The following is a 72,089-nucleotide window of genomic DNA, read 5'->3' on the forward strand; positions in this document are numbered from 1 at the left end:
TGATCAGCCTCATGGATTTAGGCTCCAGGTTTCCTTGCAAAGAGGGTTTCTTCATGAGGCTCAGCTCTATTTCTTGTGCTCAGCCAGAAAGTCCAAATATGTTGTCTTGTCTTTTCAACTTCCATTGCTCAACTTCAGTACTGTGGCTTAGTTGCATACTTGATATTTTCTTTCATTTTTACTACAAAACAACAAAATATCATTATAATTCATAAAACTCTATTTCTCAATATCTCATGCGTATCTTAAGTTAAGGAGGTTTATTTAGACACAAATAGCATCATTTGATACATGATAAGTGTCAATTTCAAATGAAAAATTTACTTATTCTTGACACTTATCACTTGCTAAACTAAGCTTCCAATGATGACACTTGGTGCATCTCCATCTTCATTTGTCAAAGAATACTAATTTTGAATCTTTCCTCGTTATCTCTTTGAATCATTTTTATGCATGTTTTCATGCATCACTGATTAATGGACAAGACTGCCACAACAAATATATAAATATACGTATAGAATAACTTAACCTCGGGGCCCCAAAAAAGCAGGATGCTTAAGGCCTATAAAGCAGGATGCTTGTGAGTAAGCAATTTGATAGAATTATTCTCAAATGCCAAAGTTTTTGACATAGTTTACCCAAATCATTTGTATCAATTATCTAAATTCTTTTTGAAGATATATTCTATATGAAATCCTTATAGTTGTCTACTTTGAATGGATAAAAGACGTTAATGATTTTCGGGTTCCATGGCTTGTTCCATGTGGTTGTATTGGATATGGAGATGGAAATTTGGCCATCATTCCAAATGATTAGCATATTGCATTGCTGCTTGTGTACCTGAAGGCATATTATCGTGACAATGGTTTGATGAGGTTCACAATATTTGTTCTTTTGATTCATAACATAGCCACCAAGTTCTAACATTTTGAATTTGTGCTTTGAGAATGATTTTTAGTACTTCATGACAATTTTTGCAAGTTTTTGTTAATTAATATTGTACTTGAATTTGAATTTGAACTTTAATGTATATTTTTGTTATTCTTTGATATGCATTTACTTATTTATAAATAACTTGTCAATTTGATGTGTGCTATATCTATTTACGTATAACTTCATCAAATATAGATAAAAAAAAATATAATAAATGTAAATAATTGTGGTTGAAGAAATATATGTGAATTATGAATGATAAATGAGTTTAACACTAGTGCACACATGGGCTTTTACAACAAGCATTATGCCTCGGTTCCCTCCAAAATGGTGCATATCAAAACACAGTGGCATTTTTGAAATTTTTGTAAACTTTTATGCCTCGGTTATTGAGAGAACCGGGGTATATAACGTTATATGCCTCGGATGGCGACAACCCGAGGCCTAATGCCTCTTAAAAGTTTTAAAATTCATGCATATTTAAATTTTTTTAAAGTAGAAGGGGGTTTTATACCTTAGTTATTTGCAAACCCGAGGTCTAATGCCTCTTGAAAATTTTAAAATTTCCGCACATTTAAATTTTTTTAAATACATTTTTTTAGAAGGGACTTAATGCCCTGGTTGTTTGCATACTTGAGGCAAAACGTTTTTTATGCCTCGAGCAATTTATTACTGAGGCAGAATGGTTATTTTAGGGAACAAATTGGGACATATCATCTTTTTCCTCGCGTTTCAGCATTTCAAACTTCCTCCGCCAGCTTCCTCTGCAACCTTCAATTCCCATTAATTCGCTGCGCTACTGCTACTATTCTAGGACAAGGGAGGTTGTTACTATTGTTTGAAACCACAACTGCTTGGTGGTTTTTTTTTTGTTTTTTTTTTGCATTTTCTTATTTCTGAATGATGGTTCTGGTTTTGGTTCGTGAGACAGAGACATTGAGGCATGGTTGTGTTTGTCGGCGTCGCAATGATGGTGGTTCATCATGGCAGCATCGACGATGGTGCTGGGTTGCAGATCAAGTTTCCTGGTGGCCTACGTTTCGCGGTGGCATGCCTATTGTGTAGCATTGGTGTTCTGGAGGTGCTCACGATGATCTATGGTGGTCTACAATGGTGTCGTTTATCACTGGTGGATCTGTGTTGGTTCCGTTCGCGTTAGGTTGTTTGCCCATGGTGGTTGCAGCTACTGTTGTGGTCGTGATGGCAGCATTCAAGTCCAGCTCCCGATTTGGTTGCGTTTACGAGAGTTGCAGTGTTCTTTGGGTCGTAGTCACAGTGGTGGGCTTGCTCGTAGTGGTGGTTGTCGTTTGTTCGCACCACACATTTTTGCCTCGGTTACAGCCAGACCCGAGGCAAAAAGATCATTTCTAGATGTGAATTATGCCTCAATTAGGAACTGGAGCATAAAGGTAACCCTTTTTTCCTCGGTAATATGTGCCCCGATTCTTCAACCGAGGCCAAATGACCAAAATAACCAGGGCAGATACCATTTTTTGCACTGGTGTAAAGATAATAATATTACAAATTTAAAAATTTATTGTACTTTACGGAGGTTATTTTATGGAGATTTCAAAACCCATGGTAATTAACTGGACTTTTAAACCCACAAAACCTAATAGAGGTTTCAAAACCCAAGATAGTTAATCGGGGTTTTAAAACCTATGGTAGTTAATCGTGGTTTAAAAACCTACGATAGTTAATCAGGGTTTTAAAATCTCCGTCAAACACAAGAGGATAAAAAACCCTAGTCATTGATTGATGTAACATCCCGTCAGGATATTACGGATTTATAAATAAAATAAAGAAAATAAAATAATCAGCGCATTTAATAATACCTCATTTTTCCAAAACGCGGGAAAATTTAAAATTCATTAAATAAGCAAATACGTTCATAACCATTCGTTATAAAACCAAAAGAACAATGTTATAAAATCACCCATCAAGGTTTACAACTGTTTCCAAAAGCAATAAAGAAAACATAAGAATTCCCCAAGTTGAACCCCTCTCCGCGACTAAGCTTCACCTGAGCCACCTGCATCAACAACATCTGCTCCCGTGTACCGCATACACGATCATCGCCAAACACACACAGATAGGGTGAGCTTAATAGATAAAACATATACATAAAGTTATAGATATATATAAGCATATAACCATATGTAACTATACATGACTTAAACATCTCACATTGTTCCATTCTTTAGTTCCTACCATCTGACCCCCAGTCAGATTATTCGTGTTCTACACCGTCTAATAAATTACTTCAAGGTGACTTGCTGCCATACCTATCGGCCACAACCGATAGAGCACGTGCGGGAAAACATGCTACGGATCATACACCGTAACGCCAGGTAAAGTTCCCATATACGAACATAGTCTGTATCGTCCCAAGACTACCAAACTCGTCAGCCAACAACTGAGGAGGGCAATCTATCTGGACCCATCCGTACTGGCCACAACCAGCACACTCACACCGGCAACAGTCGTCAACCTGAGCCACAACTCAAGGGTTCCTCGTGTTCATCAGCCATCCCGACCAACAACTCAAGGGATGCTATTCTGAGCCACAACTCAAGGAATACCACGTGCTTAACCCCTATCCCGAGCCACAACTCAAAGGATACAATCTGAGCCACCACTAAAGGAACACCAGCAATCCCACCTTTAAAGCACCACTAGACGCCTTGTAGATCATAAGTACGAAACAACAATTCCAAGCTGCAACAGTATAAATCGCCTGGCGGGGGACACGTGCCGCCAGGCGCTGCCAGCTCCTAGTTCGCCTGGCGGGTGTCGCGTACCGCTCGGCGCACAGCGCTTTAAAAATTTATCTCGTTGCAGGTACCGCTTGGCGGTATTGCTGTCACCACCAGGCGCCAACGTACCAGTGATCCACTGTTGGCCATCTCTCGCCTGACGCCACAGTCTCGACCGCTAGGCGCCACTCTCTCTATTATTCTCTAATACCCGCAATATCGCCTGGCGGAACCATTCCTACCGCCAGGCGCTATACCAGAACAGTGCGTTTCTGATTAAAATGTCTTAGCGTCTCGATGTCTTTTCCAAACTCCTCCCTTCGACTTCGCCTACCGAATTGGGTCTCACCATCTAAATTTACGATCCTTACTTCCCTTTTTCTTTCCCAACACTTAATTATAAACTATAGGCTACATCAACACACCCCAAAGTGTCATATTCGTATTGTCCATCCATTTTTAGACCAAAAGCACCATCACATATGAGCTTACCACCATCTTTCTTTACTAGTTCTCATTTAACTCCAACTTTTCCTGTCCCCCTCAATAACAACACACACAAAGAACACCTAAATCAACCTTTGCATTATTCTACGACTTATTAACAAGCCCCGGGTACTAGATTCTTACCCTTCACTTGCATATGTCATTTACCGAGCTTGTTATCCTATATTTACTCTACATTCCCATACCATAAGACATTCCTACATTTCCAAAATCACAGATCCTAAATATTGCAACGTTTCCACAAAGGAAACAAAGTCTCTGCAATAGCGCCTGGTGGTAACCCCGTGCTGCAAGGCAGTGCATACCAGTTCTGGATATTCTAGAATTCTTCCTCTCTGTAACAGCCCCCAGATATCACAATTCAACCTTCGTTCGGTCCAATTCCTCCTAGTTCACACCCCTAACTCACTCATATACAGTCCTAAGTGTAAATCCTCCTCTCAATCTATATCACTTTCTCCCTTAAAATTTCCACATTAACTAGTTTAATAGCAAAGTCCCATTTTCCTCCAACCCTAACATTGTTCCATAACTTGTACAGATCATTTAAGCCGAAATTTAATAAAATATCACCTCCATTACCTTATAACTACCAATTCCCACCTTTTTCCCCGATTAGAATTCTCCCATAAAGCACAGAACCAGAAAATCGAGTCAACAGACTCGCGTCGCCTGGTGGAAATTCATCACCACCAGACAGATCATAAAACTAAGCCCAGAATCTGATCACTCATTTGCGTCGCCTGGCAGTACAGGGTCCTACCGCCAAGCGTTGCCCCTAGAAACACCCCAAACCCACACAGTTGGCATGAGCCGCCTCGCGGGCGCCGCCAGGCGGTTTCTGGAAAATTTCCAGAAATCAAAATTTCATGACCAGAACAAGAATCATGCATTCATATCATCATATAGTTCGTGGACTTTAATAAAAATACTAAAGCAACGGAGTCCAGCTCCCCTAACCTGGAATTCCTTCGCTTAAATCGAAATGTTTGAGATGCTCCAATGATCACCACGCCTTCCCCTTCTTGGTGTGCTCACTCAATCTCCCCAATCTCTCTGAATTTCGTGCCCTATTTCAGGTTGCTATTCCAGCTTGCCAAAACCTTCACTATGACCACTTTTTACCCTTTTAAACTTGGCTTTTAGTGGAGTTTAATTACCCAAAACGAAAATTTACCTAATAGAACTTGTTAATTACCATTTAATTTACCTTTATGATCTATTTTTCAGCTACCCAAGGCTGCCTCTCAACTATCTAGGGTTTTTCCCAACCTTTCATATTCAATTCAAGGCCAAAACGCCAAAAATAAAGTTTTTAGTTTAGTTCTCCAAGGTTTGAACCCATACCGAGTCAATCACTAAGCAATTGCACTACCAATTCAACCAAGTCATGTTTCATGCTTAACAAATCCAATACAAACATCATATCATACCAGAACATGATTATATAGATTTAAATAATAAAACAATAAGTCAAAAGTTAGCATACATAGAACTCGAACCCAAGTCCTCTCACACAATTAAAGTACTCTCAACCACTTGAGCTAGTACTTTTCCATGTCATACCAACCATAATTTAATGTCATAATTATTTCCCCACCCGCAATTTATTAATTAATTATTTATTTAATTAATTAAATCCTACGGGTCTTACAATACTTCCACCTTTAAAATTTTTCGTCCTCGAAAAAGAGAACTTACCAGTGAAAAGATGAGGATAGGACCGCCTCATGACATCTTCCATCTCCCATGTCATTTCCTTAGTTGCCTCATCCCATAGTACTTTTACAGTTTTAATTTCCTTTCCTCTGAACTGCTTTACTTGAGAATCCAAGATTCTCACTGGTCCGGCTCCAATGGTCAAGTCTTCCCGTATCTGCACATCATCATCCTCCAGAACATGCGTAGGATCAGCTATGTATTTCCTCAACTGTGACACGTGGAAAACATTATGCAAGTTTCCCAAGTGCGGTGGCAAAGCTATCTCATATGCTGCAGGGCCAATCCGTCTCGAGATCTTATATGGCCCGATGAATCGAGGCGTCAACTTTCTCGATTTAAGTGCCCGACCAATGCCTGTTGTAGCCGTCACTCGAAGAAACACGTGATCCCTTGCCTCAAACTCAAGCGGCCTCCTCCTCTTATCTGCATAAGATTTCTGCCTACTCTGAGTTACGCGCATCCAATCCTGTATCACCCTCACCTTCTCGGTAGTTTGCTGTAAGAACTTTGGTCCAAGCACCACTGCCTCACCATCCTGCTGCCAACACAAAGGTGTCCTACATCTCCTACCATACAGGGCCTCGTAAGGCGCCATTCCAATACTGGAATGATAACCATTATTATAAGTAAATTCTACCAACGGCAGCACATCACTCCATGTACCCATATGATCCAAAACACATGTCCTCAGCAAGTCCTCCAACGACTGTATGGTGCGCTCAGACTGTCCATCTGTCTAAGGATGATAGGCAGAGCTCATTCTGAGCTGAGTTCCCAAGGCGTTCTACAATGACTGCCAGAACCTCGATGTGAACCTCGAGTCTCTGTCCGATACAATACTCGCCGGCACCCCATGTAACCTAACAATCTCCCTAACATACAAATCCGCCAGCTTATTCATATTCATCTTCTGATTAATCGGTAGAAAATGAGCACACTTCATCAATTTGTCTACTATCACCCAGATTGAGTCGTGCCCTCTCACCGATCTCGGCAGGTGTGTGACAAAATCCATGGAAATGTTGTCCCATTTCCATTGTGGAATGTCCAGAGGCTCTAACATACCCCCTGGTCTTTGGTGCTCGATCTTCGCTTTCTGACATACCAAGCAGGAAGCGACGTAATCAGCCACATCTGTCTTCATACCCGTCCACCAGAAAGTAGCTTTCAAATCTTTATACATCTTAGTCATACCAGGGTGTATGTTAAGACGACTCTTATGCCCCTCATCAAGGAGCATCTTCCTCAGAACTCTGCTGCTAGGAACACACACTCTCTCCCTGAACCGTAGAATCCCATCTCTGCCCATCCGAAAATCCTTCCTCTTCTCAGTGCCCAACTCACCAATGATCTGTTGCAGCTCCTGGTCCTTACCTTGTTCCACTCGAAGCTCATCTAGGAACTCATTCGTGATCCTCAGCATGCTGCATCGTATCTGTCCAGGCCCTATATCCAACCCTAAATTCATGTCATTCAACTGTTCTATCACCTCCAACTCTCTAATCATCATGGTTGACACATGAATTCTCTTCCTACTCAGGGCATCCGCTACGACGTTAGCTTTACCAAGGTGGTACAATAGCTCAAAGTCGTAGTCCTTTAAATATTCCATCCAACGCCTCTGCCTCATATTCAATTCCTTCTGATCAAACAAGTATTTTAGGCTTTTAAGATCGCTGAATACCTGAAATTGCGCCCCATACAAGTAATGCCTCCATGTCTTGAGAGCAAACACGACTGCCGCTAACTCCAAGTCGTGGGTCGGATAATTTTTCCCATGCACCTTCAACTGTCTCGATGCATACGCCACAGGTCGTTTATCCTGCATCAGCACACAACCCAACCCCTGATACGAGGCGTCACAGTACACCTCAAATGTTTTAGCTGTGTCAGGGATTGCCAGTATCGGTGCGGTAGTCAATCTCCTCTTCATATCTTCAAAGCAGGCTTCACACTCATCTGTCCATGAGAAAGGCTAGTCCTTTCGGGTAAGCTGTGTCAGGGGACTCACCATCTTGGAGAAACCCTCCACAAATCGTCGGTAATACCCTGCCAAACCCAGGAAACTCCGCACCTCTAAAACTGTTTGTGGCCTCTCCCACTTCACCACGGTCTCGATCTTAACTGGATCAACTGCTATTCCTTGGGCTGAGATCACATGGCCCAGGAATTGTACCTCCTCCAACTAGAATTCACATTTTGATCACTTTCCATACAACTGGTGCTCTGTAAGAATCCCCAACACCACTCTTAGATGCTCTGCATGCTCTTCCCTGCTCTCGGAGTATATCAGAATATCATCGATAAACACTACCACAAATTGATCTAGATATGGCCGGAAAATCCTATTCATGTAATCCATGAATATGGTCGGCGCATTGGTCACCCCGAATGGCATCACTACATACTCATAGTGGCCATAACGTGACCTAAAAGCAGTCTTCTGTACGTCCTCCGGCCTGACTAGGATCTGATGGTATCCAGATATCAGGTCTATTTTCGAGAACACCGCAGCTCCCCTCAGCTGATCCAACAGATCATCAATCCTCGGCAGCGGGTACTTATTCTTTATTGTTAACTTGTTCAGCTGCCGGTAATCAACACATAACCTAGAGCTACCATCTTTCTTTTTCACTAACAGAACCGGTGCTCCCCACGGTGATGCACTCGGTCGGATGAACTTCTTCTCAAGCAGATCCTCAATCTGTTTCTTTAATTCGGCTAACTCAGCAGGCGCCATCCTATACGGTGCCATAGAAACTGGCCCAGCGCCAAGGATGAGACCAATGGAGAAATCCACATCCCTGCTAGGCGACAACTCTAGAATCTCGTCCAAAAATACATCTGCGTATTCATCGACTACTGAAATCCTGTTGATCTTCTTGGTCGTGCTCATCTTCTCCGCCTGAGCCACAATCATGTAACACGTAGCTCCAGCCTCAATCTCCCTCACTGCCTGATTAGACGAGATAAGCTCCAACCCTGCCGTATCTGGAAACACTATCTTGCGCTGTCCGCAATCAATGACAACATGGTTGCTCGACAACCAGTCCATGCCCAGTATCACATCCAGACCCTTCATCGACAGACAAATGAGATTCAGCTTGAACCTACGTCCTCCCACCTCCATGGGGCACCCCACACATACAGAAGTGGTGGATACCTCTCTAGATGTTGGCGTCGTGACTATCAATTCGCACTCCAGCTCTCGCATAGCAAGTCCGAGCCTCCCCACGCATTCATTAGACACAAATGAATGGGTAGCCCTTAAGTCAAATAACACCACCACCTATTGGTCACACAACAAACACATGAACTGCAAGAAATTACCTGACAAGTTGCCTCTGTAGTCGTCAAGGCGAACACACGCCCTGGTGCTTTGGCCAATCTCCTACAGGTTTCTTGGCTAGCGCACCTCCAGCTGGTTTTCTGTTAGGACACTGTCGTGCAAAGTGTCCAGTCTGATCACACACGTAGCACTTACCAGTGCTACCGCCTCCACCTGTACTACTGGCAGGTCTAGTACAATCTCTCCTCAAGTGCTCCCCGCCACAATTATAGCACTATAGCCTCCTGGAGGTAGTCGGCGGTCTGCTATAAGGTTTCTTCTGTGATCTGACATCTGGAGCAGTCTTATGCTGTCTCTCTCCCCTGCTAGACCCCGTCTCCAACTGCTCCACAGTCTTGGCCTGCTCGACCAAAACTGGAAATTCTCTAATTCGCAGCGGCACAATGAAGCGACGCAGTTCATGTTTCAGCCCGCCCTCGAACTTCCTGCACCTCCACTCCTCGGTAACTACAGGTGAGTTGAAACGAGCCAAGTACTCGAACCGCTCTATGTATGCCTGCACGGTCAAAGTTCCATGTTAGAGGGTAAGGAACTCTGCCTCCCGCTCGTGCCTCGCACTATCGGGGAAATACTTCTCCAGGAACCTCGTCCTGAAGGTAGTCCATGTTACCTGCTCCTCACGGGTTTGCATCAACTGTTGCATCCCCTGCCACCAGTACTCCGCGTCTACCACCAAAAGAAATGTGACAAACGACAGCTTCTGCTCATCCGTACATTCCAACACTCAACAAATCTTCTCACACTCCCGCATCCAAGCATCTGCCTCGTTAGGAGTGGCCTTGCCAGAGAACTTAGTTGGCTGATGTTTCATGAAGTCCTCCATAGATATTAGTCTACCGGGTGCCACTATGGCTCTGGGTGGCGCAACTATGGGCTGCATCGCGTTCACCATGCGATGAATCGCCTGGGCTATGTCATCAGCTCCAGTAGCGTTCCTCTTCCTCTTGTTAGCCATAGCTTACGCGCGCCACATGTTATAGTTGTTCATACACACAGCTCAAATTAGGATTTCGCATCCAAAATAGTACAATAATACAAACAATAGTCACGTAAGCGTGATGCGATAAGCTCACTCCCCATAGACCCCAAAAATCATTTTGAAAACCATTGCTCTGATACCAAATATAACATCCCATCAGGATATTATGGATTTATAAATAAAATAAAGAAAATAAAATAATCAGCGCATTTAATAATACCTCATTTTCCCAAAACGCGGGAAAATTTAAAATTCATTAAATAAGCAAATACGTTCATAACCATCTGTTATAAAACCAAAAGAACAATGTTATAGAATCACCCATCAGGGTTTACAACTGTTTCTAAAAGCAATAAAGAAAACATAAGAATTCCCCAAGTTGAACCCCTCTCCGCGACTAAGCTTCACCTGTGCCACCTGCATCAACAACATCTGCTCCCATGTACCGTGTACACGATCATCGTCAAACACACGCAGATAGGGTGAGCTTAACAGATAAAACATATACATAAAGTTACAGATATATATATATATATATATATATATATATATATATATATATATATATATATATATATATATATATATATATAAACATATAACCATATGTAACTATACATGACTTAAACATCTCACATTATTCCATTCTTTAATTCCTACCATCTGACCCCCAGTCAGATTATTCGTGTTCTACACCGTCTAATGAATTACTTCAAGGTGACTTCCTGCCATACCTATTGGCCACAACCGATAGAGCACGTGCGGGAAAACATGCTACGAATCATACACCGTAACACCAGGTAGAGTTCCCATAGTCTGTATCGTCCCAAGACTACCAAACTCGTCAGCCAACAACTGAGGAGGGCAATCTATCTGGATCCATCCATACTGGCCACAACCAGCACACTCACACCAGCAACACTCGCCAACCCGAGCCACAACTCAAGGGTTCTTCGTGTTCATCCGCCATCCCGAGCCACAACTCAAGGGATGTTATTCTGAGCCACAACTCAAGGAATACCACGTGCTTAACCCCTATCCCGAGCCACAACTCAAGGGATACGTTCCGAGCCACCACTCAAGGAACACCAGCAATCCCACCTTTAAAGCACCACTAGACGCCTTGTAGATCATAAGTACGAAACAACAATTCCAAGCTGCAGCAGTATAAATCGCCTGGCGGGGGACACGTGCCGCCAGGCGCTGCCAGCTCCCAGTCCGCCAGGCGGGTGTCGCGTACTGCCAGGCACACAGTGCCTTAAAAATTCATCTCGTTGCAGGTACCGCCTGGCGGTATTACTCTCACCGCCAGGCGCCAACGTACCAGTGACCCACTATTGGCCATCTCTCGCCTGGCGGCACAGTCTCGATCGCTAGGCGCCACTCTCTCTATTATTCTCTAATACCCGCAGTATCGCCTGGCGGAACCATTCCTACAGTCGGGCGCTATACCAGAACAGTGCGTTTCTGATTAAAATGTCTTAGCGTCTCGATGTCTTTTCCAAACTCCTCCCTTTGACTTAGCCCACCGAATTGGGTCTCACCATCTAAATTTACGATCTTTACTTCCCTTTTTCATTACCATCACTTAATTATAAACTATAGGCTACATCAACACACCCCAAAGTGTCATATTCGTACTGTCCATCCATTTTTAGACCAAAAGCACCATCACATATGAGCTTACCACCATCTTTCTTTACTAGTTCTCATTTAACTCCAACTTTTCATGTCCCCCTCAATAACAGCACACACAAAGAACACCTAAATCAACCTTTGCATTATTCTACGACTTATTAACAAGCCCCAGGTACTAGATTCTTACCCTTCACTTGCATATGTCATTTACCGAGCTTGTTATCCTATATTTACTCTACATTCCCATACCATAAGACATTCCTACATTTCCAAAATCACAGATCCTAAATATTGCAACATTTCCACAAAGGAAACAAAGTCTCTACAATAGCGCCTGGTGGTAACCCCGTGCCGCAAGGCGGTGCATACCAGTCTCTGCAATATCCTATATTTCCAGAATTCTTCCTCTTTGTAACAAGCCCCAGATATCACAATGAAATCTTCGTTCGGTCCAATTCCTCCTAGTTCATACCCCAACTCACTCATATACAGTCCTAAGTGTAAATCCTCCCCTCAATCTATACAACTTTCTCCTTTACAATTTCCACATCAACTGGTTTAATAGCAAAGTCCCATTTTCCTCCAACCCTAAAACTGTTCCATAACTTGTACAGATCATTTAAGCCGAAATTTAATAAAAGATCACATCCATTACCTTATAACTACCAATTCCCACCGTTTTCCCCGATTAGAATTCTCCCAAAAAGCACAGAACCAGAAAATTGAGTCAACAGACTCGCGTCGCCTGGCGGAAATTCATCACTGCCAGGCAGATCATAAAAATAAGCCCAGAATCTGATCACTCATTTGCGTCGCCTGACGGTACAGGGTCCTACCGACAGGCGCTGCCCCCAGAAACACCCCAAACCCACACAGTTGGCATGAGCCGTCTGGCGGCTATATATAGCCCGCCAGGCAATTTCTGGAAAATTTCCAGAAATCAGAATTTCAGGACCAGAACAAGAATCATGCATTCGTATCATCATATAGTTCGTGGAATTTAATAAAAATACTAAAGCAACGGAGTCCAGCTCCCCTAACCTGGAATTCCTTCGCTTAAATCAAAATGTTTAAGATGCTCCAATGATCACCGCGCCTTCCCCTTCTTGGTGTGCTCACTCAAACCTCACCAGAATCTCACTCAATCTTCCCAATCTCTCTGATTTTCATGCCCTATTTTAGGTTGCTATTCCAGCTTGCCAAAACATTCACTATGACCACTTTTTACCCTTTTAAACTTGGCTTTTAGTGGAGTTTAATTACCCAAAACGAAAATTTACCTAATAGCACTTGTTAATTACCATTTAATTGACCTTTATGATCTGTTTTTCAGCTACCCAAGGCTTATTCAATTCAAGGCCAAAATGCCAAAAATAAAGTTTTTAGTTTAGTTTTCCAAGGTTTGAACCCATACCCATGGTATCACTAAGCAATTGCACAACCAATTCAACCAAGTCATGTTTCATGCTTAACAAATCCAATACAAACATCATATCATACCAGAACATGATTATATAGATTTAAATAATAAAACAATAAGTCAAAAGTTAGCATACATAGGACTCAAACCCAGGTCCTCTCACACAATTAAAGTACTCTCAACCACTTGAGCTAGTACTTTTCCACTTCATACCAACCATAATTTAATGTCATAATTATTTCCCCACCCGCAATTTATTAATTATTTATTTAATTAATTAATTAAATCCTACGGGTCTTACAATTGATGTTTCCTGGAGTTTGTAAAAACCTCAACTAACACATTCTCAAGGACGGTTTAGCAAGGGAATTTGAAACCCTGGGTAAATAATTTAGCAGAGGTTTTAACCCTAGGTAATATAAAAATGAACCTCCGCTAAAATCATTTTTTCTTGTAGTGAAGCAATCTTCAAAAAGAAAAGCACCTACAGGTCCAAATACATCAACCACCACAACTGTTCAACTAGTGGACACAAGGAAGATAAGATGTGTTGACATTAGTAGCCTGGATGGTTTGGTACTTGAAGATTTGATGAAGCTTTGACAAAGGTACTTGAAGCCATTGCCTTGTAACCATGCCTACATTGATGAAAATATGGAGATTTGATGTTACTCGTGTTGATCAAGCCTTGTATGCATGCCCTCTATTTGGATCCATCATGGGGAAATCAAGCTTGAAGATTGTAATTCATATTGTAGACCATTTTTGCATTAATTATATGTATAGGGTCTTTATTGTGTCTTTTAATCTATTGAAATATTTTTCAACATGTTAATTGGTGTCTTTTAATCTGTTGAATGGATTTTTAACAGATTAAAAGGTTAGTTTTAGTAGTCTTAACTATGACTTATTCAATCAGTTGATTTATTTTTTAATCGACTGATTTCACTTAAGTTAACTGAAATCAACCGATTGATTTGAAAATTAACATGTTGAATTTCATAATAGTTTAACTATAAGAGCTGTATTTTTCAAAAAAGCGGTAACAAACCATTTTTTAGCGCAAAATGATTCTGGAAATTGTGAAATTCTCTCTCTTTCGTGATCATACAGATTGCAGCTAGTGAAGATTGATCTTGGATCATTCTTGGAGAAGGTGGTTGTGGTAGGTAGGGTTGTGTTACCACTGAGGTTTAATATTTCTTATGCTTTGTGGTTGTGCTTAGTGGTTTTCCAGGTCTGCAAGAGGTGTCTTGTTGTGCTGATTTGATTCTTGTGTAATTCAATAGTCTTTTGCGTGTGTTTTTGCATATTTTAGAAGTGTAAGGGTGTAAAAACTTTGTAAATCTTTTGAAATAGTGCAAAGTCAGGTTACCTTGATAAACTGGATGTAGCTCAGGTTTGAGTGAACTAATATAAAAATCTTGTGCATTGTTCTTTTCTCTAACCCTTCTCTCTTGCATTCCAATTTAAAGTTTAAAGAATTGTGATATAACCCATCTTTTTTACATTCTTGTGAGATTTAGTGTTATATACAACATTGATCATGTTTATATAACTCATTGGAACCTATCTTGACTAATCTTTCATATTGTTCTTGCTTTAATCATATATTGATGTTGAAAAGTGATGACTTATTATCAGTATTCCAAGGTGCACTGAATTTACAATTCAGATAATTTGAAGGTGCAACTACTTTATGTGACCATTGTGAAGTAATCAAGCCAGATTGAATTATATTAGATGACACTATATATACATATGATGTAATCAAATAGGATTCAATTATTATATGTAAAATTTGCACTATGAATACGTATAATTTGCACTATGATAGCCTGATAACGCATCATTTCATCAAACATATTTCTTATCTTATTATACGTAAAATATGCGTTATATACACATATGAAGTAATGAAACATGATTCAATTATATTTGAAGTAGCACTTGGACATTTGCAACTTTCAAATTTCATTACCAAACTTAATACTTAAGGGTCTAATCACCTAGAAAAATTGTACACATCACAAACTGAAATACAAATTACAACAAACTACTACATCACAATCTGAATTAACAACTAAAATTACTCTTTAGACACAAAATTACACAAAATATTAGTGTAAACTCCTAAGCCACAACAAAAAAATAAAACTTCATATTTCCCCTCTACCCTCTCTGCCACTAATTTCAACTTCAGCTTTGTATTCTTCCTAACCATTTTTATCACATATTTTTCGTTAGCAGCTATCATTTCATCTTCTTCCTCTATTTTTGGTTTGTCTTGCACCATAACTTCTTCACCTTCGTCAACCCATTCAATGTACTTACAATTATCATCACTCTACAGCCGAAACAAATACACATTAACAAAACCAATCATAACAAATTTGACTAACAAAAACAGAATTCAAATTACTTACTCTCCAATTCCTATATCTCTAAAAAAAATTCCTTTGTTCTTCATCGTGTTTGCTTACAAAAGCATTACTTTTTGCCCACAACCACATAATTTCACTCTTAGGCCCGAGAACCAAGTTGATGCACCAATACTCTTCCTTCTAGAACTCCTACGAATATATGCAGAGTTTTTGCCATGGAATTTCATCGTGAACAACTTGACATAATAATGGTTACCAAAAATCCCCAAATAAAACAACTTTACCCCATTCAATCTTTAGAAACCCTACACCCCAAATAAAACCCACTTACCCGTTCTTCACCACAACCTCACTCGAAGTCCAGATCGCTCTTTACAATTGAATTTCTTGAGCTGGTGTGACCCTTACCTAGTGCAGAGCAACAATGGACAACCACGAAAGGCAATTGAAGGTTTCACAATAAAACCTCACCCGCAATACAACCCTAGACAAGTCTCTCAAACACAACACTAACATAACAAAAATAACGTTATTTTAATTTTAATAATACATGTCATCTTAAAAGTTAATAGGTCATCTAAATTGTTTGCCAACTCATCACAGATTTAACACTGTTTAAAATGGAGAATGTTTTTCAGTTATTATGAAAGTAAAAGGATATTTTTATATGAACTTTGAGGGAAGACCGATTTCCAATTTAGCATATTAGTATAAGACAAAAAACATACTTATACCTAAAAACTATTTAAACATATAATCATACGCAATTAAAATAAAAGACATCAACTATATATATATATATATATATATATATATATATATATATATATATATATATATATATATATATATATATATATATATTTTGTTCTCAACTTTACACGTTTATATTGTCCTCGTGAGTAACACATCAACTTCTCAAAACAAAAGTAGAATCAACTTCTAAAAAAAAGAATAAAACATCAACTATACATATTTATACAATTTTTTTTTCTAGACAAAATTGTAAATCTTACTTTTCGCGTGTAATTTTTCGTTGACAAAACTATAAATTCTTATTGTGCAATTTTTTTGACAAAAAATGTGATGATGAATAAATTGTGCTTCAAAGAGTTTTATTAAACTTGAAATATATTATGAAAGCTAAAACCAAAACAACAATTGATAAATTATTTAGTGGTAAAATTGTTGTATGGAAGGTGATTTTAGACTAACTATGAGAGTTGTCATAAAGGAATCAAGATGAAATGTAGTAAAGTGATCATTAATTTTTTTTTTTAATCATAGAAAAGATGCAAAATTCTTAAATTGTAAATTGCATTAAAAGATAGTAAAGTTTTCAAGCTTGACATGCAAATTGGAAATTGCATAGAAATATTGCAAATTCAAACACACATTAAATCAAACAAAGACTACAAAATTTAAGGTAAATAGTTGATATCAAAGTTTGTTAACAACATTAAATATTCTGGTTAAATTGAAAACTCTATACGTATAATACTTTTAAGAAACACCGATTACACAAAATGATATTTGTTATAAAACAAAGTTGCAAGTGAATATCTGAGCAAATATGTTATTTATGCTACTATAGTTACAATATAAAACATTGATAACTTTATATATATATATATATATATATATATATATATATATATATATATATATATATATATATATATAAAAGAGGACAATAATTAGGAATTAAAATAAAACTATTATCTATATTATCTATTATCTATAATTGTAATTCAGTAATTATTATTATTTTTTTGGGAATTTAAAATTATTATCTATATTATCAATTATATAGAATATATATATATATATATATATATATATATATGTATATATATATATATATATATATATATATATATATTATTTTAATTTTGCTTAAAAAAATAAAAATAAGTAAATCAGAAAAACCAATGACAAGCTAAAAATTTCAATCCCACACCTCCTGTTTTGACGGAGGGATGACAACCGTACCTAACATGTATATTAATTAATGGATTAAATAGGTTTGAATTTCACATTTAAATACAAAAACTAAAAACATACCTAATTCTTAATTAATAATCACTTAATATGTTAACAAGCATTTTTTTTTTTTACCTACAAGACCAAGCATTTAAAAAATACTGTGCACAAAAACATATAACACTGACGAAATAATTGACGACTTTAAATGTGAACTATAAACGCATAATATATTGTTGAGAGAAGTAGCAAAAATCTACAACATGTACAATTGAAAAAGAAAATATGAACACAATAATATGGAATCGGAAGAAGGCAAAAGAATTTCACAAAAAGACGAATAAATTAAAGAATCCGACAAAAAAAAAACTATTAAAAGAACTAATAATTCATTATTTATCACTAATAGCAACTTTTATACTGAGACCAATCTTGATTTTCATCGTAACTGTCATCAGATTGCTCTAGACTATGAACTGCAAGTTGGTTTTAAAGTTTGATAAGTATTGGGGTGTGATAAGTGGAGTGATGGCGATAGGTATTGTGTTAGATCCCAGGTATAAAATTAATTTGTTGGATTATTTTTTCCCTCAAATATATGGTGATCAATCTGGTTATGAAATTGAAAAGGTGAAGATTCTTTTTAAGGACTTGGTAAGAGAGTATGAAATAAACATGAAAGGTAAGAAGTTAGTTTCTTCATGTCAAAATCCAAACATAAATATATGCCAAAGTGTTGATGGAAGAAAAGATGCTTGGAGGAGAGATTTTGCAAAACATCAGATTGCAAAGAAAAGTGAATCATCAAATTATAAGTTGGAACTTGACTATTACTTGGAGGAACCAACACTACCTGATTGAGGTGAAGAATTTGACATTTTAGTTTGGTGGAAGGCTAATGGGTTAAAATATCCAATTTTGCAAATGATTGCAAGAGATTTTCTAGCCATTCCTATCTCAACAGTTGCTTCTGAGTCTTCTTTTAGTACTGGTGGTCGATTTCTTACTCCACATCGTAGTAGATTACAACCAGACACTTTGGAGACATTGATGTGTGTTCAAGATTGGCTATGGACTGACATAGAAGGTAATTAAATTAGCACTTCAAATAACATATTTATATTCATTCAAATGATTGATTATGACAAATCAATTGATTTTCCTTTTCAGGTTCTTCAAAATTGAAAGTGGACAAGATGAAGCTTAATACAATACTAGAGGAGATAATTGATGATGATGTTAGTAGTTTTATTTTTAATATTTTATTCTAATTTTACTAATAGTGTCACTATGATTTTTATTGATGACTTTATTTGTGTTTTATTTGTTTCAGGAATCAAGTGGTCAACATGAAGATATTGGAGAGGAAACATAGATCTTAGACTGTTATTTTTAGAAGAATTATTTTTTAAATTTCTTATATTTGGGATGTATGTTTTAGGTACTATTAATTTGAATCTATATTTTAACTTTTATTTAGTTGTTCATTAACTTCTATTTAGATGTATGCTTAATTTTTTTTTTCTGCAATTTAATTTGGACCTCATTTAAAAATTAATAATTTTTTTTAAATATCCGCGGATATCCAACGGGTATCCGCGGGTTGAAAAATATCCGCAAGTATTTTTTATGCGGGTATCCAATGGGTAACGGGGCAAGTAACGGGTACGATTTTTTCTTGCGGGTCGGGTAGCGGATAGACACTATCTGTGCCCGACCCGACCCGTTGTCATCCCTAACTGCAATAGAATCTTCATTTGCTTTAACAGCTGCATCGTCCCCAGTTCTTGCAACCTCTGCAACAGTAATATACTCTGCGTAGAAATGTAGATTGATTCCACATCCCCACAACTAAAGGAAAAGATTAGAAATTAAGAATATTTCTCCGTTAAATAAGCCCCTTTCTGCCATCCCCTTCTCCCAACCCTATGAAAAAACGAAGTTACCATGCAATTAATTGCTTAAGAGAAATAATAATGCAAGAAATATTGTGAGAAGTACACAGAAATATTAGGGATCCTTTTTTGTATTCACTTTCCCTTCAAACTTCATCAAATTCAATCTCTGTGGAATAAATAAAAGCTGTTAGTGAATGGATTGTAACACAATTTAATGAACATGGTATTAGCCGTTTTGGTTTTCTATCTCTACAGTGTGCCTTTGTTTTATGGTAGAAAAAAAATAATAACTTCTGACCAGAAAAATAAATAATATGTAAATGTAAATTATTACTATAGAGCTGAGTACCTCTTGTTGGTGGAAGACATATTAGAAGTCATTGCCTCTTTTTTCTACATATACAGGAAAACAAATGGAACAGTAGGTCAAGGTCATTATTATCTTCAACATCCTCATTCAACGAGCTGTTTGCAGGTTTGTGAGCAGCTTGTTTTCCCAGTTGCCTCAAGGTTCTACCACCTTTATCCTCCTCACCGCCAATACAAGATCTTCTGTTCTTCTTTGGAGGATGTGATGTTGAACCATCCCTCTTTCTCTTATTAGCATCCTGATATGAGAGAATGCTAAATGACAAGAAATATTAAATAAATACAATCACATTCACAAATCAGATAAATGGAAGAAGAAAGAAGTGAACTAATATTTACTTGTTTTTCCCTTGTAACATCAGCATGCAAAATATCAGTCAAGCTGGATCTATGCCAGAATTCATAGATTCATAATCAAAGACATTCTCAACTGGACAGTCAGGATTCAAGCCCACAATTTCCTGATACCAATATAACCATGATCAATATTATTCAATAAAATAACCAATTTGTTATTTTTCCAATGACAACAGAAGAAACCCAAGGTCATTCTTGAAAGCAAAGGTAACTCACCTATATCAGTGGCAACTTGGGTGGGAAAGTCATCAAGGGATTCCAACCCACAAAAAATGTCTGCAGACTGTGAAGTACAAAATCTATCAATGTTTAGAAAAATAATGATAACGAAAGTAAAACACCACTTCCTTCAACCAGTACTATATATAGAGTGTGCAAACCTCCGGTAGCCTTCAAACTGGGTTTTCTCCCCTCTTCAAAGTCTTCCCAAAGCCACTTTCTTCCAACCAAGAACTTTTCCGCCGCATGCTGCTTCTTCCACCAAGAAGATTCCCGAGCCAAATATTATTATAATTCTTGATCTGCAAATTTGCCTGAGCCTGTTTCTTCCTTCCAAGGTTCGATAAAGGAAGAAAAAACGAAGGTTGCAAGAACAAGAGCCACGGTCTTGATATATATAGCAGCAAAAGAAAGTAGAAGAATATGGAGCACTCAGAGGGTAGCACCAGCACCAGCAGCAACACCAATTCCCGTATCGGAAATTATGAACTGGGTCAGACTCTGGGCAAAGGAAACTTCTCCACCGTGAAGCTTGCACGTTGCCTTGACACCGGAGACAATGTGGCCATAAAAGTTTTCGGCAAGTACACGATTCTCGCCAACCAACCCAAGAACGAGCTGCGCAAGGTTCTTTTCCTTTCATATTCATTCATCTTTACCTTGTTCCACTCTTCTATACCATGCATTCTTACCTCATATTTCATGCTGCTCAACGTTTTGCAGTTGGAGCGAAACTTGTTAATAATGAAAATGGTTAGACACCCTAATGTGGTGCATGTCATTGAGGTTAGATGGAACAACCGTGTGTTGCATAACTTAATTATTTCTTCATCTTCGAATTTCCCATTGCAAGTGACTTATATACATGCATGCGTTTATCTTGGTGTAGGAGATATATACCAAAACACATTTCTTTATTGTAACGGAACATGTAACTGGTGGGGAACTGTTTGATAAAGTTGTAAGACTCTTTTTTTCTTTTCGCCTTCTCATTTGGGATCAGAATCCTCTGTAAAGATTGTAACTTTTTTTGGTGCTGTTTTCCTGAACCAGACAAACTCCGGGAGAATGACAGAGCCCGAAGCAAGAACATATTTTCAGCAGCTTATACATGCTGTGGATTACTGTCACAGTAAAGGTGTTTCCCATAAAAACTTAAAGGTGAGTGAGGTGTTATGACAATAATATGTTGTTTCTTTCAGTTTTTTTCTAAGAGAGAAAGAGAGAAAGCTAGTTAACTGATTGATATTAATTTTCTACATATCTTTTATCAATTCTGTGTATTACAGCCAGAGAATCTGTTGGTGGATGCTGATGGAGTGCTTAAAATATTGGACTTTGGCATGAATATGCTGTCGCAACAAGTTGGAGTGAGTCAGTTATTGGTGAATAAATTTTCAAAACATTTATGTTGACATGCTAATTGATTTTACCCTATTGTTATTTTTAGCCAGATGGGTTGCTTCACACAGCACGTGGTGAGCCACAATATACCGCCCCAGAGGTGTATTTTGTATCTGAAACTTCAAATTCAATCTCTTTCTCTCACTCTCATATTTTTGTAATAATATCACTATATATACATAATCTCTCTTATCATACGTATATATATAGGTGAAAATGAACATCGGCTATGAGGATGCAAAGTCTGACATCTGGTCATGTGGTGTTATTCTTTTTGTTCTATTGGCTGGATATTTACCCTTCAAATGTAAAGACATTGCCACTTTATGTCTAGAGGTGACTCTCACTTAATGTTTGTGATGCTATTCTTGTATTGTTTGTTAGCACACCACATTTATGTTTTATTCATGAACATGGTGATTTATGTAATCATTTCTCAAATAATTGAACTCTGCCTGTTTTTAAATTTACAGATGTTTAAGGCTGATATCACATGTCCTTCATTTTTTTCTCCAAGTGTAAAGAGCCTAATTGAGAGAATCCTTGATCCCAATCCAGCTACAGTAAGTACTTGACATGTTCCACCCATGGTTAATTTGATTGAGCCATTATCTCATGAAATTAAAATGTTATTACATCACCTCTTTCTTATGGCATGGAACAGCGGATTGCAATTAAGGAAATATTGGAAGATGAATGGTTCAAGAATGGGCCTCAATCCCCGAATTCTGATGAAGTAAGTGTTAGTTTCAGTAGTGTCTGTAGTAACTCTAAAACCTTCTAATTAGCTTTAATATTGATTGAGTATTACTCAGCAGAGCTTATGTGTCTATCTTCATGTTAATGTACATTATTTTTATGAACAGAATTCACAGGGGCCTGCAGAACCTGCAGAACCTGTAGAACCTGTTCCCAAGAATGCATTTCAGAAAATGCGTGTCTCTCTGGGCTTCGATCATGTAGGAAATCTTCTGAACAAGGTATACAAAACCTTAAATTTAGTTAGATATCCAATTTTCCTGTTGATATTCCTTGTCATTAGATTAAGAAACATTATATACTTAACATATTTAGTTTAATCAATCCCCGTGTAATAATTCATCAGATTTTCTTTCGAGTCATTCACATGAAAAAGAAAAAGAACTCTTATGCAAGCTTTTGTTCTGAGGTTTGACTATATTATGATAAGGTTCTGTTTATTAGTGTTACTAATTAAGAACTAAGAATACACAAAACTTGTCTCTAATTTGATAATTCTGAATTTTTACTTGGTCCATTTTCTAAGAAAACTTGAGTTTTTTGACACCTAGGTACTTGGTAAAAAGGAAACAAGTTTCGTATCCAAATGCTCCGCAAATGAGATAATTTCAGGAATTGAACGTACTATAGCTTCTATGGGTTTTAATGTTAAGAAGAGAAAGTACAAGGTAAGAAATTTTTCTTTAACTCGTGCATTTCAATTTCTAAATAATTGCAACCACTAACGTTAATAACTTGCTATCTAATTTCTATTTCTGATAATATTTCTTATTACGCATTTCAGTTGAAGATTGAAGGGGAAAAGGATGAACACAAAGGTCATCTATCAATAGTCACTAAGGTACGTGTTTTTTAGTTCAAGATTTCAAGATTTAAGTTTATTACTTTTTCAATGGTTTTTCTAAGTTCTGTTTTTCAGATCTCTAAGGTGAACCCTTCCTTTTTCAAGGTTGAGGTTCGAAGGGATGGAGGAAATACTCTTGACTTTCATGAGGTAATTTCTATAAACTTCAATTTTCAAGGATATGTTTTATTTTAAAATTTTTGGTCCCATCCTTTTGTATTTTTCTTACAATAACAAAATTTATTTTTCTTGTTCACTAACTTAGCGGAATGAACTTTTAATGTTTGCAGTTCTACAGAGATCTATCTGCTGGGATGCGTGATATCATTTGGGTAGAGAAATCTGCCAACTCAGAAAGAGAAGATGGTATTAACTACGTAGTTCTCTACACATTTAAGTGTACAAAATAGATTGAGTTAAACATTTTTAGACATTTCTCACGTTACTCTATTGTTTATGTGCAGGTGCAAGTACATCAACTGCAAGATAATACATTTCTCACATAATTTGATTCACGTTACTCTGATGTTTACCTTCTTCTGGACATATTTTTCGTTTTATACGGTTAAAGGATTCTTACTTTTTTGATTTAGCTTTCTTGCGAACTTCCTATTTTTGGGTCGAATCGTAACTAACAAATCATGTTGATGTTTCAAGTAATATTTTTGTTTCCTTTTTACTGTTACTTGAATCGTGATTTTGATTACAAAGTGTATATTTGAATCATAATAAGCAAATCAGGGTTTGATCCTTTAAAATGAATAAATTGTGGTTTGGTTGATACCGGGAAATAATACTTTTATTTTTACTCAAATCGTGATTATGGAATTCATGATTATTTTAATATATATTAGACAATTTTTTTATATACATTGTTGCGAAAAACACCTTCGTGAGAACTATCTTAGGCAATACAAGAAAAAAACTCCTAAAACAACAATAAATAATTATAAACATCTCATTAAATTTCATGCACTCTTTTACTTTATCTATATCCGATATTTTTTTTAATATTCTTAATTCAAATATTTATCAAATCAAAATATAATAATATTTTATTTTATTACATATAACATTTCTTTGTGTAACATGACTAAAGTTTATTAGAAACAATAAATAGCATAAATCATATTATTAATATGATTATTCAAATGTATAAATATAAAAGTTTTATCAGCTTATTTATATAGATTAAAATAACATAAATTATCAAAATTTTACTTCAGAGTTTCGAAACTGTTTCAGTGAGGCCCAAACATAATCACAATATTTATGTTGTCGACCAATGGTGCATCGCTAGAAAACATAAAAACATACTCAAGTTCATAATAGTCACATGAAATATGTTTATAAAGGGATAATTATAAAAAGATCCACAATATTACTTGCAAAAGGTTGCTCTTGCATACACAAACGTCTACCAAGCCTTAAACATAACTTAGTAAAATTGATCTTTTGAATTTTTGTTACTTTAAATTAATTGAATTCCATATTAAGAATTATCTAATCAATAAAATATTTATTTAAGTGTTAAAAAATTATTACTTCTTATTTCAATATTTTTCCCATCATAATTACAATTAGACTTCCTAAGTTATATAATACCATATTCATAACAAATTTCAATTTATAAATAAAAAACATTTTAACATTATTAACCTCTTGGTTGTTAACTAAAAGAACATAGGGAGGGCACACAACAAAGTGATATATTGGACGTATATTCAATAAAACCACTTAAAACAAGAAAATGAGGTGCTTATATAGCAGCACACTACATAAAAGAATACAACTGATAAAACTAACAATTTGCTACACAAAAAATATTCTTGACATATTTGACTTAATTACTAACATTCCTCCTTAAGTCAAATTATCTTTGACATTAACTATGCCAATTGTATCTCTTAACCAACGAAACCTTTTTGTTCTAAAGGCTTTTGTAAACAAGTCTGCCAACTGCAACTCAGATGTGCAGTGTTTAATATTGAGTTTTCCACTACATACTTGATCACATATGAAATGAAATCTTGTCTCAATATGCTTACTCCTCCCATGCGATGCAGGATGCTTTGCCAAATCAATTGCAGATTTGTTATCCACCAACAACCTAGCTTTGCTTTAAAGCTCCACTTTCAATTCTTTTAGCATTGTTTCTAGCCATACTACTTGACAATAGGCTTCTAAAGCTACAATATACTCAATTTCACATGAAAACAAAACCACTATTGGCTCCTTAGTTGAGTTCCATGAGATTAGAGCTCCTCCAAGAAAGAAGATATATCCTGCAGTGCTCTTCCTACCACTCTTATCACCAGACCAATATGAATCAGAATATTCAACCAATTCTAATTTTGAATATGATTTTTCGTTGGGAAACAGAATCCCACAACTCATTGTCCTTTATAGGTACCTTAGAGTCCTTTTGACAACATACATGTGTGACTCCCTTGGATCTTGCATGTATCTACTTATTAAAACAATATTAAAACTCAATTCTAGTCTAGAATTCCGCAAGTACCTCAAACTACCGACCATCCCCCTGTAATTTGTTGCGTTAATAGATTCCTCATCAGTTGTTGGTTCCAATTTCAGTTTGGCCTCTGCAGGTGTAATTACAGGATTACTCTACTCCATTCAAAATCGTTTCAGTAGGTCTAGTGTGTACTTGGTTTGATGCATTACAATACCATGCTTTGTCTTAGTAAACTCAATACCAAGGAAATAGTTGAAGTCGCCTAGATCACTCATTTAAAACTCATTTAGCATTTGAAGCTTGAATTGAGTGATTTCTTCGTTGTTGCCTCCAGTCACCAACAGATCATGACATATAAGCACACAATCACCTTGTTTGCTTCAGAATCACCAAGTAGACTTCTTATTTATTCCATGTTCTGAATTGCACCTTTTGATCCTAATGAGTCTAAGGAACTGATATATCCTTTGGTTCCAAGCTATAGGAGCTTGTTTCAAACCATATAAGGCTTTCTTCAGCTTATAGACTTTCTCCTCCTATCCTTTCACGACAAAGCCTACTGGTTGTCTCAAGTATACATCTTCCTCAGAAAATCATTCAGAAATGATACTTTGACATTCAACTAGTGCATAGGTTGCTTGAAGAACACAACTAGTGACACCACGACTCACACCGTCTCTATCCTTGCTACTGGTGAGAAAGCTTCCCCATAATCAACCCCTCATTTCTGCAGAAAACCTTCACAACCAGTTTGACTTTATATCTCATTATATCCCCTTTTGGATTCATTTTCACCTTATAAACCCATGTCAAATCAATAGGTTTCTTCCCAGATAGAAGATCAACCAATTCCCAAGTCTAATTCCTTTCAATTGATGTTATCTCTTCCTTCATAGCTTTCCACCAACTGTTATATGTTGCAGCCTTATCAAAGCTCACATGTTCAAACTCTACAATTAAGGCAAAATGTACCAAGTTACCATTGACTGTTATATCAACATCATGCATCACCTCATAATCACATAAATGTGATGGTTTCTAGATTGTTCTTGATGACCTCCTCACATGAACGTCTTGGTCAACAAGGACCACATTGGTACTCTCTTCCTCTATCACGATTGTGGACTAAGAAATCTTATTATTGTGATCTTGTTATGAGATATAGGCAGAGGTTTCATCAACCACCTCATCTTTGTTGATATGCACTTAGCTTGTTTCAGGATCCAACATCTTGTAACCTCTTGTTGAGTGGAAACCAATTTCCCCTTATCATCCAACTTGCTCCTTTGCTAGTCAGGTATGTTCTTAAAGCATAGAAACCTGAAGACTCTCAAAGGTGCAACATTGAGTTTTACCCCACTCCAAGCTTCTTCTGGTGTAATCCTTCTAAGCCTCTTCATAGGTGATCAATTAAGAACATAAGAGGCCGTCAGAGCTGCCTTTCCCCATACCTCTTTCTTAGTGCTTGCAACTTTACTTTTTTGTGTTTCTCTCCATCCCCGTAAGTCTTTATCAAGATCTCCCACACTTCTCTGGTAGTAGTTTCCTTTTAAATCTTGTTAAAGATGTTGGAGCTTATACATTGATATGATAAGAATCGTGCATTGTTGTCTAACTTCTGTTGTTGCTTGAAGTGCTTCTTTTCTTCCTCAGATGCCTTGCTGCTTATTAGCTGACCTACACTGTCTTGGATGATTTTTGCAACATCTTGAAATCCAAAGACTACAAACATCTTGATCTTCCATTCATCAAACATCTTGTCGTCAAATACTGGCAAATCCCCCTGTATAATACTCCTCATTCTAGCCATTTTTTCGTAGATTCACTTGACAATACCACTCTACTTGAGATTCTTTTATGGATTTTCTTGATTGAGCAAGAAAACCAATTTTCTCCTCAAAGAATCACTCTTCTCTCTCTAGAACACTGTTCAAGAAAACTTTACGGATGACAAGTACTCACCCATGCAACTCTTCACAGGTTCTATCAGAATCGTGCTCCTAATACCATTGTCAACTAAAAGAACATAGGGAGGGCACACGAGAAAGGGATATATACGTATATTCAAGAAAATGAGGTGCTTATATAGTAGCATACTACAGAAAAGAATACAACTGATAAAATTGACAGTTTGTTTCACAAATACTCATGACATATTTGACTTAACTACTACCATTGGTGACATGAATTCTTATATTAATTTACAAACTCTTTAATGTTAAAAGTGTGATATTTTCATAATCACAACTTCCAAACCAATTTTTAACGCATCAAGTAAAGCAATAACGGTATAAATAGTCCTATTTTATCATAAACAATTATACTATAATCATAATTTGCTTTTCTTTTATATACACCCTTCAACAATTGATACCAAATTTTAAAAATGTCACCACATCATCAATATTTTTCTTAACACTACCTTGTTTATTATAAGTTTTAATCCACTGGGTTTGTTTAATATAAACTTAAATTCATTGCATCCATTACAATTTAGATAGTCTCCATAATTGCTTTAACAACCCACATGTTATGTTTTAATGTCACTCTACCATTTAATTCATATACAGATTGAACCACTTGCTAAATTGAAACCATTACATCAAACTCATCTTCTACCTTATACAAAGAAAATCACATGTTTGTCAACTAAGTCAATATTCAAATTCAAATGGAACAATTTTGTATAACAAATACTAAGAATTATTTGAATTCTTATTTCACTGCTATTTTTTTAAAAATGGCCAAATACAGTGTCCATTTCTAATGTTCTTCTAGTAATATGTTTAGAAAGGCATACAATTGCACTTTCATTAATTTGAATGAAAGAGAAGGTTATACTTTGAGTCTTCCTCATCACACTAACATTGAAATTGTATTAACACCAACTTAAGTTCACATATGATCGTCTAGTTATGTATGATGCAACTTAGATATTAGCATATATTCATTTATCACAAATGATTACTTCTTAGTTTCAATTTCCTTTTTTATATTATCATTGAGTTATATGCTAATTTGTAGATTTATGCAATAAATTATAACAACTTCTAAATCCACCTAATGCAAATTCTTTCACCAACACTAACCCCATCCATTCCAATAAAGAAATAATTTATTTTAGAGGACTTACCCCAACAAGTCACCATTGTGGAAGTCAAAATTGTTGCAACCTTATTTACAAATATTGTAACTCATAAGCAACATCATCCAACATAATTGTTTTCTAATTAACTATTTTATATCATCTCCAAAGTTCTAGAATCTAAATACAATAAACAAGTAATTGGAATCAGATACTAAGATTTGGTTAGACTAACAGAGTTTGTACTAGAGAAATAGAAAAGAAACTTTGTATTGCTATATTAATGAAAGAGATTACTAGAAGATGTAAAAGGGAAAAACAGAAGCGGGAATGAAAAGTATGTATATGCTGATAGAGGGAGAGAGCGTAAATATATATACACTCCAAAACCAAGAAGGCGAGAAAGCCTAAAAGGAGAGGTGCTGGCAGTTAATAATAACTGAATGAACAACATCAGGCAAAGGAGAGATGGAGAGTTTATCAACCCCCCTCAAGCTGGGAATAGATATTCTGGATTCCCAGCTTGGAGAAGTGTTGGGTGAAGGAGGGCAAGGGTAACAGTTGGTAAAAATGTCTGCTGCTTGTTGAGCGGAAGGAATGGGGATGAGTTTGATTATACCACTGGCTACTTTTTCACGGATGAGGTGACAATCTATTTCTATATGTTTTGTGCGTTCATGGTAGGCCTGGTTGGAGGCTATTTGAATGGCTGATTGGTTATCACAGTATAACAAAGCAGGTAAGGAAAACGAGGCATGAAGGTCTTGAAGAAGATATATGAGCCACTGAATTTCGCAAGTTGTGGAGGCTAAAGCACGGTATTCAACTTCAGAGGAGCTTCGTGATATGGTTTGCCCTTTTTTTGATTTCCAAGAAATAAGCGATTGACCAAGGTAAATGGAGAATCCGGTAATAGATTTGTGTGTGTCTGGGCAGGTTGCCCAATCAGAGTCACTATAGGCCTTGAGTTCAATGGGTGTGTTGATCGAGAAAAATAGACCATTTCCAGGGGAGTTTTTGAGATATCGAAGGACACGAAAGGCGACTTGCTTGTGAAAAAGAGTTGGAGCAGCAACGAATTGGCTTAAATTATTGACAGAGAGGGAAATGTCAGGTCGCGTGTTTGTAAGGTATATGAGACGACCTATGAGCCGTCTGTACGATGAAGCCTCGTCTGGATCAAGAAGTTGGCCAGTGTGTTGGAGACGGGATGTTTGAGCCATAGGAGTAGTGGCAGGGGAGGAATCCAGCATGTCAGTGTCGTGAAGAAGATCTAAGGTGTATTTGCGCTAGCTGAGATGAAGTCCAGTGCTATTGCGGGCAACTTCAAAACCAAGAAAATATGTGAGGTCGCCTAAGTTTTTGATACGAAAGGCAGCATGTAGAAGGTCCGCAATGGGATTAATCTCGGCAGCATTGTTTCCCGTGAGAAGAATATCATCGACGTACACAAGGAGAATGGTAATGGAAGGATTAGTATAATTAATAAAGAGAGAATGATCAGCAGAGGAACAAACATAGTTATGTGAAGTTAAGAACTGAAAGAGTTTAGCATACCATTGTCGGTCAGCTTGTTTGAGGCCGTAAAGAGAGCGTTGAAGTTTGCAGACGTGATTAGGTTGAGAGGATGGAAAGCCAGGGGGAGTTTCATAAAAACTTCTTCATGGAGATCGTCGTGGAGAAAAGCATTGTTCACATCGAGCTGTTTAAGAAGTCAATTCTGAGAGGTGGCGAAGGCAAGAAGAAAACGAAGTGTAGTGAGTTTGGCGACAGGAGCGAATGTATCCGTGAAGTTGAGTCCTTCAAGTTGATTGAATCCCTTAGCCACTAGTCTGGCTTTGAAACGTTCAATTGACCCATCAGATTTATGCTTAACTTTATAGACCCAACGACATCCAATAACAGATTTGCCTGGGGGAAGGGTGGTAATGGTCCAAGTGTTGTTGGTTTGCAAAGCTTCGAGTTCATCAGCCATGGCTTTGAGCCAACGAGGGTCCTTACAGGCTTGGGCATAAGTGCGAGGTTCGGGAACAGAATTGATTGAGAAAACAACATGTTGAAAAGAGGGGGACAGTTTGGCATAATTAACATAGTTAGAAATAGGATATCGGGTGAGGGTATTAGTTTGAAAATCATGAAGGTAAGATGGGACCTTTCTGGGGCGTGTGGAGCGGCGAAGCGGTGTAGGAGATATATTATCAAAGTCAACATTATCGTGGAGAGATGTAGCATCATCAGTATAAGTGGGGGACACATCAATTACCTCGGTAGTGGATTGGGCAGAAGGATCAGGAAGTTCAGCAGTAGCGGTGGCGTCAGATATTGTAGAAATAGGTGCGGGAATGTTGGTGACAACAATAGTATCAAAAGGGTGATAGTCATTGGAGTAATTGGTGGGAACAGGTAAAGAAAGAGAAGAAGATGAAGAAATGTGTTGATAGGGAAAGTGTGATTCATAAAAGAAAACATGACGTGTTACATCAATTTTGTGATTGTGAAGGTTAAGAAATAAGTACCCTTTGGTGTGAGGCTTAAAGCCGAGGAATACGCCTGAGACAGCTCGTGAGTCAAACTTTGTCCGATGTACAGCAGGGGTGTGAGCAAAGCAAAGGCAACCAAAAACGCGTAAGTGAGAAAGATCACATAAGAAACCATACAAGTGTTCATAAGGGGAATCATTGTTTAATAGAGGGGTGGGTAAGCAATTAATAAGAAAAACAACATGCTTAACAGCAAAGCACCAAAAAAGGGAAGGTAGATGAGCATGAAAAAGGAGAGCACGAGTAGTATTGAGGATGTGTTGGTGTTTGCGTTCAACAATGCCATTTTGTTCAGGTGTATAGGTGCATGTGGTTTGGTGAGTGATGCCTTTTGTAGAGTAGAAATCATGCATTAAGAATTCAGGGCCATTATCAATGCGGATATTTTTAATGACAGTGTGGAAGTGTGTTTCAATTTTAGTGACAAAGTCAATGATATGCTTGCGGACAGATGTTTTATCAGGCAATAATATGACCCATGTATAACGAGAGTAATCATCCACGATAGTCAAAAAATATTTGAAACCATTCATAGAAATAGTGCAAGGACCCCATATATCCATGTGAATAAGTTCAAAAGCATGAGAGCTACGAGAAGAACTAAGGGGAAAGGGGAGTTTCTTATGTTTAGCCTTGTGGCAAGCATCACACACATAGTTTTTGTCAGTCCTAATATAAAGTCAATCTGTCATTGGATGGATGGCCTAAGCGAGAATGCCAAGAAGAGGGAATGGTGGCAGAACAGAAAGAGGAATTATGGAGAAAATCTTGTGAGCGAAGAAGATATAGGCCGTCGTGAAGGTTAACTGAACCAATCCTCTCGTTGGTTGTTAGATCATGTATATCACAGCCAGAAGAGGTAAATGTGAGGGTATGATGAAAAGAAGAAAGTAGTTTGGAAACAGATATGAGATTAAAACAAAAGGAAGGAACATATAAGACATTATAAAGTTGAAATTTTTCAGAGAAAGTAACAGTGCCACTGTAATGAGCATGGACCGAACTACCATTTGGAAGACTAATAATAACAGGTGTGATTCCTTTGAAAGAAGAGAAATAGTGCAGGGAAACACAAATGTGATATGTGGCGCCAGAATCAACAATCCAAGTGTGACTGGAATGGAGAGGGTGAGGTTTTGAAGGAATATTACCAGTATTAGATTGGGTAGAGGTAGCAGCACCAATTTGGTTAGCGTGAACAACAATATTGGTGTTGGAAGCATTCTTGAATAGGTCTGCTAAAATATGGTACTGTTGTGGTGTTAAACGAATATGATCTTTATCAGATTGATCTATCGCAGTTGGGGCATCGTCTTGGGTGGAGACGTTGTTGATGTGAGGCTGACGACCATTGGGAAACATGTATCCAGGAGGGTAACCATGCTTCTTGAAGCAAACTTCAATAGTGTGACCAGATTTGTTGCAAAAGGTGCATAGTTTACATATTGATTGAGGTTTACTATTTTTTTTGTCTTGACTAGGAAATCCATGCTTGCGATAATAAACGTCTTCTGTGTGTCCAGATTTGTGACAAAAGGTGTAGGCTGGAGTAGATGAAGCAGCAAGAACGTGAGTGGAAGAAGAATTGGAGTTGCCCGAAGATGGTGCAAAGGTGTCATGATTGCTAAGAGAAGGATGAGCAGCAGCAAGTTGGCGTTCTTGTTGTAGAACGGAAGAAAAAAATTTGGTGACAGCGGGCATTGGATCCAAAAGAAGCATGTGAGACTTGATGTTGGTGAATTGATCGTTAAGACCGTAGAGGAACTGCATCGATTGATCTTCAAGCTTTCTTTGATTCAAGATGGAAGAAAGAGGGCAAGAACACTTGGATTTGCAGGTGCATATAGGGTCAGGTCGGAAACTTTCTAATTCATCCCACAAAATTCTGAGTTTGGTGAAATAATCAAAAACACAAAGATCCCCTTGATGAAGAGTATTGACTTGCATTTGGAGATCCGAGATTCAGGAACGATCGCTTTGGGAAAAACGATTGTGCAGATCAGACCAAATGGCAGAGGCGAGGTCCATCCATAGAATACTCTATCGAATGAAAGGAGAAATTGAATGGACGAGCCATGACACAACCATGCTATTACAACGGTACCAAGATGCAAAAGAAGAATCAGTTTTGTTAGGCTGAATAGCGGTTCCAAGAATAAACTCTATCTTGTCTTTGGCGTTGAGTGCAGTGAGCATACTGCGACTCCAAGAATGGTAATTGGAAACATCAAGAACATGAGAAACTAAGGCAGTGGCGGGATTCTCATTGGGGTGCAGATACATGTAACTGTGTGGTGATTGGGCTTATTGATCTTGGGATGCGTCAGCCATGAGGAGAGGCAAGAAGGAAAAACAAGAAAGGATCAAGAAAAAAAAGGTTTAAAAGGATCTGCTGGCTAATGATACCATAACAGAGTTTGTATTAGAGAAACAGAAAAGAAACTTTGTATTGTTATATTAATGAAAGAGATTACAAGAAGATGTAAAAGGGAAAAACAGAAGCGGGAATGAAAAGTATGTATATGCTGATAGAGGGAGAGAGCGTAAATATATATACACTCCAAAACCAGGAAGGCGAGAAAGCCTAAAAGGAGAGGTGCTGGCAGTTAGTAATAACTGAATGAACATCATTAGACAAATGAGAGATGGAAAGTTTATCATAGACCAAAAAATCATATACGATTAAGAAAAAAACAAAACTAATTCCGACATGCACAAATGATCAAAAGTTAAATTTACGTGCTTGCATGCAATGAGAAGAATATGGAATAAGATTAAATTATCTAGTTAAACTATAATTAAGTTTGCATAGAAAAACACAGTGAAATGATCTATGGTTGAGGAGATAGTACCCTTTTGACTAACACAACAAAAGAAGATCCACATTTAACTGACATTTATAAATATTTAAATCAATTTTCAATTATATAAATGTTTAAATCTCCCACTTAATATAAATTTTATTATGTTAATTCTTTAAACATATTTTATCAAATAAATTATATGTTAAATAAATATTTCAAACTAATTATGTTTAGTAATTATAAATATATATATATATATATATATATATTTACATTTTAGATTTTAATTTCTTAACTACATTGATAGTTAATAATTTAATTCTTTGTTAGTACAATATAAGTTATTTCATAATTACTTGAATTCTTACCAATCATAAAACACTTAGTATTCTTTTAAATCTTTTGTCATAATTAGTTATTATTGTGATATATATATATATATATATATATATATATATATATATATATATATATATATTATAATTTTTATTTATATAATTTATCAAAAACAATGTATTTATTACCATGCAAATACCTAATTAAAAATAATCAAATTGTGAACAAGAAGAAAAAAATAAAATTAATAACAATAATAATGTTTATTCTATACTTAATTATAAAACCAAAATTCATTATTACTTGTTTTATTTTTAATTTAATTCAATTTACAATGTTATTTACTTTATTACTGAATAACCCAAAAGTAATATCACAATAAATTTTTTTATTCTTTTTAAAATAATTAATTATCTATTTATTTTAAACGTTTAATTCTTTGTTCTAGTTTACAAAATATAAATCAAAAGATTCCAGATGATTTTTAGCCCATATAACACTGTAGCAAGGTCAGAATTTGAAATTCTTTTTATAACACTTTTAATAATATTAAAAATTTAAATTAAATATTAATAATTATTAATTATAAGTTTTAAACTTTAAATATTTTTATTGATTTTACATTGATATAATTTTAAATGTTTATAAATTATTATTGTTAATTGTATTGTATATATGTTGTAATATTGCTCATAAATCTACAATATTATGATATATGAAACTTAATTTATAATAGTTTTAATCTTTTATATTTTTTTTATAAATCATGAAATATATATTACTTATAATTATTAAATATTATTATGTCATAAAAAATTATTAATTAAATATAATTAATTTTATTATATATTATTTTATTAAATTGACTAAATATATAAAATAGAAAAAATAGAAAAACCTTGAACAAAAATCCACTCTTGGTGGGGAAGTACAAAAGAACAAAGACTTTGGTTTTTGCAATTTTTTCAAAGGTTTCATATATATAAAAATATTTTTTGAAAGTTGTTAAGATTTAACATTATTTTATAATTTATTGGTTTCATATATAAATAAATATTGCAGTAGCAGCCATAAGGGTACACACTTGGTGTGTGCATCCCAAACTTATATTGGTATTCCTCTAGGTGGTTTTCACGCGCTGCCAGATACCAAGGCTGCTAATCCCACTCTTTCGTTCTAGTCAATTTCATTTATATTGGTATTTCTCTGGGTGGTTTCCACGCGCTGACAGTTACCAAAACTGATAATCCTAGTCTTTCATTCTAGTCCATTTCATTTGCTTCAAATTTGAGAAACTCTCCAGAGGAGAAAGAGTGAGTGAAGGAATGAGGGAAGAGGTCATCAGTTCTGGAGGCACCATTGATCCAGCACCTGCTGCCAGGTATTCATCCTCTCCTCTCTCTTACTTCCTTGCAAACTTTTGTTTTCTTCCTAAATTAGGGTTTTGTTTTCTATGGACTTTTGCAAACTTATTTTCAATTTGCTCGGTTTATTCGACTTCATGAGGTTTGAAATTCAATTGTACAGTAAAATACGATAATACTGTTGTCTTTGCTCCTCCAGCTTCAAAATTAGATCTAAGTAATAAAAAAAGTGGTTTGGTGCTGTTTTTGTTGCGAATTGTGTACTTTTAAATGTTGTGCTTATGTAAGTATGCCTTCTGTATGTCTTGTTTGTGATTTTTTCTGCTTCACCTGTTATTAAGGACTGTTATTAAGGAGATAAAGGATGAATTCCTAATCTGTCCCTAAAATTTCTTTCGGACATTGTAGAGTAAATATAGATCAAGTGCATAAGGAATAACTGGGGTGACCTCAGTGTCTTAGTTTTGTTTATGCTCTCAACAGCATTCCGGCAAATTAAGATGCAGGTGGGTTTAAGTGATTTCGTTAGCTTGTTGCGACTGACCATGCATGTGGGTTTAGGTGAATTTACTAGCTTGTTGTGTCTTGCCATGCAGAACTCTCTGCCATTGATTGACTTTCACAATGTTTTAGTCAAGGGTATTTACAGGAGCTACTTCTTTAAATTTTTTGTTTGGATTTAAAGGGAAATTGAGTGAAGGAAATAAGAGGGAAAGAAATAGGAAGGAGATAAATGAAGGAGAAATAGGGTTGAAAAGATATGTTTGGATGGATAGAAATGAGAATGAAAAAAGTTTCCACATGTTTGGATGGATAGAAGAAAGAGTGGAAATAAATAAACTGAGTGAAAAATATTCTTACACTAATGAAAAATATTAAATTAATTAAAAATAATTTTTACTCAATTGTTTCTCCTTAATTGCCAAAAAAATTTGAAAAGACAGATCTGCCCCCACCCTTTCTTGCTTTTTCTTCAGATGGGTTAGTTTTAAATGGTCCTAATTTGTTATTTTTATCATGTGTCTCTCCTTTCCATTTTGTTTCTCCCTATTTCCCCTAAATGAAATAACAGGTCAATGACATGGCAGATTTTAAGTGGAGATGACTTCATCAAGGTTTCAACACCTTGATACCATTAGGAATCTGCCAATCAGGTCTTAACTATCTTAGGCTTCCTTCACTTGGAATAGTAAAGGAGCATTCAGCTTAGCCACAGTTTGGAAAACTGTATTTGGCCATCACCATCTTCTTATTTGTTTTCTGTTGGCTTCCGCATGATGCTTTTCATTTTAAGCTTGCTGGCACAAACTCCACCATTCTAGAGTAGGGAGTGTTGAACAATAGAAAAGAGAGAAATATTGAATTGAAACTGTGTGTTTTTGAGATAGCTATTGAGAAAATAGAATCAATACAATAGAGCAGATTTGATATCCTTAATAATAAATATATGATACGGGAATAAATAAAGATGTTCCTAATAATGCATACATAGCCTAGATATTCTTGATTATACAATAAATAGAGGAGATTTGATATATTTGATGTCTTAATCCTACTGAAGTGGAAACCCTCGGGTTCCAATATGTGTTTCTAAAGCTAAGCTTTAGAATTAACCCCCTTGATATGCAATGCAATTAGTTCCTTAATTTTTTATGGATTCGATTTGAATGCACATATGATGCATGGCTGGTGTTTGTAAATTGTTATATTTTTGTATGACATTATTCAGCCTACCAATTTGTTTATTTGACCTTCTAAATTGACAAAAATTTCATAATTTTATCAGTTCTGCTGGGGCGTCATCCCCAGCCGTTCCAATGAATGTTGGCAGTATAGATGGGTCAAGTCATGGACAAGTCTCTAAAGCAGCTTCTCTCTCGTGTGTTGGTTCACAACCACCATGGACTTCCTTGAGCACAAGTGCTGGTGGGTCTTCCAGATCTTGTAGACCTTGGGAAAGGGGAGATTTATTAAGACGCTTGGCTACATTTATTCCTATAAATTGGCTTGGGAAGCCTAAGGTTTGAACTGACCATGGTTTTCTATACGTTTTTGCAGATTCACTTATGTTTTAATATGCTCATGTTCGTTTTAAGCTGTCTCTTCGTTGTGGGTAATTTGTGACAGATTACTTATGTTTCAATATCTAAATAATGATATTCTGTGGTCGTAGAGAACAAAGAGTTGTATGTTTGGAGTCAACAAAGCATATGCGCATTTTAAACTTATATTGATTGTGCCCGTGATAGTTTCTGTTTATGGTTTCATAGATTATGATAGGAACTTAAACTGTTATACCATGTAAAGAAAATTGGTATTATGTAAACAGAACTACATATAATTCTTTCTGGTTCCTTTTTTATTCATTATGTACAATTAAACCAGTGTTACATCTCTCAAATCTGAAGTCAGTTATTGCTAGTAGCACAAGAACACATCTGTTACATGAGGTAATTGCTTCTGAAAAACTGCAAACTTTTCTCTTTAGTTTGAGGCACTAAAGAATAATTTTGGTCTCAGTTTTCAAAATTTTGACAGCTTTTGGCTTGTCTTTCGACAGTAGTGTTAAGTTTGTCAAGTAATTTGTTGATTATTAGTAAACTAGAGTTTCTGCAAATTTGCTTTAGCAATGCCTAAGGTGACAATATTGAATTCTACCTGTAACCATGCGTGGATGGTGATTTGCCATTTCTGGTGCCCATTCACAACACGACTAACTACTTAAATTGCAATGTCGTAATTAATTTACTTTATATTATTTTTAAATATTTTACAGTTATAAAGAAAAAATACCAAATTGAGTGCAATTATAAATAGTGTATATTGTTAAGCAACTTTGGGAATGCAAATGGTATCACCATGATGCATTTATATCAAACTTTAAGCTTAACTCAACATCACAACATTGACTTGTAACATGAAGTTTGTACCCACTTATATAACTATAATTTGGCCATATATCTTGTTGATATGGGATTTCCGACGCTGAGGAATGAACATATCGAGCATGAGATTAAATATTTGTGGGTGGTGGCATTGATTAGACTTGAATTTTGATGTGATAAAAAAATAAGGAAATGTTACAGGTAATTGCATGAAGTAGTTGTCTAAGGATTTTTTTTTATCTGTAAGGCATAAGCATTATAGGTTGAGTTGAGCATGTATGGATAATGTTATACTTTCTATTCCAAATCTTCTAAATTGATATGATACAGTCTCTGGTATCTCATGTTCTCTTTAATTTCCTACAGATCATCAGTTCGTTGGCTTGTGCACAAAAAGGCTGGATAAACAATGGTGTTGACAAAATTGCTTGTGAATCATGTGGTGCTTGCCTGTGTTTTACAGCATTGTCATCTTGGACATCAGCTGAAGGTTGGTGATTGGAAATTTGCAATCTATGAACTTTTGGCTACTTCATTCTGTTTCCAAACTCTGTTTTCTCTAAAATGTGTCATGTTAATAACTATATGTAGAAATTATAAAAACTGCCTATACTTTCGTGTGGACTATGGATGTTAAATGGCCTACTCTTTGGTGGTACATTATGTACAGGCCAGATGTAGAAGTAGGATGAAAATCAGATCAGTAACTTTACTTTCTGAGAACTGCTGTCTATTGTTAACATGTAAATCCCAAAATATAAGTATTGTTCTTCCTCACTTAGTGCTTACGTAGAACATTAAAAGCATTGATGCTGCACACATGAAGTTTTGTACATCCAAAAAACGAATGTAGCTAAGTGATGTTTATTTTGTTGTTGATGAAATGAGATTCAAGATTTAATACATAGTTTGTTCATCCTTCTGAAATATAATGGGTATATGATTGTTTTATTATTTCTATATTTTCGTGGGTGTTCTGCTCATGTTTGTTACAGGAATGGGTGCTATTCTTTGAAATACAGAGACCAGGCTTGGTTTCTATATCTTAAGTGATTCCCCCCTTGTTCCTTGTACCTGTCCACTTTTTGTTTTAGAGGATTACTTTAATTCTCCTCGCAGACCTACTTCTATTCTTAGCTTCTATCTATCCTCTAATAAAATTAGTGCGTTAAAGGAGTTTATAAAATTTGTTTATTAAGATAGATAAATGTGATGAATGTTCCATCAATAGTTAATATCTAGTTTTCGTAGTTGGCTGAGAAATAGTGACTATATTTAATAATTAAAAATAAAGGGACAAAATGTAAGCTGTGCATATAAGACAAGTTATTAATCTTATACCTAAGCAACCCAGTTTAAATCGTTTGAGATCTTTTATATTTTTTTCTTGAAACAGCCAGACACCAGTTTGTTTAAATTTAAAATGTATTTTTGAAATAAGCTATTTAAAAAAATTCGCTTATGTCAGAATTAGATAGGATTTGGTTATTAATTTAAAATAAGTTGAAAGGTGTTTATTTTTAAAATAAGCACCTTAGACAAAAAAAAAAAAAAAAGAAAGAATGAAGAAATCTGCTTAGTTTATATATAAAAAAAAAAAAAAAACTTTGTAGAAAATAATCACAAACAAGCTCACCTATAATCTTATTTTTATCTAGTTTTAAATGGTAACTGGGCTAGAAGGATTTCTCTGTTGTTGGTGATTATATTCATCAGTATTTTTAACTTCCTTTTTGTATTGTTCATGGCCAAAGCTCAAAATGCCAGCGAATCCTTTGCTAGGCAGCTGGATTCGGGCCATAAGGTAAATTGCCCTTGGAAGGGAAACAATTGTCCGGAAAGCTTAGTACAATTCCCTCCAACACCTCCATCTGCTTTAATTGCGGGTTACAAGGATAGATGTGATGGACTCGTACAATTTCAGCGTCTTCCTGTCATAGCCATCTCTGCTATTGAGTTGATGTCTGCTTCTCGTGGTCCACAGATTGAACGCTTTCTATCGCAGTCTCAGAATTTTATGTCAAGAGAAGTATGTATTAAACCAGAAATTATATCTGAGTTTGACAACTCTCAAGATGAGGCATACTGTCTGTATACTCGTGTAAGCTTTTTGTATACTTTTTTGTCTTTTTCATACTATTGTTGCTACTCTGCTTATTTTCTACTAATGTCTCATGCTTTTGGCAGGCACAGAAACTTATAAGCCTTTGTGGGTGGGAACCAAGGTGGCTTTTAAATGTTCAAGATTGTGAAGAACACTCTGCTCAATCTGAAAGAAATGGATATTCTTTCGGCCCTAGCAAGACTCAAATTCATCTTACCCAAGATCCTGGGTCAAAGGCAGTTTCTGCTTCTACTAAATTGGATGCTAGAAAGGGAAAGGCATCTGTCAATGAGACTACACTTGACTCAAAGACACCATTGCTTGATTGTAGCTTATGTGGTGCTGCAGTTAGAATTTCAGATTTTTTATCAGTTCCTTGTCCTACTCGTTTTGTACCTAACAGTATAGATATTCTTGATGCTAGTAAAAAATTAGGATTGACTCGAGGAGCGAGTGCAGCAAGTGGAATCAGTGGTTGGATTGCAGCTGATGATACAGAAAAAGATCAGATTGATGACCGTGATGAAGTAGCAACAACAAATGAGGGGAAATTGGTTGCAAATGATGATTTGGATTTGAATCTTACCATGGCAGGGGGTTTTCCTTTTACTCCTTTGGGCAGGACGGCAACATCTGAATATACTCATGATGAAGATATGGGAAGGGACTTAATGATCGGCCAGCCTTCTGGGAGTGAGATTGGTGATCGTGCAGCTTCATATGAATCAAGAGGACCAAGCTCTCGTAAGAGAAATTTTGAAAAAGGTGGAAGCTCAGATGAACGCCCAATTCTTAGGTTGCAGCAGCAGGCTGATAGTGTAGAAGGAACTGTCATTGATCGTGATGGAGATGAAGTTACAGATGGTGGACAATATTCAGCTGGTCCATCAAAACGAGCACGTGATTCTGATATTTTTGACCCTTACTGTTCACCTCGTCAAAGAGACTCATCTGGTGCAGGTCCGAGTCATTCAAGGGGTTTTGAGACTCATGTTAGTGGAAATCGAGTTTCTTCAAACCCTCAAGGTAGTGATCGTCCTATAGGAATCCAATCTACTAGGGACTCAACCCGTGCATCGTCTGTCATTGCAATGGACACAATAGGTCATAGTGTGAATGATGATTCTATGGAAAGTGTTGAAAACTACCCTGGAGACCTTGATGATGTTCATTTCCCCTCCTCTAGCACATATGGCAATGTGGATATGAATGAAACCTCCGAACTGAATAACAGCAATCTAGCTCAGCAAAGCACTTGCTTACAAACTGCTACTGAAGTTGTCCCTGGTGAAGTGGGTGTCAGTAGTACAAACTATGGGGAAGAACATTTTAATGCAGAAACTGTGACTGCCCAGGCTCGAGATGGAATTAGTTTGGGCATCAGTGGAGGGAGTGTTGGAATGTGTGCTAGTCATGAAGCTGAAATCCACGGGGCTGATATATCTGTGCACAGAGCTGATAGTGTTGTTGGTGAAATGGAACAGAGAGCAGAAGATGCTGAACATCAGGGACAAACAGGTGAATATGTTCCAGATCCAGGTCTGATGGATGAGATTATCCCTGATGAGATGAACAGGGAAGATCCTATTGGTGATAGCCAGGAGATGATGTCTCACTCTGCAGGAAGAACAGATAGTGGTTCAAAAATTGGCTGTTCTACAAAGGCAGAATCTGTTGAAAGTGGTGAAAAGATTAGTCAAAACTGCAATCTTCTGCCTGCTAATAGTGATCACCCATCTCGTTCTTGTAATGCTAATATTTATTCAGGTTGTGAAAATACCAAGGAAGAGATCATGAAGGATGGTAAATCTTCATTTGCCAACAATAGTTCTCTCCCTGAATCCGATTTTGCCATTGCAAATGGGATAGGTAAGCTCTAATTTTGTGATCTTGAACTTTTTTTCTTTTTACCCTACCTTGTTAGTGAAAGTGGACGATTTTCAATAGCATGATAGCAAAGTGGAGTAGTTTTCAGTAATGGCTGCGGCTGTTCACATTCTGTCATGGGGCTACCATGATATTATATACTTCAAAAATACATTTTTACCCCTGAAATGTCATTTGGTTTTTTTAGGGTTTAGGATTTAGGGTCATGGTAAGATGTTCCACAAAAAGTTACTTTAATTTCTTTGAACATTATTTTTTATCCTGTGTTCCATATTAGACTTTCAAATTCATATTCTTTATTATCTTTTTATCCAATTTTAAGTTATTTTTCTATATATTTCACCATCATGTTTCATTTTATTTTACTTTATCACTATGTTAATATTGCTCCTATATTGATGGTGTTTGTGTGTGCAAATTGTGATGTATTTATCTATCATGAATTTCTTTAATACCTTTTTAGGTATCTGTGTAGTATAAATTATTTAGTTTGTATAATATTTAAAAAAGTAGTTGTCCTACTTCTTGCTATTGCACTACATTTTTAGGGTTATCTGCTATGGGCCACTATCCAAGATTGATAGTTTTGGACAGTGGACTCTATATACACTGCTATCCTCGCTGCTTTTTATCAAGCATCAAAATGAAAATGGAAAATCTAATCATTTTATGGTCCTTCTGCACTTCATTCATTAGTTGTACATATTTTTGGAGCATAGCCACTGACATGGTGCAAATCTTTAGGCCCTCCAAAAGGAGAGAGTAATTATGAAGCTGCAGAGTTTGATCCTATTGCCTATCACAATCAATGTTGCCCTTGGGTAAATGGCAATGTTGCTGCAGCTGGCTGTGCTAGTTCTGTTATGAGAACAAGTAGTGATGCAATCGCCCTTTCCGGTTGGCAGCTGACTTTAGATGCTTTGGATGCTTTGCAATCACTAGAGCACAATGTAATACCAACTGCACCGTCTGAGTCTGCTGCGTCCTTGTACAAGGTTTTTCTATCTCACTCCTCATTTGTTTTATCCATTTTTGCCTGGTTGTAATTTTGTTTAGGTGAGGAATGACTCTTGATGCATGACAGGAGCAGACTGCCATGAATTTATTTCATTTCACTAGATCGTGAACCTTTGTAATGTGAATGGAGTTGAATTTTGTGACTTGTTTGCCTTTCTTGGACAAAATTTATAACTATATGATAACAATATGGAAAATTTAGTTGATAAGTTGATTGGTTTAGTGAACGAAATTTTTTAAGCCTCAGAATTCCTTTCTGTTCGTTTGCTGGTGGAAAATGCTGACAAAAGACAAAAGGGAAGCACATTAAAAATTAAGTAGGATGGATTTTATAGAAAAAAATGACGGATGACATATGCTGCAATGGATGGCAGCAGCAGCAGTGTGAAATTGCTGGAATTAGGAGGCATGACAATGAGAAGATGTTAGAAGTCAGAACGAAGCACGACTTTTCCAAAAAAAGTGACTGATGGATAGTGTGTCTACAAGGGGTGTTTTAAAGATTTCTACTAGGCTCTGAATACTATGTAGAAATAAAAGTCATATGATGGAGTCTTGGTGTGTCACAAGACAAGCACAACAAAGGAACATATTATACATAGAATGTACATTGCATTACATAGATATGGGCCTAGGCCCTTATAGTAACATGTATCTAACAATATGATATCTAATTTGTAGAATAACCGTTGATATCATGCTGCGTATATAGATCATTAAATTAAATCAAACAATCAGCCATTGTATAAAATAAATAGTAAAGTAAAATAACAAATATCAATATAATTGGAGTATTGGTCTGGTAATAGGTAGCAGCATACTCTTGTGGCAAGCCAAGCCATACAAGCCCAAGGTCAAAAACTGTAGTTCTCAAGTTCTTTTCCATATCTGCAGATGGTGGAAGGTGCTCATTAAAGTAATGTAAGGCAGCATGAAGCCACTTAAGATAACCATACTAGGACCCTTAAAATGTCATGGAGTGAGAAGTTTCAAGAGATCTTGACACATTGATGTGAATCTCATTTCACAAGGTCTGACTAGTTATGACCACAAGATATTTTTTTTGGGCAGAATTGGGTATTCTTTTTGAAAATTGGGTGAAGAAGAAAGGAATAAGAGGTGAATCTAAAAGTGGAAGGAAATAATCACTCTTTCCAAAAGAGGCAACACACAAAGGATGGAAAAATCCTTTGATACAGCCAAGGGTTCTTGAATCACTCAAGAACTAGGAGAATGACTCTCACTATTAGATAGAAAATAGAATTTCTGAACAAAACTTAACTTGATTTCATTGATAAACAATGGTTCAACTTATATAGGAGCTTTAACCATTAGAATTACAAAAGACCCATTAATTGCCATTATATCCCACTAGTGCTAATAATAATCCACTCAAGCTAATAATGATCTATTACTTAATGGCTGATTGTAACTGAAATTGTGGCAGTCAAAAGTCATCCAAAAGTATTCACGAAGGTCCTCTTGGTCTTCCAAAGGTTGGTTGTCAAATGGGCCCTTATTACAGCTTGAAATTAAAGCAAAACTAGAGCCCATTAATTAGTTAACCCAAAACATAATTTGGTCAGCCAATTTTACAAAGCATTGGACCCTTATTTAAATAAAAGAAACTGCATCAATGTGGCTCGTCATTTAGGCTACGATGCAATTTACTACTTTTGTCTTTTCTCCTTCAAACTTGGGCTTGTATTCAATTAATATTGACAACACTTGATGCATAGCTTCTTTTGCTTTCCTTGCACTAGACCTTGTCAAAGGTTCTCCTAGTTCTTCAAGTGGATCCTTGTCCTTGCTCATTATCACATTTCCATCACACATCGTACAGATGTTGTGTGACACGACGTGTAGATCCACTAGTCTACTTGAAGTCCAATACTTGAACTATATCATGCAGTTTTGCGGGCTTGCAGCATACAAAGCCGTTGTCTTGTAATTAAATGTTACTACTACTTCTTCTTTAGTAAATCTATGTGCAGGGCAGAGATTCCTGTTTGCTCCTTCGGATAAGTTTTGCTGCTTCCTCCAATATTTTGCTTTCAAAGACATCGTAGGCAATAGGTTTGAAAAATGTCTTTGGGGCTGGCTTAGGATACTGCAAACCTGTCCCATTCTTTGATGAATTTTTTATTTTCAACATCTAGAAATTTAACTGTGTTCTTTGGAAAAATTGATATTTTTCTCTTCTAAATTAACATCTAGCAAAAGTTGGTGATATTTTCAAACTAGTTTGATATAGAAGATACTATGAAATTGAACGTATTTGCTTATGATGAATTTCTTCATCTGTTGTTTGTTTGTGTAATTAAACTAAAATTACGTTAAATTAATTGCGTTAATGTTCTCTGGTTTGAATCTCTTTCAGCAGAATGACCAGCAAGCACCTGGTAAAAAACTCTTTCGCAATCACTCTCTGAGCAGAAGCCATGGTCAACTTTGAGATTTTAATTTGAGTATTGGGTGTTTCCATTTCTTTGTAAGTGGGTATGTCATATGGTTATAGCTTGAAAATTTGATAAACAAAGTATTGTTCCTTTTTTTATAGATTTGAGTCCTCTGAAATGAATAAACATGTAAAATGAGAAAGTAAGGATGTATCCACTCAAATTTAAATTGAAGTATCTCCAACTTTACGAACCTTAAATAAATTTAATGGCTAATTTTTTCAGCTCAAACTTGTGCTTTTCCTGCTATCTCTAACTCTTGTCCTGACTTTTGCAGGATTGTAGAAGCGTATTCGACCAATCTATTCTCGAGGTATTCTTGCATATTTCAGCGAGTTTGTAGGGGACGTGTTACTACTTTTCTCCCTCCTATGCCATAACGGAAACAGGTTATTCATCAGAACGGGGATCTTGCCTCAATCTATATGTTACTAGTCTCAATAACCTCGAACAGCGGAAAGTTTCTATCAAACAACTATTTACTTCAAAGACCTGAAGTTTGAGCAATTAAATTGTATATACTGGAGAGTTGTTTAATGATGGAATTTGGTTTAGGCCTAGTGTAATGTGTTAATTAATTAGTGTTTTCTTTTAAATTTTCCCTTTTGTTTAAATTTCAAGTGAATGAGAAAATGTGAATTCGGTCATTTTCATTCCTGAGGTGATAAATCCTTTAAAACGGCTACTTAGCCACGTTGACATGTTTCGATAATCTAGATAGGGGTAGCAAAATAATTCAGTCTAGCTGATCTAAGTTTGCCTTACTTTTGACCCGCTATGACAAATTGAGAGTTTTGTTCTGTCTTGTCAGAGATCAGATTGTCAAAGATGCAGTAGAAGCTGTAGAAGATCCACTTGCAAGCGTCTACAATACTATACCAGTGAAGAAGCCCACAACAAACACCAACAATTTTGGCATATTGCTTCTTGCACTCCCTTAATTACTAACCGCACCCCACAGTAAGAGAAAAAGATTTAAACACTGTCGCTGTAGCCATCATCACTGCTGCTGTAGAGGGAGAAGTGAGAGAATGCTGCGGGTAAAGAAGAAAAGAAGAAATGCTGAAAAATTTATTTCGGAAAGCTTTTTTTGGAATGTATTCCATGTATTTCGAGAAATTTCTTTCGAGAATATATTTAATATATTTAATGTGGGAAGATGTTATATGCATTTTTAAAAATTTATTCTGAAAATTTCATTGCAAAAAAGATTTTGAAATAAATTATGGAAATTTTGTTTCGAAAATTTCTTTTCAAAAATTCTGTTTCACAAATTTTGTTCTGGTAATTCCAGAAAACTTGTTCAAGGAAGCTTCGGAAATAACTAAATAATAAATAACAATTTGAATCACACGGGATGAAGAAATATTTTCTTTGAATCTTATAAGAAATGAACATCTTTTTTTGAATCAAATAAAGGAAGAATAATTTCTCTTAATAACAATGAGATTCAATCACATAAGAATTCACTTGGTGAAAATTATCATTCTATCGACATTAGGTTTTTAAAAACTTTTTCACAAAAAAATTTGAAGTACTCGGACTTCTACAATTTCTGTATTTTCAAATGAAAGCTTACCAACTTTTTTTGTAGAAGTCATTTTCAAAATTACGTCAAGAAATTAAAAAGTCAAGTCACAATTGCCGTTAATAATTGATTATCACAAATTTTTCTGAAAATATTTTTCTTGTTGTGATAAGTTATTATCGGTAGTAATAATTGATTATTCATAGTTTAGAGTATATTAGTGTAGCTTAGACTAACTTTTAGGTAGCCTAAGTAGTCTATTATAGTTTAAGGTCACTTTGTATGCATTTGTACAGTTGTGTTGATCCATAAGTTTGATTTAGAATAGGTAAAGTATAGGTGCAATTCTGGCTTGTAATTTTTAGCAAGATTAGCCTAGTTAATGACTTAGCTTTCTAACTTAGGTAGTTTTAAATAGCATATTAATTATAACTTGTGTTTTTGTGATTCCAGTGCAACTAAATGAAGCAAGGCCAACAATCAAATGATGATTTAAATCAGCCAGCACATACAACTCAGAATTAGCTTGGCAATTATGTAGAGTTCACGAGTTGACATAGAGTTGATTTTCTGGAATTAATCTCCAAATCTCGTGACAACTGATGGAAGCCCAAGATGACATCCATTAACACTTGTGCTAACTTATTTTGATTTATAGAAGTGAAAGAAGCTACTCCAATTAGTTAATACGTAGAAATGAGCCAATCTTATGTAGTGTGAGTCAAATAAACCATGTGTTTGAGCTTAAGTAAGATGCTGACTTATCCACTAATGCAGTTGTACGTGACCTACAATAACCAGTAGAAGTTCCAAACAACACTTTGAAGAAGGCAAGACTGACCTACATGAACCAATGGTTGGAAGAAAAAGCAACCCATTGACCTACTTAGGTGCCTTGTTGACATAGTATTAGCTAGTTAATATAGTTGGCTTAATTGTAGTAGTTTAGGAAAATTATAGTTACCTGTAATAGGCAGTAGCAAAAACTAATCTTATGTATATAACTCTTTCCCCTCCTTTTATTTATTTATTTATTTTTATCAGCAAAACGATAGTTGTTAATATTTTATTAATGGAAAGAGTTGAACTCACAACCTCTTCTGTTTTCTTTCACCACCTTTTCTTCGTCTTCTTCCACCACATTTCCTTCTAACTTTTACTATTAGACCAATCTTATATTTTAAGGTTATATCTTGAGACTCTCTCCCTTCTTATAAGAACAAGTTTTGTAATTAAATTAAATTTAAGACATTGTAGTTATTTTTTTCTAATAATTTATGGTATTTAATATATTGTTGTCTGGTAGTGTGATGACCGCTAATCTCCCATAAAGTAATCATGTAATTTACAAATCAAATACTGAGACCAATAACTTTCTGGTAATTACAACAGAAATACACCTACTAAAGCAACAAACAGCTTATGAAGTTATGATACAAACATAAATAAAACAGTAGATCCCTCAGTAACAATTTGTACAAAAGAGCTCATATTTTCAAGTTTCATGGCTTTAGATTTATATGTGCTGCATGTCAACTAACACTTCTCATTCCAGACAAAACTGAGCTACCAAGAATTAGAGTCATCCAATGGCTAAAACGAAACATCTTCGGAAATAAATGCAGCCCATGCGTCCTGTTCCAGTGTGAAGTTGAAATCAACAATAATCCTCAGTGCATACTTTATTGCCTAAACAAACAATGATAGAAGAAGAATTTGTTCATATATATGGTCTAGAAATTTTACAAACCTGAAGAATTGAGAAAGCCTTCTCTGCTACATACTTCTGTAGGGATGTTGCTCCTCTTTGCTGCAGTTTGTCTGGATGCAGGCATAACCTTGCTTTCTGATAAGCCTTTTTCACCTTTGAGCTTTCTAATAGACTCATAAGAGGAATAGCATACCAACCACTCTCAAGCCATAGAATCTAAAAAAAAATAAAAATCAGGTCAATTCTCCTGTTATTTGTGTTTGTCAAAGTGGTATAAAACTGCAGATTTGATAAACCGTCAGCAATAGGAAATCATCAACAAAGAAAATCTTACATGATGCAGTGTCGAAAGTAGTAGCCTAATATCTCTTTGCTTGCCAGATGACCACAATCTTATATCTCTGTCCAACTTTTCTGTCTCTGTCTGTTGCTTCTGTATAAAACACACAGCTATCAATAATCTTAATTATAACGACATACAAATAGAAATAAAGAAAAAGTCCTAATATGAACCAGTGCCTTTACAAAGTATGCAATTTTTATTGCTTCAAAAAATACAAGTGTTTTTAGCTAGAAGTTAACCTCTACTCATTTTTAATAACATAAACTTTCTTTATTATTCTAATCTGATTCTGGTTCTGTATGGTTTTGATTTCTTAGTTCAGAAATCACTTACATATACAAAAGTATATTCTGCCATATATTTTCATAAACAGTATCCTTTAGCCACTAGTAAAGTGATCCTGAGAATTGGAGGTTGTGTCATCAATCAATCTTTAACGGTTGACCAAGCATGAAGTGGTTGAAATTGAAAGTACTTCAAAAAGAATGGGTTGTTATTAGATTATTCCCTTTTTTGTTAAAAAAATTTTTACAACTAAACATCATATATATCAAACATTTGTTTTCAAAAAATATCTGGTTAATCTTTGTATCAGTTATATGAAATGATCTGCTGAGATACTTATTTAAGCATATCCAATCCAACACATTACCTCCATTGTGTGAACTATTCCAATCCCATCATCATGGTGGTATTCACTTGCATCAGATCTTCCTGCATCACAAGGATACAAACATAAATGTCTACTATTGTCTGATTGAGGACTAAAATATGTTAACTTCGTACGAAACTTTTCCTTTTCAAAGACAATCACCTTGTCTTCCAACAGTTTGCTCATTGCTATCATTTTTCGGGCTTGATTCTTCATCAGAGTTTCGTGATTGAAACTTCTCTTTGGCCCATGCAATTGCATCATCAATGGCAGATGCTCCACACTCTTCCCTTCCCAGGTTGGAGTTGAGTTCAATGACATAGGAGCTCATAAATTCATCATCCTCATCTTCGTAATCATCACCTATGATTTGTTCTGAGAACACGTGCTCATGGACTGAAAATTTTGTATCAGGTTCTTGACAAAGCGAAGACGAGACAACAGAAAATGGGGAATTGAGCTCCCAGTCATCAGTGAGCACTCTGATGTTTTGGTACGAATTGGATTCAAAACTAACTGTTTCTGGGGACGAAACTCTTCTTGAGGATCCTAAAGGGGAGCTTCTGAAGTTGTCCTTGAATTCGTTATTATCCTGATGCTGAAATTCAAATAACTGATCATTGCATGCAAAAAGTGGCACCCCATGTTTACTTGAGTGTTCCTCAGCCTCCGGCATCACGGTGGATGTGTTCCATCTCCATGGAACATTGATTGGCCTGTAGCAATCAATAAGAACACTCAGAATTCCATTACTGCATTACCATATTTTCATCAAGTTATGCTTATTCTTTAAAGTAATTCTATAAAATCAAAGTATTGATTGTAGAAACTAGAAAGCCTAAATAGTCGTAGATTTAAGTTATTGACAATGAAATGGTTTCGTATAGACTCCAACTTTATGGAGCTCTGTTTAGCCGAATCCTACTTCTAAATAATCTCTAATGTTGGTTGGATATTTGGTTATTTTATTTCAAAAAAAGAAACTATTCTTTCATCAGTAATTTAGAAAAGGCTAGCCACCAAACTTTACTGCTCCAATTAAAAGCACGTAAAGACACATTGCTACATATATTTAGTAATCGTTTCAGATAATTTAAATTTAAAATACAACTTCTAAAAAACCTCTAATAAAAGTCAATATAAATAGGAACTTAACGAAAATGATTTTTTATCCTATCATATAAGTTATATCTTAAATGGTTTATCGTTGATGGATTACGTCAGCATCTTCTGTTAAGAATACATGAATTTGAACTCTCAAATGGAACACTTCCAAACATGGGAAAAGGAAGCAAGAAATTCAGCTCTGGAAATAAGAAAAGAAAAAGAGATAGCACTCTTTCTAAACTTGACGTTTTATTTGATTAAATTTTATATCTTTTTACCAAATTTTAACCAGTAAGCATTCTTCTCATTCCACCGAGAAGAACAAGAGATAGCACATGCAAACATACTCAGAACCAAGGGTATAAATTTCAAATTCTAAAAAAAAGGGTGAGAGTTTTTAGTTTTGTTCTCAATAGGGAATCTTATCTGTTAGCAGTACCTGTGATTTGAAGAAAAACCAGAGAGTGCCACGTCATCTCCAATCGCCGGCCGTCGAGGGCTCAGCTCCTCCGAACTCAGTGCCGACGACGAATTCTCCTTCGACAGCGATCTCGACCGCTCTCTCGATTTTCGCCCATCGTCCGACCCGAATATGTCGCTGTAAAATCCCTCATCCCTCGCCGGAATCCTGAACACTGGCAAGCTCCGACCACCCTTCGCAACCGGACACGCAAACTCCGGCGCCCTGAATATTTCTTCGTAAAAAGACCCGCAGCTTGAGATTTTGTGCGCCAGCAGAGTCCGCGGTGGGCCCCCAAATACGTCAGCGAAGTCGTCAGCGTCCATGGCTTCCAAATTCCCGGCGCCGGAGAAGAGGGCCTGTCGCCGCCGTGTATCAAATCGGTCCTCCTGCGATCGACGGCGAGGGAAACCCCGCATTAAGCCGACTCTCTGAGACTCGTTCATTTGCGGCGACGTTCAGCGGTGCCGGAAAACACAATGCAGAAGGCGTGCTTTACTTTCAATGATTACTATTGTTTGAGCCATGGAGCTTACACTAATATATATAGAGAAGGTTGACATAGCAATGCACGCACAAAAAGATTTGAAAAATTAGTTTGAAAAAAAAAAAAAAAGAGAGATTATTGAAAAAGATATTGATTGACTTTGACACTCACTTCCCTGCTACTATGTATTTCTTTATTTAATTTATTTTACACTATGGTACTTTTCACATTGGTGTACGGGTGTAAGAGTAATAGTAATTGATACTAAGTATTAATTTAAATTCATATAAAATAAGTGTATTTTTTAGTTTCTCAGCGAAGAACAGAAATAGAAATGTTTTATAGAAAAGGAAGAGAAAAAGGTGAATTGAATGAAGATGGTTTAGGATTCGGGGATATCCTAGCATTGTTTTTGGTTTCTCCAAAATAGTGTGTGATAATTGATTGAAAATGCAAGGTGGGATTGAATTGGTTTCGTTACCTGGAAAGATGGTTATGCGAGAATTGAAGTCCCCACAGACAGCATAATGAGGCTCGTGTTTTCTTTTCCACCTTTTCGCACCATGCTTTTGATTTTCTTTTTGGGTGGGCCATGCAATTCTCTGTTACCCTTTCGGTTGTCTTCATGTCCCAATTCGACTTTCTCATGCAACCGTTTTGGGGAAACAAATATGAGGATCAAAACAATTCAAGAAAAGCAAGAACAAATGAATTAGTAGGATGATAGATTGTGTGTTTTAAAAATCTGAAACTCAAGAGAAGAAAATAGTTAAAATATTTTAGAATTGGAGTATTAAGTATATTAAGTATGTTTTGAATTGATTGATGATGAAAAAGTGAAGAAAAGGTGGAGAGGAGAGAATGGTTGATGTCTGAAAGGGGACAATGCATGCCTTGAGTTGATTTGGGATCATCTTCAACCCTTTATTATTCCATTTAGAGATCATAATGAATAGTGTTTTGATCTTTTTTGATTTTTAGGTGAGGTGATGTAAGACTAGCACCACCTAAACGAGTGGCCTTAATCATTCCCTTCTCTTCTATTTTTCAACCCTACTTTCCTTTCTTTAGAGACACCATTCACTTTGCATTATATTATTTTCGGTCTTAGAGGAATATTGCTGGATATTACTTTTATTATTAATTAAAACATAATAATATACGAATAAGATTTATTTATTAAAAATAAAACTATAACTTCGTGCTTCCAAATGTGCTTTCATTTAATACAAATCTGTATTAAGAGTTTCGATTCTGAAGGTATTAATATATAAGATCAAATTTAGACCTTATTCATCATCAACGCAGCTATCTGCCTTCCAGTAACACTAAATTCATTTCAAATAATAATTATAAACAGCAATAAAATGCAATAACTGGTTTGAAAAAGTACGTTGCTAACGTTTAATGATTAAAGTCCTCCTTAATACAGCACACCATATTACTCTCCGATATAACACTCCCCAAATATTTTGATAACCATTATTATAACTCCCCAGTTTTATAAAGATAAATAGGTAATAATTATATGTTCGACTGCTTTATATTTACTACTATTGGATTCTTTATATACAAAATATTTAATATATAACTTATTTTTCTAAAATTAAATTTCTAACATGTTGGTATGATAATGGGTATATATATATATATATCCATATACCGTACTACTATTTCAAGTACTATCTTAACCATCATCACAAAACATATTAAGAATAAATTAACATAAAATAATTTCACATATTAATAGAAACTTTTACCTTCTTCAAGATCGTTAGATAGGAAGCACATTCTATGTCTACAAAAATATACGAAATCACACGTACGTCACAATGAAATACGAAAATATGAAGAAGTTTTGTCCGAATGATGTTGAAATATGAAAATAAGCAAATTATGTAAGATATAAGTGTTTCATTCAACTGTATAAGTGTTTCCTTCTATTGATAGTACAGTACCTTGCAACTTTTATTTCTTTTAATAAGTGAAATGTTCATTAAATAATAAGTTCACATAAACTTACATTGTACCTAACAAAAAACATTCTTGAAATTTATTATTGTGTTAGTGAATGTCTTCATCTTCTATCTATCGAAATGATTTGTGCAAAACACAAATCTACTTCAATATCTTTTTGAATACAAGTTTTGGTCAACTTTGGTCTGGTTATCTACCTTGTAAAGTTTTTGTGTTTACTTTGATTTGAGTTAAAAGTTATCTAGCCTAGCAATGATAAGTATTGATAGTTATTTTCAAATTGTTTGAAGAGGAGTTTAACATTTAATGTTACATGGAACACATTAAATGCATCTTTACGATCACACTCATGAGATGAAGAAGATGAAACTATTAATTAAACCTCAAAAGCTCTCATTTGTCAGAAAGGATTTTGTAACAACTTACACAAAGATATCCTTTGAAAAAAAGAAGAGGTGTGATCAATTGCAAAGTATAAAAATAATGATAAAATCTTTCTATAATCTTAAAAGCTTTGTAAAAGAACATTTTTGTGTTCACATAACAAATTAAAAGAGAATGCATATACTTGTATATTTTGTAAGATCCTAATGCTCTTTTGTAAGCAAACTCTTTTGATCTCTATGATCATATTTTTATTCAAACCCTATTTGTTTCACTAAGAATGATTGCTTTAGAAAGAATACTCATTGTCTTGCCTAAGAGTGATTGTTGTCCAAAAAAAACATTGTATTAGCCATGAGTGATTGCAATCCAAACACTTAAATAACTTTTAAATTTATCTGTATTTAAATAAATATATGTCAATAAGTTCTTAAATAATTATTTTATTTTATTTATAATATTTATTATATTGAAATAAAGATATTTCAATTTTTTTAAATGTTTATTGATTTATGACATCAACAGTTTAATGAAAGAAAAAATCGAATGGAAACCTCATCTGGTTTGGGTATATGCTACCGAAAAGTGAAAATGACAATGAGAATTCCATTCTTAATGAAATATATATATATATATATATATATATATATATATATATATATATATATATATATATATATATATTTATATTGCTCCATAGTATGATAGGCATGTAATGTAATTAAAAGCACAATGAAAACATTTAGAAACATATAATATCATCTGGTGGGCCAAACTTTAAACAAGTGTAGATGTAGCTTAACATTCAGCACTTCATAAGCTCACATAATTGTGGACAGTGCCATTTCAAACAAATAAAATCACACAACGTCTATCTTCTTTTATGCAAGATATTTCACACATCGCTGTATATACGTAAAAAGTGTAAAACCTTCCAACAACTATAAATTGATTGCTAACAATATCAGCACCTTTATAGAATGATAAACATTTTTCATATACTTTGAGTTGGAAACATATAACAAAATAGAACGGGAACAACTTCTTTGATTGATTGAATAAAATTATTGCACTATCAATTCAAATGAAGAATCAAATTATACCAATAAATTTTTTTAATAGGATAATTGTGAATGTTTAAGAGAGCAGAATTCAAATTTGAGCTCAAAAATAAGAGGAAAGAAAATATCTTGAAGAGCAAAAATTGATTTAAAATTAAAGTATCGAAGAATGACATTAAATATTCAAACTGAAAATCAAATTAAAGAAATTAATCAAGTCATTTCATATCAAGAAGATTGTAAATCAAGAGTTGCAATTTGAATTTTCTAAGGACTATCAAATGCAATATCTATATAACGGATACAAAGCCTTACAAGAAGAAAATAAAAGCAAAGAGAATAGAAAAAAAAATCAAAGAGTCAAGAAATTGTCAATGCTTAGTGAATTGGGATGTAAGTTTACATATTGTATATCCTTCATTGAGTGAAGTTGGAACTTGTGAATTATATTGTACACTCTTATTGTGAGAGTGTTATCTGATTATTCATTGTAATTGAAAGTTCTTGATCTCAAAGGAAGATTGAGAAGAATACCTGGAAAGTTCGATACTCGGTGTAGCCTGGAAGGGTTTGTAGTCGTGTACCAGTTGAAACTCATGTAATTTGGAAGGGGTGATACTTGTCACTAGTCCAAGGTGTTAATTAGTGGTATTTCTTAAGCATGTTTCTTAAAAGACTAGACGTAACCTCAAGTGGAGGTGAACCATTATAAATTTGTTGTGTACATTTTCTATCCCTACTCTTTTATTTTGATTAGTAAATTCGTTTGTAATTGCGTAGTTTTTGAATTTGTTTTCAGTCTCTATTCACCCCTTCTAGAACCATATTACACTAATAAATAAGTAATAACATGTAGCTTTCCACACATCACACCTTCAACAATGCATGAGTATTAAATCTAATCTTGAAGATGTACATGTAATATAGTCTCCACCTTCATCATCATCAAGTGATACATTGCTCTATAAAGCTACAGTTTTGCTAAATGTAAAACCCAAAAAATTTAAATAATTATTTAATAAATGCGGGTAGTAGGAGCCTTTAAGCTATTTAATGCAGATTGCTATGATGTGGAAAAGTACTAGCTTAAATGGTTAAGAGTACTTTAATGTGTGAGAGGACTTGTGTTTGAGTCCTATGTATGCCAATTGTATGTTATTTTAATATGACTATAATTTTAATGTTATGTGTGAATGTGATTGGTAATAATGTAATCCTAAAATTATAGGAATTATCACGAAACATGAATTGGTTGAAAGGTTGTGCATTGGCTTTGTAATTGAGTGATTGTGGGTTTGAATCTTGCTTAGTACGAAATTAACTTTCTTTTTGCCAAAATTTTCTTTGGCATGGAGATGAAAAGGCAGTGGAAACCCTAGCTGCCAAGAGAGGCAGCTTAGAGGGCTGAAAACATTCTGTTAATAATCATTGAATAACCATTAAACCAATTTTAAGTTAATTTTCGTTTTAGTGGAGTAAAGGGTGATTAAGGGAGTATTAACACATAGAGAAGGGAATTAGAGGAGAGGAAAGGATTGTATTTTTGTGTGCGTCACTAGGCAGAGGAATTCTAGCGAATTGGTGCTGGTTGCAGAGAGAATTGAGAGTGGAAGCCATTGTTGGAGGGGGAGCAAAGGTTAACAGAGCTTTTGGGTTAGAGACACACACACCAAATTCGAATTTGGAGTAAGGAATCCAGGTAAGAGGAGTTGCTTTCGCATTTTTTAAATCATATACAATGTATTGTATCTTGAATGAACCATATTGCATGAACACCCTCCCTAAATACATTGTTTTCGTAGTTTTTGGGTTTTTGCCCAGAAACTGCTTGGTGGTAAAGCCTGAGCCGCCAGGCGACGCATCAGTCTGTGCCTAGATTTTTTGCATTCTGACATGATTCGCCTGGCAGGGATGAATATCCTCTAGGCGGCGCGACACTGTTCGCATTTTCTTGGTTGTTTTTTATGCTATTTGTACGGAAGTCAATGTGATTTCTGGAATTGATTTGTGTAAACCCTATCGGGTGCCTTACTACTATGAAACTTAATGAAAATTGTGGGCGTGGCAAAAATTTTGGAAACATTGGTGCATGATAATTCATGATCACATGTTCAAATTTTGGAAGGGAGTGAATTGGAGTTGATTCCAGAGAGTAAGGGTCAAGTGAATATTAAGAATTGAATTGGGAAGGGAAGTCCAGTCTAGTATATGCAAATTTTTGTATTTTGGTTCATTTAGCAACAGGGATACATACTAGAAAGGGGCTGAATTACTCACAGGTATGGAGAAACTTAGTTTTTGGCTTGGTACTGATACACCGTTTGGCGGCGCCCTGCTTGTCGCCAGGCGATGACGAGGTGTAAGTACTGATTTGTGAATTTAAGTGGTGGGAAATGAGGGAGAGACCTATGGGAGTGAGTGGTAATAGAAATTAGGTGATGAAAAAGGAAGGAACAATATACATATAGTAATTGAGAATGAGAATAGTTAAGAGGTTTGATATTATGTTTATATCAATATGTGGTTGTAGGGACGTTAATGAAAGAAAGGAAGAATGTTAATTCTAATTAAAAGTTTCAGATTCTGGAAAGCATAGGTTTGCTTGGGGGTGTACAATTGGGACAAGAGATAGTCATGCCTTAGTGAGTTAAGGTATTAAATCATGAACGGTGTGGTACGGGTTGGAAGCTGATTGAGTGGGATGCGTATTACTACTAGAATGTGATTAGGCAGGTTGTGAGACTATGAGGTACTGTACTATGTGGCATCATTTTATGTTAGATTGAGTCATTGGATAATGATGAAAAACTTGGTAAATCCTAGGTCTTGAATATGGAAATTGGGAATGGGAATTATAGGTAATGGAATCACTTGTAGAGTACCAGGGAACCAAGAATAAGACTCTAATGGATGGGAGTGTATTGATACCTTTGGAGGTGTTAGTGGAATGCAGGATAATCTGGTTTAGGGTGCTAAAACAGTAGCAGATACGCTACTAGTATAGCGCCTGGCGGCACGGGTGTGGCCACTAGGCGATAGGACTAGCGTGGGGTTCCTGCATTACGTGGCGCCTGGCGGCAAGGTGTGATCCGCCAGGCGATAGACCTTGCAATAGTGGGTTTGTGAGAGGCTGGCACCTGGCGGCAAGGGGTGATCCGCCAAGCGGTCTATGCAGGTTTCACTTGGTTGCGCTAGGCGATAATGCTGCAATCTGTGACTTGTGTGTATTGTCTTTAAGCACTGATGCTATACTTGGATTATGAGATGTTGTGCCATGAGCGGGTAGGTTCGTGTGAGCTCTCTACTATTTGTGTGTTGTGAAGGTTGAAAAGCCTTGAGGATAAGGTCTTGGCCAAGAACTAACTAGGAGGAATAAGATGGGTTTATTGCTTTTATTTTGTTAATTTATATGTTATTTTGTGTATAAGGTCACCCTTTCTGTTCGTGATTGGCGATGATCGTGTGATTTGTCACACGGGAGTAGATGATGCTACAGGTTATGTTATTGATGCGTAGATGCGGAGAGAGGGCTAGCTTGGGATACTATGAGCTAGGGATTTTTATTGTGTTTTCATTTGTTTATCAAACTTTGGAAATTGTAATACATTATATTCTAGTTTCATTTAAATTTTGGCGCACTAGATTTTATTTTAAATTTTCCCGCGTTTGGGAATAATATAAATCATGACGTTTGAATTTCAACTCTTATTTATTTTATTTTATTTTTATTTAATTAAGTAATTTCCTTATTATCTCTAAAGATATTCACAAAGTATAGAGAGAAGGTTCATAAAGAGCTCTCTACAAAACCTCTCCAAAAGTCTCTCCGTAAAAGTTATCTAAAACAAAAGTGTAACTCTGCTTTTATAAACTATCTAGGGTAGTGCCCAACGGTGCATTTGTGGCTCAGCAAAATAGGTTTTCTTCTTATATGGGTTTTCTTTTATGGCTTAACCTCATCCTCTGATACTCAGCTCCTAAGTTAACTTCTTTGGGAAGGAGTCTTTCTACCTCGGTTGTAGGTTTAATGCTTGCGATTTGCTCTTCCAAGGGATTTTCTCTTTGTGGCTTAGCCTTATTTTTGTCGCTTAGCCACGTTAGTCACAGTTTGTCCACAATTGCATGATTCTTATCCAATTTCTCTATTTTTACACTTTGACTCCCTTTTAATGCTTAAAACTGCAAAACAAACTAAATTTGGGTGAATTTAGTAGGAACATAACAAAATCAAAACAAGATAAGAGCCAAAATTATCTTTAAAATTCACACAATTTGGGCATTTATCAAGCTTCACTCACAATATTAAAATAATTAAGTTCCCCTAACACTTGTCTACACAATCTTGCTAAATCAAATATCGTTTGCCTTCCCTTGTCTACTCTACTCATTTTAGCATAACATTCACGACACTTCGATGTTTTTCTACACAATGTGTATTACTATCAAATGCTTGACAACGCAATGTCTAATATGCCTCGTTTACCACACTCGTATACTCCCACATCATCTAGCATACATCTCACCTACTCCACACTTAGCTTGTTTCAATCAAACGCACTTGGTTATACCACTTGTCTAACCCTTTTCACCTCACATATTGTCTACATTGTTCAATTACACGGTGTCTACTTTGTGTAACTACATCTAACATCTATTACTCTTTAGCATCTAATTATTTTCTTAGAACTTTTCCTTTCCCATTTATACAATTAGTTCTAAATGAATATATATATATATATATATATATATATATATATATATATATATATATATATTATTAGGATGATTCAATTATTTAAGTCCTATATTAGCCAAAGAAAAAAATAGAATATACTCATACTACATTATAAACTAGTTAGAAGTTATCTAGGACACACCAATTCTAAATTGTGATTATATGTATGTATGTATGCATACACACATAAATACATATAAGAGTAGAATAGATAAAGTGAAAAGCTTCTCTAGACCAAACGAGTCAAATTTGTTGAGTAAACGAGTCAATATAAGACTTGACATGTGGAAGTCAAACTTTTTGACCAGACGAGTCATATTGACCAAACCAGATAAAGTCAAGTAAGACCAAACAAGTTGAAACTTATATAAAATAAGTCAGTCAAGTATATCTTCACCCAACTTATTAACAGTTACTGACCAAATTCATTTGTATTAACATTTTATTAAGTAATTCAATTTAAATTGTATTTAAAAATTAATTTTTTAAACTAAATTATTTTTTTAGAGATTTTTCTTAAATGATTTTATTTAAAATTAATATATATATATATATATATATATATATATATATATATATATATATTTTACAGCAAGTATTCATGAGCACAAGCGGTACAAATATTTTTTCACGAAATGCTCAGCAAATAACCGAACAAATTTTTTCATATAAGACTAATAACAGAAAGATACGATAGACATTACATATACTTGCCCTAAGGTGATAAACTATTTTAAAAACAATATCAACATGAGTTATATAATTCATAGTTAATAATAAAAAGTGTACATGGAATGGAATGTAATACGCAGAGCTCTTATTTCTGAAGCAATGAGCAAATATGTGATGAGTTAGACGAAAAAGAAAAATATAGAAATTCTGAAACAACAAGGTAGAGCTAAATCGATATGATTTAAACTACAGTGTGAAAAAGTAAGAAACAAAATCATTGACGTTCATCCTTAAGCAAACAGAGACTATTTTGTTGTTGGCTTTGCATGTGAAAAGTAAAAACATCTTCATCATGTCCTCTGTGCAAAATATAAAAATCATTAGTCTTCCACACCTTTCTTCCCTTTGGATTTTTCCTTTTCTTTTTAGTTGCAACTAACGTAGTGAAAGTAGCTAGCTGCATGGCAAACCAAACATTTGGGGTAGGAAGCACATTGTTAATTGACCCCACCACCTAACATTCAACGTCATCTAATTCAATCACCAAAAGCTACCTCAGACCATGACCCCATTTCGATCTTTCCATTTCATATATACTTCTTCAGAAACTTTTTAAGAAAGATAACAATGAACAAATTCACCACTGTTAACGATATAGAGGTTTAAACTCTCGAATTATCTCCGTTCGAAATCTTAATTAGGTCCTTAAATTTTCAATCATCCCAATTGAATTCTCATTATTTAAAATGTGTTGTAATTTGATCTTTTTTATAATAATAACGACTTAATTTATGTATCACATGTAAGCTCATGATGTGTCATGTGTCAAATTAGGATCTTGTCACGTGACAGAGACAATATAACCTGACAATGAGAGTGTCACATATTACTTTTCATATGAAAATTCTCAATTTAATCATTGTAGTAGTGATTTTGTGTCAATTTAGTCCCAATTATTTTTTTAGACTGGAGCAATTTCATTTTTATCTAAATTGAGAAAAAAATTAATTTTTATATAAATGTTACAATGATATTTTTTTAACAACATTAAATTTATTTAAATTTATATTTTACATTAAAATTTATTTAAATTTTGTTTCAAATATTTATATATCAATGATTTCTAGACAAATATTAGAGTTGGTTTAAAAATAACAACTTGATAAATTCAAATGTAAAATTTTAAAACAGTTTTATAACAATTTAAAATGTTATAAATTGTTAAATAAAATTTTAAATAAATATATTTATTTTAAATTGTTATAAAATTGTTTTAAAATTTTACAATTAAATCTATAAAGTTGTTATTTTAAAAAAACTCTAATATTTAATATTTGTCTAAAAAGTATTGATATATAAATATATAAAATAGAATTTAAAAAAGTTCAATGCAAATGCAAAATTTAAATTTAAATAAATTTAATTTGATTAAATATCAATTATAATAAAAATATCATTGTAACATTTATATAAAAGTTAAATTTATTCTTAATTTGGAAGGAATGAAATTGTTCTCTTTTAAAAAGAAATTATGATTAAAGTAAAACAAAATAAAAAATACAAGGACTAAATTGAGATTTTTCATCTCAACATTTATACGTGACAGACATGATCACATCATATTCTATCCCGTGACGGAATTCTAATTTGACACCTGACAATTATTTTTTAATTTAAAAAATAATAATTAAAAAATTGAAAAATTAACAATTAGCACGGAATATATGAGTTAACGTCGTTAATAGTATATTGATGAAAAAAAACAAATTGCATCACATTTTCAAATATGAGGATGCAGAAACGACTTAAAATATAAAAACTTAATTATAATTTTTGAAAAAAACAAGAATCAATTCATAATTTAAACCAGCCATATAATATAGTCATCAATATTACTCTTTACTAATTGCTTAATCTTACCAGAAGGATTTTACGGGTACAGTTCCAGCACCGCTCCTTCTACGGACTCAATTCTTTTAATTTTAAAGCGACGTTTTACATGTTTCAAATCATTAATAAAACAATGGTTTTATTTAAAAATTATATTTCTCACTTTTCAATTATAGATCAATCCGAAGAATGCATGGATGAAGAATTAATAGGGCCCTTTATAAATTAAGAAAAAAAAAATCATATAATTAGAATCAGAAGCCTTTTAAGAAAAAAAAGTTAATTACCCTTAATATGCTCAGTAATTATTATATTTTTTAAATATTTTTGATAGATAAAAGTCTTGTTTTAACATAACCTAAAGTTAGCCCGAGCTTAAAGTTCCGTATAAAACTGACACAAAATGTAATAGGAATTTCTTATAACGGTTAAAATGATTTTTTTTTTAACATAGATAGAGATCATATAAAAAGTTAAAATTTCTTATATCGTAATGAAACAGCATAGAAAAATTATTTTTTAAGAAGATATTATTTGTTATGATTATTAGCATATACTTATATTTTAGGTCTATTTATTTTATGGTGTTTAAAGTTAGTTTTGTGTGTATATAATTTGTCTCTTGTAATATTGTATACACGATCAATATTACATAATCTCCTTTGTATATTTCTTTGTTTTTTTTACATGGTAACAAAAGTCTCAAATGATCTACGATTGAAAAAAGATTCTTGTAATAGTTTCTCTTTTATAAACCCGTCACAAGCTCTAAGCCCTAAGCTTTTTTTGCAATTTTTTAGGTTTAAATCGACCGCAATTTTATAGTTTGGTTTGAGGTATTTTTTGAGGTTTTGCACCATGTTCTTTATGCCATTTTAAAGTATTTGCAATCCTTTAATATTGAGATTGTATTATGTTTTGTTCGTTGCTTCTACTGTTTGGTTCACATTTCTGTTTTGTATTTGATTTGTTATGGCGACTTGTAAAAATGATTCTCTTTAGTCTATTAGTGTGCAATTGGATGGTAAGAATTATTCCTACTGGAGTTATGTTAAGAAAAACTTTCTTTGTGGAAAGTCCATGTGGTGTTATATTCCAGGTGTTAAGGCAAAATCGATTGACACCAAAACCGATGATTATGCTACTACTTCAAAGGTATAGGAAGTTGATAACTCTAAAGTTATCATCTAGGTCAATAATTTTGTCACACACTAAAGCAAAATTACATGAGCATTCATGACTTTTATTTTGCCAATTGCGCTTACCTAGCCCGTTCCAATTACGCTCCTAATGTCCCTCTTTTTGCAAAATTGATCTATCCTTAACTTCTTCCACTTGGTACTCTTTCTAACCTTTTCAATCTCTCTTTGGCTCCGTTTTCAGTGATCTCACATTCTTCATTAGTAGTTGTACCAAAACCATCCAATTCTTACTAACTCTCCTAAATTTCATTTTTCAGCTGTTAAAATAATTTATTAAAATTAAAATATGAAAATTAAAACAAAAGGTTAATGGCCATCAAATGCCATTAACATGGTGGTTTCTCAGCCTTTCTAGTTTCTCTCTATGACTGCTAGGGTTTTCTGAGCATCTCCCAACGTGGCCAAAATAATCTAAATGTAAAAAAAAAAAAAAAAAAAAAAACTATTTCATGCTAGCTAAGGTTTGAACTCACATCCACACCTTTACCAAGCATATGCACAAACTAACACACCATCACAAGATTCTTAACAATTCATGCACATTTATAATTATATTATCACCCTCCATGGTCATGCACACATGCAAAACAATTAAATAATTAAATTAACACACTAATAACTTAAATAGGATATGAACCCAAGTCCTCCCAATACCATCCACACATTGAACCACTTGAGCTATCATTACTCTTTGTCATAACTCTCTGCATTAATTAATATAGAGAGACATTTACTCTCCTTTTTCTTAAATATATATTTATTTATTTCTTTATTTAATTTTGTTTCCGGGTCTTACAATATACTTCCCCTTTCTCCCTCGATTTTACAAGAACCGGAGCAATAGTCTAGAAAATCAAATATAATTTTTAAAATTCGAATAAGTTTTGGCTTCGGTTGGGGCATGACCAAGGCCATATAGTCTACTTTTTGGCATTGGTTGAGGATTGAATCGAGGCCATAGGATGCTTTCTACTTAGGTTGGAGCATAAACCGAGGTTGTATGTCTTGTTAACTTTTCAAATAAAATTTTTCGTTTTTAGTTATTCCCACAGTTTTTAACCTGCATATTTTTCCAGAAAACCAGACCAGACTGGAACAGAATAGAAACAAAACTATACATTTTATGAAACATAACATCATCCACAAGCCAAATACATTTAAAAGTGTCTTGTAACAAAAAGTCAATATCTTAATCAATATTATTGTACATCTGAATTATAAATTTGACACATGTTATCCTACCAAACTTTATGGACTTTGTGGAAATTGGTGCAATACTCTTGAATGTCTGCAAAATAATACATTAACTTAAGTTAGTATATAGAAAGACAATATTGCAAAGTATTTGTTTCAATTCAAATGTATATTATCGTTTCCCAATTAGTTGTAATACGAGCACGCACAATGGATGTTATCCATTACATTATATAGTTAATGCACTCATAAGAGTTGGTTTGTCTATTACATTAAATTATATCAACAACATTACAATTAATTAAGGAAGAAAATTAAATCAAACAACTATAAATATATGGATAAAAATACCAAAATTGGAGGGACCACCATGCTAGACATTTTGCCTTAGTCGTTGATCTCTCTAACAACATGTTATGTTCAACAATTAAACTATGATAAAGGGAATGTGTTAGGATACTTATATATAACAAAGAATATTCATAAGATTGACATTGAGGTTCTTACCAATCTATCACTTGTCTAAGATGGTCGGGAGGAAGGCGGTGCAAAGAGCAAAACCACACAGCAAGGTTCTCCCTCAAAGAAACCACAAGTAATTGCCAATGACGCTTGGAAAGAAAATAAATTCATTGTTATGTGTTAAAATAATAGATTATGATTGGGTTGCCAATGACACAAGTTAACAATGATGGCTTACCCAACGACATAAGGGACAAAATAAATTTCTTTTCCGTGTTGAGAGAAATTGTTCACATAAGATTGGGTGTCATCAAACATGTTGCCTTCATAAGTGAGTTGGATATGGATCATTCAACCCCATATTTTTAGTGACATCAGACATATACCTAAACATAAAATTGATTTGATATAAATAAATAGATAAATAAATCAAATAACTATATATAATGACGAAACACTTACATCATCCATAATTGAATAATGGTAATATTCAGTTCCTTTTGTCCTCGTGTAAGCTCCAAGACATCTTGGGAATGCAAGTAAAGTGGGATCTCAAGGTCTTTCCTAAAAATTTTAGAATCCCAAGGAACCTACATTGGCCTATCATTTATGATTTCAGCAAGTTGGAATAATGCACCAAGAGGATCATCCAAAGATAGAGGAATCTCTTTTGGTCGAAGATTTTTCTATAGATGCAATTTGAGTTAAAATGGAATACAATTTAAGGTTGAATATAATAAACATGTAAACTTAAAAATTTAGTATATGGTGGGTTTGAGAGTCTGTATCGGAGGGTCAAAATCAACCAAATCTATAGACTAAGCGAGGAAACATTGGAATGCTTGTGCCACAATATATACCTCATTTGTTGGCACAAGAACTAAAGCAAATGGTACGAGAACCTCCTCTACCATGACTTTAACCTCATCCTGTAATAACTCCATGCCATGAAGAATTGTGGATGCCTCAAATACTTTTCCATGAGTCACTGTGTTTTTCTTGTACCATCCCAAATATATGGCTGACATGGATGAGTGTCGTCCATGTCATCCCCTAATATGGGTGGAGCTGAACAACTCCCATTTCCGCTTCTACCTGTTAGATTTAATGATTTATTAATGTTATTCAATTATTTGATTAAATATCCTTTATTCAATTCATAACTTATAGAAACAAAATTGTTAATTTTACCCGTGAGAGACACAAATGGTTCTAGTTTTGGTGGAGGATCCAAGTGCGGATGGATGCCATAATTCTCGAATTGGCACATAAATATTTTAGTCACATTCCTAGTGATTTCTTCTGTTAGTCTCTCTTCATAATCAGCATTGTGTCTGCATGAAGACTAACGAGAGGAGGAACCAAAAACTTGACGTATGTTGACTCCTGATCCAGCACCACGCACACGTCTAGGGTGCTCAGGTGTCCAATTACAATAACAAGTATGTCATGACGACCTTCTAAAGTGAATCCTCCTTGGGAGCTCTACTCAACCAACGAATCCTACGGTTAACAAAGAAAAGTTATAGAAATATAACATCTCATTACAGAGAATGAATACTAAACTATTATATTAATATATCTCATTTACTATTATTTTAGGTTAAATTACTCTTTTGGTCCTTCTATTTATCAAGTAATATCAATTTGGTCCTCAAGTTTTTTTTTTGTCTTAATTTGGTCATCATTTTCTTAAAAATGATTCAATTTGGTCCTTGCCGTTAATTTTGACCAAACAGTTTTAAAGTCAACGCCACTTGTCAATTTCTAGTTTTAAAAAGAAATATTTTTTTAATTTTTTACACGTGTCACTCCACCATTGTGCCACTTGTCAAAATGGTTCAATTTGATCCCTATATTTTTTTTAGTTTCAATTTAGTCCCAATTTATGTAAAAATGAAGCAATATTGTCTCTTCTTAAATTGATACTCAATTTAGTTTTGTATAAATCTTATGATGATATTCTTACTAAAATTGACACTTTTCTTAAATATTTGTAGAAATATTTTTAAACAAGTTTTTTTTTATAGTTTTATTATTAAACAAAGTTAAACCCAAAACTTAATTTCAACAATTAACATTTTTGTCATCATACATAAAAACATCAAGTGTATCATATTATACAAACTTAATGAAGATTAAAAATCAAATAACTTGTCACACATAAGTTTAGAAACTAAATTTCAAGTTTAAAACAAAACCAAAGTTTAATATTTTGTATAGAATTTAAAGTTAATTTAAAATATTTCTAGAAATATTTAATAAAAACGTTAATTTTAGTAAGAATATCAGCATAAGATTTATAAAAATGTAAATTAAGCGTCAATTTAAGAAGGGATAATATTGCTTCATTTTTACAAAAATTGGGACTAAATTGAAACTAAAACCAAATATAAGAACCGAATTGAATCATTTTGACACATGACACAACTGTGAAGTGACATGTGTAAAAAATTCAAAAAAACTAGAAATTGACATGTGACATTGACTTTAACACAGTATGGTCAAATTAACGGTAAGGACTAAATTAAATATTTTAAGAAAATGAGGACAAAATTGAGACAAAAAAAAACTTAAGGATCAAACTAATATTACTTAACAAATAGAAGAACAAAAAGTAATTTAATCATTATTTTAATATAAAGATTTTTACTTTCTCACTAAGTATGCCGTTGAAACTCTTCAACAAAATTCAAAATCAATGAGAACAATTATAATGATTTATCCTATTATGTATTATGAAATAAAATATAAAATAGCTAATTATTAGTATATAGAAGGGTGTATACTCATATATGAGAATTAATATGGAGTATCTTTAGAATTGGAATCATTGTATTAATTTGAATTTAATTTTTTATATTCTATTATATGACATTATTTTTTAGACTATTTTATAATTTTTACTTTAATTAATATCTTATTTAAACTGTAAATCTTCCATCTTTTTCTTTTCTATAATGTCATGAATTTATCAACAAAATTTTGATTTATATGCTTCTTTGGCAGCATATGCGCTCCCTGTCATTTTTTTCAGACAACAACATGACAGGGATCTTTGAGCAAATAGCTATCGTCATTTGGTGGATATGATATTATGGTTCATGTTCTATTGGTGTGAGCTTCCGTATGGTGTTTCTTCATTAGTTATCTCTTCCGACTATATTGGGAATATGATGAGGCCACCGACAACGCAATATTGCATGGAAAACATTATAATTTCGTAGCAACATCAATATTTCTCCTTTCACATTTTCCACGTGCATTTACAATTTTTTTCTTTTTTATACACTTATTTATTTGTTTGTCATATCATGTCAGTTACCAATTTACTGGTTTACATACACGTAATTACAATAACAAATTTATTAGTTACCAATCTATTATGTAAAATAATACATCTCTTTATATGAGATTGTAAAGGAGAGAAATACATAGACAGAAATATCAATGTCTTTGGTGAGAAAAAAAAAATACCACCAAGAGACACAGGTGAAAACTAGTTTTTCACATCACGCAATTCACAACAAATTTCAAGAAAAAATGACAAAAATATACGAAAAAATACCACCAAGAGACACAGGTGAAAGCTAGTTTTTCACATCACGCAATTCACAACAAATTTCAAGAAAAAATGACAAAAATATACGAGATGATATATTTTGTAAATATACAATTGGAACTTATTTGCACTTTGACTATTGGGGATTTGACGTAAAACTCAACATTTATGTTTAAGACAATAAAAATTTTATAAAGTTGTCGTTGACACGATTAAATTAATATTATTAAATTATATCAGTTTCAGTAGCTAATAAAGTTAGTCTTAAGTTGTCTCTAAACAAACATAGAATTGATTCCTAACAAACTAGTTTTTGTAATGTCCCATTTAAATAATGACATAATTAAATGAAACATCACATAGTATAATATAAAGAGCAAAGTTACGAAGTACTAATGTCACTCCTTACAGTTATCCAAGAATACTTAGAGGAAAACTAAGGAACACCAAGATGCCATTAATAAGTCAGAATAAAAGTTCAACAGTATTCAAAAATAAATACTCACAGAGCAAGGTAATACATAGGCTACAACCCTAAAATGACTCGAAGAAGCGGGTCCGACCCGAGATAAGCTATGTAACGGAATCTCCATCACCCTGATGACCACGAGGAGTTCTCGTATCTGCTCACATCAATAAATTGATGATCATCGCAAAAGGAGAAAAACCACACATAGACATACAAACAAGCAGAAAAGGTAAGCTAGAGTAGAGAAATGATTTATCATACCATTGCATACAATTTTATAGCCAAAGATACATACATCAATCAAGCATGTGATGACTCGCAAACAAGACACTAAGACTCAAACATGATTATCCAGATACATATAATTAGTCGGATTTGTCGGATGCTTGCACTTATGGTGGCCTCTACTGCTCTGTAGAGCCACTTGCCAATGGGTTTCACCCTACCACTCACAAGGTTAGCCTTCAAACATCTAAGGCCATTATCTTGCCAAAGACTAGGGCCTCCTGCTACTCTTCCCATTTGAGTCAGTACGCTCTACGTGAGACTAACTGACTCTTTAGAGTGTCAGGATGCAATCCTTACTTGAATCCTTACTAAATTATATAATGAGGCACCACCACAAAATTTTGTGGAATTACATCCTAATCATGAGGCACCACCATGAGCTCCCACTAACATGGGTCATGGAATTACGTCCTGACCAATGAGGCACCACCACGCAACCATCGTGGAATTACATCCTGACCAATGAGGTACCACCATGAGATCTCACCTAGAGATTCATGGAATTACGTCCTAAACCACACCAAAATCATGTCTCACCAACCAAGCATAACGTTATCATGCATACAAATTCCATGCCAACATTTATAACCAACTATCCATTCATGTTCCATGCCAAGATCATACAATACATGCAAAGTCACTCATTTCATGCTTTAACATAGTAATCCAACCAAACAAGTGACAATCATCCAAGAACATAGGGGAAATTAGGACCTGAGCACATTCTCGCCCAGTTCTCGCTCAGGCTGAAAGGCCTCGCTTAGGCGAGAAGGTTCCCTCGCTCAGGCGAGCTCCTTTCATCTAGGCGAGAGCACATAACATGTTCATATAAATTTACACATCATTCAATAATCAAAAGCACAAGACAGAGCTGAAAAATAATTTGAAATACATTTAAACATGAAACCCTAGCTTCCCTTACCTGGAATAGCTACTGTGAGGGGTTTTGGTACGAGTAGAGAAGCACCACAACTCCTAGAACAGTTTAGTGAGCTGAGAAATAGCAACACCAGAACAACACTAGGTTACCTAGAGGAACCCTAGCTGGGACCACGAAAACAAAGCTTAGAAAGGAGAAGTACGGTTCAAGAACTAACTTACATGAGGCGGTAGTGAGCTTTGAGCTAGCATGACCAAGAAGGGGACTAAACCCTAGCAGAGCTTCTATTGAGAGGAAAATAGAGTATTTGAGAAACTATTTTTCTGAAAGTGAGCAGGAAATGAGAGTGTTACACTGGTTTATAGGCTTTGGACACCCCATGGACCAATCTTAGGCCCAACTGATTGGGGCAGGCCTTTAAAATTAGGGCAGAAAAATAAAGTGTGCCTTAAAGTTCTTATAAAATCTACACACTAAATGGATTATTCAAATAAAAAAAGATAAAGATAAATAAAATACTTAAAAGATTAAATAGTGAAATAATAAA

General features: G+C 34.8%; 4 protein-coding genes and 1 pseudogene across 12 annotated transcripts; 2 read left to right on the forward strand and 3 right to left on the reverse strand.

The window, feature by feature from the left end:
- Nucleotides 1–4,785: 4,785 nt before the first annotated feature.
- On the reverse strand, nucleotides 4,786–6,513 carry LOC114175107 (uncharacterized). The gene is made up of 2 exons (XM_028059865.2): nucleotides 5,898–6,513; nucleotides 4,786–4,868 (listed from the first exon to the last, which is right to left on the reverse strand). Exons 1-2 carry the CDS (start codon nucleotides 6,511–6,513, stop codon nucleotides 4,786–4,788), a joined length of 699 nt encoding a protein of 232 aa, XP_027915666.2.
- A 14,424-nt stretch (nucleotides 6,514–20,937) lies between these two features.
- LOC114175110 (CBL-interacting serine/threonine-protein kinase 23-like) lies at nucleotides 20,938–24,011 on the forward strand. The gene is made up of 15 exons (XM_085670276.1): nucleotides 20,938–21,141; nucleotides 21,244–21,300; nucleotides 21,404–21,475; nucleotides 21,568–21,675; nucleotides 21,804–21,884; nucleotides 21,965–22,018; nucleotides 22,129–22,254; nucleotides 22,392–22,481; nucleotides 22,583–22,654; nucleotides 22,785–22,898; nucleotides 23,229–23,345; nucleotides 23,462–23,518; nucleotides 23,597–23,671; nucleotides 23,812–23,887; nucleotides 23,986–24,011. The coding sequence occupies exons 1-15, from the start codon at nucleotides 20,938–20,940 to the stop codon at nucleotides 24,009–24,011; spliced, it is 1,329 nt and encodes a 442-aa protein (XP_085526402.1).
- Nucleotides 24,012–32,291: 8,280 nt separating this feature from the next.
- LOC114175111 (uncharacterized) lies at nucleotides 32,292–33,905 on the reverse strand (annotated as a pseudogene).
- Nucleotides 33,906–35,846: 1,941 nt separating this feature from the next.
- Nucleotides 35,847–47,643, forward strand: LOC114179170 (uncharacterized). Of its 9 annotated transcripts, none has more exons than XR_003603442.2 (9): nucleotides 35,847–36,143; nucleotides 37,913–38,147; nucleotides 39,378–39,501; nucleotides 40,766–41,112; nucleotides 41,199–42,984; nucleotides 43,747–43,997; nucleotides 46,400–46,518; nucleotides 46,756–46,867; nucleotides 47,290–47,643. XR_003603442.2 is itself a non-coding variant. In XM_028065409.2 (8 exons), the coding sequence occupies exons 1-7, from the start codon at nucleotides 36,088–36,090 to the stop codon at nucleotides 46,472–46,474; spliced, it is 2,874 nt and encodes a 957-aa protein (XP_027921210.1). In that variant the 5' UTR covers nucleotides 35,847–36,087; the 3' UTR covers nucleotides 46,475–46,518; nucleotides 46,756–47,643. The 9 variants fall into 9 exon arrangements, 7 of the variants coding, with proteins under 7 accessions (XP_027921210.1, XP_027921208.1, XP_027921212.1 ...); XR_003603441.2 differs by having other exon boundaries at nucleotides 46,400–46,510; XM_028065409.2 differs by having other exon boundaries at nucleotides 46,756–47,643.
- Nucleotides 47,644–49,366: 1,723 nt separating this feature from the next.
- Nucleotides 49,367–52,882, reverse strand: LOC114176439 (uncharacterized). Its single transcript, XM_028061481.2, has 6 exons — nucleotides 52,259–52,882; nucleotides 50,875–51,428; nucleotides 50,713–50,774; nucleotides 50,052–50,150; nucleotides 49,757–49,933; nucleotides 49,367–49,641 (listed from the first exon to the last, which is right to left on the reverse strand). The coding sequence occupies exons 1-6, from the start codon at nucleotides 52,723–52,725 to the stop codon at nucleotides 49,600–49,602; spliced, it is 1,401 nt and encodes a 466-aa protein (XP_027917282.1). The 5' UTR covers nucleotides 52,726–52,882; the 3' UTR covers nucleotides 49,367–49,599.
- Between the last annotated feature and the right edge of the window lie 19,207 nt (nucleotides 52,883–72,089).

This window comes from Vigna unguiculata, chromosome 3 (genome assembly GCF_037176805.1).
Source record: "Vigna unguiculata cultivar grain cowpea cultivar isolate G323 ecotype 2 chromosome 3, ASM3717680v1, whole genome shotgun sequence".
In the NCBI taxonomy this organism is placed as follows: Eukaryota; Viridiplantae; Streptophyta; class Magnoliopsida; order Fabales; family Fabaceae; genus Vigna; species Vigna unguiculata.

Excerpts from the sequence above, each read along its gene's own strand:
- LOC114179170 (XM_028065409.2), top strand. The coding sequence starts at position 36,088 with ATGAGGGAAGAGGTCATCAGTTCTGGAGGCACCATTGATCCAGCACCT. Across the intron at positions 36,144-37,912 it reads GATCCAGCACCTGCTGCCAG|TTCTGCTGGGGCGTCATCCC; the intron begins GTATTCATCCTC and ends TAATTTTATCAG. Across the intron at positions 39,502-40,765 it reads ATCTTGGACATCAGCTGAAG|CTCAAAATGCCAGCGAATCC; the intron begins GTTGGTGATTGG and ends TCATGGCCAAAG.
- LOC114175110 (XM_085670276.1), top strand. The coding sequence starts at position 20,938 with ATGGAGCACTCAGAGGGTAGCACCAGCACCAGCAGCAACACCAATTCC. Across the intron at positions 21,676-21,803 it reads TTTCCCATAAAAACTTAAAG|CCAGAGAATCTGTTGGTGGA; the intron begins GTGAGTGAGGTG and ends TGTGTATTACAG. Across the intron at positions 23,672-23,811 it reads ATACTCTTGACTTTCATGAG|TTCTACAGAGATCTATCTGC; the intron begins GTAATTTCTATA and ends TAATGTTTGCAG.
- LOC114175107 (XM_028059865.2), bottom strand. The coding sequence starts at position 6,513 with ATGGCGCCTTACGAGGCCCTGTATGGTAGGAGATGTAGGACACCTTTG. Across the intron at positions 4,869-5,897 it reads CTATCCTCATCTTTTCACTG|GCGACGCGAGTCTGTTGACT; the intron begins GTAAGTTCTCTT and ends AATTTCCACCAG.
- LOC114176439 (XM_028061481.2), bottom strand. The coding sequence starts at position 52,725 with ATGAACGAGTCTCAGAGAGTCGGCTTAATGCGGGGTTTCCCTCGCCGT. Across the intron at positions 51,429-52,258 it reads GGTTTTTCTTCAAATCACAG|GCCAATCAATGTTCCATGGA; the intron begins GTACTGCTAACA and ends TGATTGCTACAG. Across the intron at positions 49,934-50,051 it reads TACTTTCGACACTGCATCAT|ATTCTATGGCTTGAGAGTGG; the intron begins GTAAGATTTTCT and ends ATTTTTTTTTAG.